The sequence below is a fragment of the Diabrotica undecimpunctata genome, chromosome 7 (genome assembly GCF_040954645.1).
Source record: "Diabrotica undecimpunctata isolate CICGRU chromosome 7, icDiaUnde3, whole genome shotgun sequence".
Taxonomy (NCBI): Eukaryota; Metazoa; Arthropoda; class Insecta; order Coleoptera; family Chrysomelidae; genus Diabrotica; species Diabrotica undecimpunctata.
In genome coordinates, this window is record NC_092809.1 from 53971184 (window position 1) to 54043272 (window position 72089).

Sequence of the window (72089 nt, forward strand, 5' to 3'; positions counted from 1 at the left end):
TTATTTTAAAAACCTATTTTTTATTAGTAATTTGCAGCGTGTTTGTGGCTCCACTAGCAGTAATTTGTCGCTTGTAGCGGTAATTGCCATTTAATCGGACATTTTTGTTCTTGTTTGTTTATTTCTCTGTGTTTGTTAAGTTGTTTCTTTGTTTTTATAAATTACTTTAAAGTTGTGTCTCAAATCATAACAAAAAATTATAAGTTCTAAGAAAGAAATAAATCCAATATTTTCTTTATCGGTATTTTAGATAACAAAAATCAATGGATGGTTTTTTTTTCAATCCCAATTAACCGTATCAAACTGTACTTTATAATAGATGCTATTATTAAACAAGAAAAAGTTGAATAAAGAGAATAAACAGTTTTTATTGATTTCCCGAAAATCTATTTTTTGGATTTCCTTCTTCGAACTGGTGATTCATTTCTATATAAGTGGTTGTCTAATCATGTCATATAAATAAAATTTTAATAATTATTGTTTATAGTAAAATTTTATTATCCTTCAGTACTAATGTTTCGGTCTCGATAGCTTGGCGTAAAATTCATAAATAAAAGAATGCAACAAAGCAGATTTTATGTCGCATCAGAATTTTTTAAATTATTATAACATAAAAAAGCAAGTTAAATATTGGAAAAGGAAGATTCATTACATCAACCCAATATGATAAATAAATATAATCGACATATGGGAGCCGTCGATCTACTTGATAATTACAGAATACGCAGAGGTAAGAGGTGGTGGCGGCCCCTTTTTATTCTAATAAGAGTTAAATAGTTAAATCTTTTGTTTTTTTTATTTTTAGGTAGATACATGTATAGGATTATAAAATATGTAATTTGAAATCTTACTTTAAGGTAGGTAATTGCTAATTTTTCTTCTGGGCTTAGGCTATCATGCATTGATGTATCCTGGTTTCGTATGACATCTTCTATTTCACATAATAAAAAAAAAGAAGACACTGACATCCTGTAATATTCAAAAAACTTGTCAGTATATTCTTTTAATTTGTTGTGTAAAAGAAAAAATTTTCCCTCTGTCTGTCTAGGAACTAGAACAGGGTGAATCCACCATTTCTGTTGTTTTTTAACCCTACGTCGGCGGCGCAATGCCAATATTAAAGCAATTTTTTGATGAAATGATAGATTATGCATACTATATTATTGAATTATTGGTGTGAATTTATTTTACTTATTCATCTTCCTTTTAGTGGCTAATGGAGCCACTACAAGACCAAAACGCGGCGATATGCACGGTGTAAACTGTCGCTCGTGGAGCCATGATTTTACTGCTTTACTGCCGCCGTAATTTTACTGCTACTACTAGCGACAATCTGTCGCTCGTGGAGCCATAGCCTAAAGGTACAAGTACGACGGTATAAAATAGACTGCGATAGAATAAACTTTGGAAGGATTTTTTAAGGAAACCCAAGGCTCAATAAGGTTTGTAGAGCTATAAAGAAAAAAAGTTCAAATAAGTTACCTTTCTTGTAATTTAATTTTTTGAATCTTCATTTTTTAAATATTGGGAATACTTAGAAAATAGCTGCCGACCCGAAGGACAAAACGTTAGAATAATAGATACAGTTTTAAATTTTTTGTCAATTTCATTATACTATGTATGTATTTGAATTGCAAAAGTAAAAGATTACAGACAAATAGCTTTGGAATAAATTTTTTTCTGTCGTCGTAAATACTAAATAGTAAATATTTCCTTCCATATGTAGTATCATACGAACTGAAATGCCTATTATAAATGTAATCATAAATTTTGTTTTTATATGATGACCTTTCAGTTTCCATTAGGTAAATTGTGAATGCTGGATAAATTATTGTTTCAGGTTACCTTTATTAGCATATCTACTGCAAGTTTACTTAAAACCATATATTAATTAATTCAATAAATACCGATTTTCTCATCGTTAAAACTGACAAATATTAAATAATTATGCACTTAACAGATACTATGTACAACAAATTATGAATGTATGAAGCCCGATACATACAAGAAACTGCTATCTACTAGAATTCTTTTAAAGATTAATAGATTTTATTGCCGTATTTGCACATAAATGTAATACTTTACTTGGTTAAAACATATGCTGTTTTCGTAAATATTTGTATAGATTATAAAGATATAAAAGTTGCGTTGGCTTGGATAATTGGTTAAAAAATATACATCCAATTTGGACTACGTAATTCGTTCTTCCTATAATTCGGGCTACATAGGGGCCTACGTAATTCGTTATAGATAAGATGCATCTGATGAATTGTTAATACTTGTAAGACATAAGTATAACAAATATATAGCGTGGCATTAGTTAGAGATATTGCCAATATAATGGTAATGTTACCTCATTTTGCAATAATTATTTATAAGTAACCAATTAAAAATTATTACACTTTTTTAAAAACATGAAAATTTGAGACATCATAAAGAGAATCAGACCAAAAAAAAACATTATAAGTATTGACAAAGTACCTGTACAGCCATTTGAAAATCACCTTTGGGATATGGAATAAATAACTATAATTGTTTAAAAACTACTTTACCGATTGTGCCCATCTTTCACAAATCTAGTAACTACATAAAAACTCACATTATGAATTGTGTTTTAAATGTTTTTATTTTTTATTTTACTAATTATAAACAATTATACAACATGCTTACTTTCGGGTTTAATTTGCAATAATATTTTTATTTATACCATTTTTTTATTCAGAAAATCTCATTTTAAAGAGCAAGTATTTTTAAAAATGTCCTCTGTTGTACGTTTTTATCCAGAATGCGTAGTATTTTCACAATATTGAAATGAATGAAAAAAGTCGCTTTTTTTTTGCTTAAATGTCAAAGTTTGGATAACCACGAGATAATACGCCTTTTTGATATTGACTTCGCCCAGATATTCTAATTAAAAAAATAGCGCCCCGTAATTTTTCGATTTTTTAAGTGATTTTTCGGCTTTGTTTCATGGGGTATTAACCCTTAAGTACTAACGCCGCGTCTCTCAGACGGCATCGCTTGTCCAAAGTGGGATATCTCCCTACCTAAAAAATGTTGAAGGTCGCCCGTTTATGACTTTTGGGTTATTATATATTTATTAGTATTGAGATCGGCAGTTTGCTGCAGGTTGTTATTCCAAAGATATTTAGATTCAAAGTATGATTTCCTTCTAATAGACGGGTTTTTAGTGTTTGTATTTATTTACTTTTTACCTGAAAATGAATGAGGGACCCAGTACGTCGCAAAAGGTCAAATATGGCAATAAAAACTATAAGGAAACTCTTTTGAAATGGCTTGATGAGGTAGATGACGACATAAACGAAGTTGAATCAATTTGTGATGGGAATGATGTTGCTATTAAAAGTGATCACGAAACGGAATCGAAAATAGAAGGTAAGTCAAATCTCTTGGAATTATTTTGTATGTATTGTACAAAAGTTCGGTGTTACTGTAGTATCCGGCCTACCTCGAGGGTGCGATCTATCTGATGCGCAAGATAATGAGATGCAAAAAAAATCTTGTAGAAAAAATTATTTATTCACAAGTAATAAACACTTGAAGCAAAATCAATGTAAAATAAAATAAAAGTAAATCTACCAGGCCATGTTATTTGAAAAGAAGGGTTCATATGTGTGTATAACCTGGGAAAAGTAGGGTGTCATTTGCATATTAGTGAAGAAACTAAATTTGCATAGTTTATTTCATATTTCTAAATAATAGTAGTGTAAATGTTTATTGTACTTAGCAATAAACAGTTCGTCTACAAAGATGCCTTTCATTTTTGTTTGCAAACCCTTCTGAGAAAAGAATATGGTGATTAGCCGCACATGTTAACAATACTAACAAAAACAATCTCTACAAAGTGAATAAAACGAATAATGTAAAAGAATTATGTATGGAAAGTATTGATTTGTAAAATTAAAATAGAAATTCTTATAATTTATGCGTTTTATTCACGTTGTAAAGATTTTTTTGTCGAATACAGCGTATACACCGCATCCCTGGGTAGACCGTAAGGTATAGCAGAAACGCGACGGTAGACTGCATAGTATAGTATTACCTAAAGTTCTCTTTTTAGTTTTAGAAAATTAAAATGAAGTAGAACAGGCTTATAGAGAAGAGCTGACCAAAGCAGTGAAGAAGACGATCCAGAGGAGACAAGGAATTATTTCTATGGTAAAAATAGATACAAGTGGTAAAAAAATCCTCCCACTTCAAATAGAGGCCGGCGTCCAACAGAAGAATATAGTTTTACAGTTGGAGATAGTGCAGACCCTTTGCAAGTTTGGAAGTTATTATTTAGTGATAATATTTTCAACATAATTCGTAGATGGACGAATGTGAAAATCGGCAAAGAAAGAGACAAGTACAAAAATCAAAATTCACCTTCTCTTAAAGACCTTGACATGACAGAACTTCACGCATTTTTGGGATTTCTAGCATTTACATGCTTATTTAAATCAAACAATAAAAAATTAGATACTATTTTTGCTACTAATGGAACTGGTAGAGACATAATGTCATGTTTGCGATTTGACAATCCCAAAGACAGAAATGAGAGAACAGTGTTGGATGTTTAGCATTTACATGCTTATTTAAATCAAACAATGAAAACTTAGATACTATTTTTGCTACTAATGGAACTTCTTCTTCTTCTTCTTCTCGTAGCACTACAACCCAGGGTGGGTTTTGGCTGACTGGACAACTTGCTTCCATCTTGAACGGTCGTCCATAATAGTTGGGTCAGTGGGCAGCCCCATTGTTCTTAGATCTGACCATATATCGTCTCTCCATCGCATTCGTGGACGTTCTAAGGGTCTTCTTGCTGTGGGGGCTTCCTCCCATATTAATTTGGCAAGGCGGTTATTGGGGAGTCTATGGACCTGGCCAGCCCATCTAAGACGTTGGGATTTAATCTCTTGGACTATATTGCTCGCTCTATACATCTGCTTGACCTCAGCATTTGTTCTCATTCGGTATTGGTTGCTATTAATGTCGTGATAAGGCCCAAAGATTCTTCTAAGGATTTTCCTCTCAAAACATCTAAGTTTTCTTTCAGTTTCTTTGGTCAAGGTCCACGTCTCACACCCATACATGAGCACCGGTCTAATCACCGTTTTATATATTCTAATCTTTGATGTTCGTGTTAGGCTTTTAGATTTAATAGTATTGTGGAGGCTGTACATACATCTGTTTGCGGCCTGAATTCTTCCTTTAATTTCTTCCGCGATATCGTTATATGCACTGATTGTTGCTCCGAGATATTTAAAACTCTTCACTCTTTCAAAGTTATATGGGTCTATTGTCACATTTTGCCCTATTCTATCTTGTCCCTTTTGTCTGTTGATGCACATGTATTTGGTTTTCTCTTCGTTTACCCTTAAACCAGTTTTCTTTGTCTCTACCTCCAATTTATTAAAAGTCTTCTTCACATTGATGACAGTGTTTCCCACAATGTCAATGTCATCTGCGTATGCTAGTAGTAATTTTGGTCCATTTACTGTCAGTAATTCTGTTTTAAGGTGTGCTGCTCTTACTACTTTCTCCAGGATGATATTAACGAGGAGAGGTGACAGCGCATCTCCTTGTTTCAGGCCATTGCTTATTTCGAAAGATTACTACTATTTTTGCTACTAATGGAACTGGTAGAGAAATAATGTCATGTTTGCGATTTGACAATCCCAAAGACAGAAATGAGAGAACAGTGTTGGATCCAGCAGCACCGATTTCAAAAATTTTTGTGAATTTATTAACAAATATCAGGCATGCTATATTATAGAAACTTCAGCCTGTATTGATGAAATGGTAGTGGGATTCAGAAGTCGATGTCGCTTCAAAATATATATACCGAGTAAGCCCGTAAAGTATGGTATAAAAATTATGTGTTGTACTGATGCTCGAACTAGATACTTATTCATGCTTATATATATATATATATATATATATATATATATATATATATATATATATATATATATATATACATATATATATATATATACATATATATATATATATATATATATATATATATATATATATATATATATATATATGTAAATACTTTTTTCTTTTTGGGTGTTGTAGTCAATAAAAAATAGAGCTTTGCTAAGGCGTACTATTTATTCTGAATCCAAGCTTTTGGTGGTTTTTTGCCACCTTTATCAAGGTCTACAAAGAAAATTACTCTGTTGTAACAATTTAAATGGTGCATATGCATGTGCATGTTATATATATATACATACGGGAAAAAATTCTGACAGTACTGGACTTACAGAGGAACAGAAAAAATACAGTAAGCCAACACAGGCTGTTATGCGCTTAACTACTCCTCTCTATGGGATCAACAGATCTATAACCTTTGACAAATAGTTTACATCTATAGAGCTGGTAGAGATATTGAGAAGTAAAGGTCTAACTTGCATTGAAACTCTCCGCAAGAATCGTAAAGAATTTCCTCCTATCTTCGTACCCACCAGACGACGAGAAGTGGGAACGGCAATTTACGGTTTTACAAAGCACATTACTTTACTTTCACACACAACACATAAAAATAAAGCCGTAATGCAAACATGCATTTTTAAGTTTACACGGCATAAGTTGTAAAGTAGTACAACGCTTGCAAGCTCTTTTGCATCTCGGAAAATCTCCCTAAGATTTGAGGGGTCTACGCAATAAGAGGAAAACTATTCCTGGTATTATTATGCACATTGTACGTGAGCAAATTTCTTCATTTCTTAACTTAATATTAAATTTCATTAATTTTAACTATTTGAAGTAAAACATACCTACCACAGTAAAAGAACTTCACCTCTGCAGTGACGGCTGTGGTGGCCAAAATAAAAACAAAAATTGTCCACAAATTTCTGATTCGTGGCCACTCTTTCTTGTCATGCGATCGGGAGTTTGGCTTGGTAAAACGCAAACTCAATCGCAATGGAAGTTTGTGAAGAAATCTGTAGTTCTGCAAAGAGGCAGAAATTTACTGTACAGTTTTATGGAGCTCTGCTACAATCATACAAAAAAAAGGCTTGTTGAAGCATTGAACTTTATTGATGGAGAACTAACCAGTTCTTTGCTCAAAAAAGTCAAAACACCGAAAATGATCAACTTCCAAAGAAAAGAGTTTATCCTATGCAAAAAATTCAAATTGACATTAAAAAGTCAATGATTATCAAAAGATAACTAGGTATCTTCCTGAAAATTATCGAGAATTTTATGAGGAAATAATTCTTCGGTTAGCCACGTTCCTAAATATTTATATGTTGTTACTCTTTCGATAGTTGTATTATTGATGATCAGGTTATCTACATTTTGTGGTTTTTTTTTTGAGAATATCATTGATTTCGTTTTCTTGAGATTCATTTGCAGTCAGTACCTTTTACATGCATTGTATACATGTTGTATTATGTACTGTAGATCTTCCATGTCACTTGCAAATATGACCGTATCGTCCGCATATCTAATATTATTAATGCTATTTCCGTTGACCAAAATACCTTCCACAATATCCATTAAAGCTTCTTGAAATATCACTTTACTGTAGACGTTGAATAAGAGTAGTGAAAGTATGCACCCTTGTCAAACTCCTCTAAGTATACTTACTTCCTGTGTCAGTTCTCCTTCGACCCTTATTCTTGCTTTCTGACTTTGATACAGATTCGATACAATTTATAGATCTCTACTATCTATGTTTTTTGTCTTAAGAATACTTAAAAGCTTTTCATGTTGAACTCTGTCAAAAGCTTTTTTAAAGTCTATGAAGCAAGCATATATGTCCTGATTCATATCCAAGCATCGTTGTGTCAGAACATTGACTCCGAATAATGCTTCTCTAGTTCCTAGACCCTTTCTAAAACCCATCTGTGAATCACTTATTTCTTGTTCTAATTTCATGTGGATTCTGTTATGTATGATTTTAAGGAAGGTTTTCAATGTATGGCTCATTAATGCAATTGTCCGATAGTCATTGCAATCTTTAGCATTTGTGATTTTTGAAATCGTTACAAAAGTTGAGAGAAGCCATTCTTTGGGTATGTGTCCCGTCTTGTATATGGAGTTAAAAAGATCTACCAAGACAACAATATTATCTTCATCAATTATCTTCAATAGTTTTATTAATATATTATCGGGTCCTAGAGCTTTTCTACCTTTTGTGTGTTTTATGGCATAAATAACTTCCTCTTTCAGTACTTCTGGTCCCGTAATTTCTCCGTCAACTTCTAATTGTTCTACTTTTTAGTCATAAAATAGGTGTTCAATGTATTCTTTCCATCTACGTAATTTGTCTTGCGTTTTAGTTATAGTGGTACCATCTGCATTTGTTAATATCCCGATTGGTTTGTTACGATTTTGTGAAATCATTTCTTTAACCTTGAATGAAATATCACCCATAATCAAACAAAGATACCATAAAATACCACATCAATGCAGCTTAGATCCTTTTACTAAGAAAGACTTAAGACCTTTTACTAAGAAAAAAATCTATTACTCGGAGATTAAGAATCGGATACACACGCCTGACTCATGTAGATCTAATACTTCCGTGAAACACGTATCACTTACAATCTTGGTTACAACCTAAAAGACATTCTTATCTCAAACAGCAGCAACTATAAAAGTATATTGAACTTTTTAACCCGGCGTCACATACGTGGATTTTTCTGTCATTAGTATATGTGGGGTGTGACAAACCCCAATTTCTAAGAAAATCAGAATTTTTTCTGGCAGTTTTTTTATATGTTTTCTAATTTCATGGTCTGAAGTGATTATCTAAGGACTATTTAAGCAAAAAAGAAATAATCAGAACACCGTTATTCAAAAGAAATTAAAAATAAACTAATAATAGGCAATTCTCCATAGGCAAAAACCACAACTTAACTGAACAATCTTACCAAAAAATATAAACACCATATGATCAAAAATACAATAGTAAATGAAAATCTAATAGTAAGATAATACAAGGAAAAACTCTGCCCGGTTGTACAGTGAAAAAAAAAATTAATCGCTATTTGAATTCATGCAATTTTGACAACTTATGACAGCATGCTCCAGGCACAGTAATGATTCACAGTCTGAACAGAAATATTTAGTTTTTCGATCTCGGCTTCTTGGACATACTGAACATCTTCCCATGAGTTTTGGAATCTTGGCAGGTGGCACTGCAGGGGCATATTTTCCAAAATGTGCAATGTTTTGACGAATACTCCTTGGCATTCTTGGATTATTTTTTCTTTTAGATATGTGGTCCTGGATCAATTCAAAGCCCAACATTTTGATAAACAATCTTCTGGCAAGTTTGAAATCTTGATTGTTTTCTCTGTATATCACCAAAGCATTTATGGCGGCTGTATTCAAGAGAGAAAACACGATCGTAAGAGGTCATCTCCGTAAGTTTCTATATACGTTATATGATGCAGACAGTTCATCCACTACATCTACTCCACTTTTAGTAAAGTTGTAGAAGCTTATTACTTCTGGTAAATTTTTATCGCCAGTTGCTTCATCAATAGCTCCATCATGGTGCATGGTGGACAACAGTAGGACGTTTTTATTTTTTTTTTTCGGCACATACGATAAAAGTGTAATATCTTTCTGAAAGCCAAATAAAGATGTCATTTGTTCTCTGTTCTGGACTGTCAAAAATTGTGCTGGGATGCATCGTTTGTTCTTTCTCAGCGTGCCTACTGACGTAAGTTTATGCTCGTTCAGCAATTTTATCATTAATTCATAACTAGTGTACCAGTTGTCAAAGGTCACATTTCGGTTGGAACCAGAAATAGGTTGTATTAGCCTCTCTACTATATCTATTGGGGAATTACTAACACTGTAGGGACCTTCTGGCTGTTTTCCTGCATATACTTGTAAATTTAAAACGTAGTACGAACGGGCATCAACTAGGGCTTGCACTTTGACCCATACTTTGCAGGCTTGTTGGGCATGTACTGTTTGAAAGCACATCTTCCACGAAAAGACTCCAACTTTTTATCTATCGTCACATATTGAGAAGGAGTGTAGGCCTGCTTATAATTTTCAATAAATTTGTCCAGAATTCCACGAACTGGAGCTGATTTGTCAATCGCCCATCTGTCTTTACGATTCTCGATGTTATCGAACCGAAGATAGACTATCAGGAATTGAAAACGATTTATAGACATCATATTGCGGAATATATCGACACCAGTCCCATCTGTTTACCATAAGTCTCTCAAATTCTGACGATTAGAATGAAACATACCTGCTAAATAAAGAAGTCCGATAAATGCTTTAATTTCACATTCATTGGTTGGTTTCACCATGCATTTATTTTGATATGCAATTGATTTTTGTTGAATTTTGAGATTGCTCCAGCGCACTATGTCTTTGATCATTTGTCGGTCAAAAAACAATTGCCAAAAATCTAAAGCACGTTTAGCATTTTTTGCATAATGCTTCACACCCGGCAAATGAGTAATAATGTTCTCTGATCTTGTTCGAACCCATTTATTATTTAAAGCAAGTTTGTTCCATTCTGTTCCGTCTTTGCCGAGATACATTTCTTCGTTTCTTGGAGGTGTGTCAGTGCTTTTATTTTCCGTCTCATTCTAAAGTTCTGTTTTTGATGTCTCCATGTCTGAATCTCCGTCAGAAACTACATCTTCTATTGCGATATCCTGCTCCGAGTCGGTGTTGTGGTCGCTTTCAGAGATATGGTCAATATCGTCATCGTTTCCCGATTCGATGGCATTGTCATCAATTTCAGCCCATAGAGCTTCAAGCTTTTTCTGTTCCGCTTCGTATGACATGATATTTTAGCTAAAAAATTAAATATGCAGATTCAAATAAGTCAAAAATAAAACTTACTTATAATGTCAAAATTGCAAACGCGAGTACATAGGTGGGGTTTGACACACCCCAGAGCGTTTCAGGCGCGTGTAACTTCACTCACTGCCTACAATGTACTGAGGTAACGGCGGTAACCCCTGAATTCGATGGTGGGGACATTTTTGAGAAGCTATTGGAGTGGACGTGCGCATAAGTCTGCGTTTGATTTATTTTAAGAGCGAAATTTGGGAGCTGGGGTTTGTCAAACCCCACAGATGTAGTGCCGGGTTAAGACTGACAAAGCTGTAGAACTTAATTAAAAATAAAAAAGATTTATTTTAAAAAGTGTAGTGTAGCTAATAGTGTCCCCAAAGTAAGAGTATTAAAAATGTAAATATAAATGTAAAATGTACCTGTGTCGAGACACATATTTCGAAATAAAAATTGTGTGTTTTATTTATAGTTATGTTTTTATCATAATATATATGTAATATATATAATGTATATTTATTAAATACATCTACAGTTTATAATAATTTTATAATTTAAAGAGGTTTAACGATTTCCAATTTTATCTAACTAGATAATTAAATTCAATTTTAAATAGTCATTACAGTTTCTCAACCGATCTTAACTGTTATTATGCTTCTCAGCCGTATAATTGACAGATAAATGAAATTTGTATAATAGAACTGTCATGGACCCTTTACACGCATTACACGAAGTTCAACAAATAAGGAAAAGACCTTTAGTTTTATACAATTTTTGTGACTACTACGGTATCCTTGTTAACTTTTTACTTACGCAACACAAACAGATGACTTAATGACTGTTGCATCTGCTTGTCACGATATGGTGTACCGTTTAATTTTTTAAAATAACTAATATTTACACAGAAGAAAGGAAAGATTGGGACGTTGTATTGATATTTTTGTGAAATGTTACAAAAGCTTATACTCTAGAAATTTTATACGTGTTCACTCGTTATATAAAGCGTTAGTTTAGTATTGAAAACTCAAATTTTGGTTAGAATTGATTCATAATCAAATTTCATTAAATATGTAATTAACTCAAAACAAATATTTAAATCAAATGGATTTACATCCACATCCAATCAGAAGCGTAACATTCTGTCGTAATTTCATTGTAAATCGTCAAGAAAAATCCGAAAGAAACTCAAACAAACTACTTGGCCTTACATTTAATTTACTCTAAAAAGCAATATATTAAATATGAAGAAATTTGAACCAGTGATCTGAAATCTTGTTTCTTTTTTCTCGAGTGCCAAGAACCGATGGGTACCACAATTTGTTTATTATTTTTAAATTTACGTATTTTCGCTTTTTGAATTTCTTTTTTTAATAGGCAATTCTTTAACAATGTTTTTCTGATTTTGTTGATAGGTATGGTTATTTGTAATAGCCTAAGATCCCACTTCTTCTCAGAGTCCCTACGGAGTAGGGATCAATAGCCTAAGATCCCACTTCTTCTCAGAGTCCCTACGGAGGTTAGCAATCATAATGGCTATTTTTATTTTTGAACTTGCTGCTCTAAACAAATCAATCGATCTGCGTTGATACCAATCACGCAGATTCTTCAACCATGAGTTCTGCCTTCGGCCAACAGATCTTCTTCCTTAAATCTTTCCCTGTATTATAAGTCTCAAAATTTCATATTTTGGTCCCCTCATCACGTGGCCTAGGTATTCCAATTTTCTGGTTTGTATAGTGGTGATTAGTTTTGTTTCTTTACCAACCCTCTCCAGTACTTCTTTATTTGTAATTCTATCTGTTCATGTTATTTTTAATACTCTGCGGTATAACCAGTGTTCGGAGGCCTCGATTGTTTTTAAATTGCATTTTTTTAATGTCCAAGCCTCAGCTTCATATAATAATATTGAAAATATATAACAGCGAATGGTAGGTAGTCTGATCTCCAAATTTAGATTTTTCCACGTTAGGAGTGGCTTCATTTGTATAAACGCTGATCTGGCAATCTCTATTCGCCTGTTTATTACTGCAGTATGATCATTATTTTCATTGATCAAAGTTCCCAAGTACTGATATTTTTCTACTTATTCTATCACGTTACCACTAATTGTCAATAGGTGACGTATATTTTGTGGTCTTTTTGTAATTAGCACGTACTTCGTATTTTTAGCGTTTATAGTAATTCCCATCTCAGCAGTATTCATACTTAAGCTTTCGATAAGATATTGTAGATCTTCTATACTCGTTGCTATGATCACAGTGTCGTCGGCATATCGTACGTTGTTAATTAATTTTCCGTTAACGGTAACTTCCGCTTTGATATAATCGAGCGTGTTTTGGAAAATTTCTTCAGAATATAAGTTAAAAAAAAGTAGCGATAAAACACATCCCTCTCTAACTTCTCTACAGATCTTCATTTCTTCTGAGTGTTGCCCACCAATTTGAATTATGGCACTTTGGTTTCAATATAACGTTTTCACTATATTTATAATTTTACTGTCAATGCGTTTGTTCATAAGTATTGATATTAGTTTTTCATGTCATACTTTATCGAAAGCTTTTTCCTAGTCAACAAAGCACAATTATAGATTAACGTTTACATCCCGACATCGCTGAATCAATATGTTGATGGCTAATAGTCCTTCTCGAGTACCCATTCCATTTCGAAACCCGAAATGTATTACTTTTAGCAGTAATTTTAAAGTGTGACTCATGAGGCTCAGTGTTCAATAATCAGAGCAGTCTTTTCCTGCTTGTTTTTTAGGGATGGTTATAAATGCTGACTTCAGCCACTCTTGTGGTATTATTCCCGTATCGTACACCGTGTTGAATAAATCTGCCAATATTTCCAAGTTATCCTCTTCCACTAGTTTTAACAGTTCTACTGGTATTTTATCTAATCCAGCTGCCTTATTGTCTTTAGAGTTTTTGATAGCATATAAGGATATAATTCTTGTATTTTTTCATTTCACCTCTTTCATCTTGGAAAAGTTCTCTAACGTAGTCCTCCCATCGTCTTAACTTCTCTGGTAAATCTATTAGTAGTACTCCTTTTTTGTCTTTTATGTGTGGTTGCTGTCTATTTCGACCCATTTCAGTCACTTCTCCTATTTTTTTGTGCATATTTCTTATATCGTATTTTGTTTCTAGTTCTTCTATCTTTTTATATTGCTTCTCAAATAAATTTCCTTAGCTGTTTTGATTTTTTTCCTTCCCCAGAGATCCCACTGCAGGATCACTACGTTCATGACATAGTGAATCAAACGCATATTTGTACATACATTTAAAATTGGGAGAATACATTGATAGTAGATTGCCAGTCAAAAAGTGGCAGCAAATATTTTTATTTCAGTTAGCAATTAGTTTTTGAAAAAAATTTGATTACGTTTAATTATTTTTTTAATAAAGTACGCTGCTCATATCGTCTATGAATGTTTTTTATGTCACATTAAAGCGAATTCATATCTTAATATATTGATATAAATTTTTCTGAGAAAAAATGGTCAAAAATTGGGGTTTCCAGCTGCTAAAAATGCGAAGTATTAAGGACAAAATAAAAGACAGCTAGCTCGCAACGCTACTGGTTTGAAGTATTAGTTGTATTAATTTTAAAAGAATGCGTCGATAGATACATAATAATATACATATTATCACTTGTCAAACCCGTGTCGTTGCGCCCTAACTCGATTTGACTTTATCTGTGTACCTCGCCTTTTTAACAGCTGGCAACTATAATTTTGTATAAAAAACATGCATATACGTCATGAGCAGCGTAGTTTGTTTAAAAAATAAATTGCTATTAATTGCATTAAAAATATTTGCGTCCACTTTTTGACTGGCAATCTAATATCAATGTTTTCTCCTAATTTTAAATGTCTGTGAAAATGTGAGTTTGATGAACTACTTTATGAATCTGGACCTGAACCTGAACCTCTTGTAATTATGGTATGCCTCTTGTGTTTTGGTTGACACGTATTTTAAGTAAGGTTTTTTTTCTTTACATTTTTTCTTCACTTCTCTACAAAACCAGGGAGTTCTTCGCCTTGAGAACGATTTATTTTTATTTATATTTCTTTCACCAACAACTTCCTTGGCTCAGGCTGAGATACTAGACTTAATTTTTTCCCAGCTTTCTTCGACTCCATCACTTTCTGTGATAAATGTGTTTTTGCTTTTTTCGGTTATTCTTTTTTGAAATAGTTATCTTATGGAGTCATCCTATAAGCTTTCGACTTTTATCTTTGTGGTATATTCTGATGTTTTGTTATCATATATATCTATTCTCATTCGGATTTTACACAATACTAATTTATGATCGCTTCCTATTTCTGCTGATGTTAGAGCTCTTATTTACATGCAAGATTTAAGACATTTTCGTCTTTATTCGATAGAATAAAGCCTATCATAGATAAATCATGAATGTGTTGCTTGTGTGAATCCATTTCAAAAGGTAAAAGAAATAATAAATTAGAATTACTCACAATCAATTTAATTTAACTATCCAGATGACCGGTTTCGCTTTCTACAATATGCAAAGCATCTTCAGGTCTCGATACAAAGTTAAATAAATGCTGAAATAATAAACCCATATTAGGGTGTTGTCTAATAAAGATAAACAAAAGATAGATATAATATGAAATAAATTACAGTAATTATGCCAATATTACATATCTGTGGTTTTTCAAAATGAATAAAATGTTTAAGCAGACAAGGTAAAACCCACAAATTGGTAAAATAGTCTATTAAACTGTAATAAATTAATAAATGAACAAATAAATAAAACATTACTTACATGCCGGTACTCTATTAATTGATGGTTGAAAGAACATGGTTCAAACTATCCTGTATTGTTGATTGGAGAACTTAAGTCTGCTATTGTAATTGTTTGACAGTAAACGGGGAAGTTCTTGAGGAGACAGATTTATTTAAGTTATTTATATTTAAAATAACTCCATGGTATAGAACATTACTTTCATCAAACAAACAATCACATTACACCTATCTCTACTTCATTGGATAAAATCTGTCTCCTCAAGAACTTCCCCGTTTACTTTTAAACAATTACAATAGCAGACTTAAGTTCTCCAATCAACAATACAGGATAGTTTGAACCATGTTCTTTCAACCGTCAATTAATAGAGTACCGGCATGTAAGTAATGTTTTATTTATTTGTTCATTTATTAATTTATTACAGTTTAATAGACTATTTTACCAATTTGTGGGCCTTACCTTATCTGCTTAAACATTTTATTCATTTTGAAAAACCACAGACATGTAATATTGGCATAATTACTGTAATTTATTTCATACTTCATCTATCTTTGTTTATCTTTATTAGACAACACCCTAATATGTGTTTATTATTTCAGCATTTATTTAACTTTGTATCGAGACCTGAAGATGCTTTGCATATTGTAGAAAGCGAAATCGGTCGTCTGGATAGTTAAATTAAATTGATTGTGAGTAAGTCTAATTTTTTATTTCTTTTACCTATCATAGATCTTTGTCCTCTATTGCTTTATGCTTTTCGTATTATTAATATGTATTTCGTTTATGCTGCAGAGGTCCTTCAGAAGGTCACCATTTTCATTTCTGATATTTTCGTTATATCGCTGTTTTATTCCTGGAACTATAATATTGCCAACACGGGCATTAAAATCACCCATAATGATTATATATTCATTTGTAAATCTGTTTTTCAGTTAAAAAAACGTCAGCTCTAAACATCTTATGGTTACAATAACAGCTCGTATATAAAAACGTCAAACATCAGATAAAAATATATATTTTCGTTACAATCAATTGTGTAGTCTCATATAAAAAGAATATTTACCTTAGACATGCAACAAGCAAACGGTTTCAGAACCTGTTTTGTCTTACTATTTTAAAATTTGTATATTTTATTTTAATTATTTATGTGGTAATTTTAAGATCCTACTAAAGAATGAAAGTCAAATCTCTTATTAGAAATAAACAATCATGGACATAAAGCGTAGATGTAATGATCATGAATAATTTCCTTACAGTGCTTTTAGTTTTGCTAAATGTAGATATTTCAATTCGCATGCTAATTCTACTGGAAGATTAATAAATTATTGAATCTCACACCTCACAATGAAATAGTTGTCAGTGAACGCATTTAAAATGGAACATCATCAAGTATTACTTAGTTATTTTAAATAGCAGGGTCGGTAAAGGATAAGAAAAATTACTTACCCATTTATTTGCATGTCATCTAAAAATAATATAAATGTGAGGGAAGGGCAAAATAATAAAATACTAAAATTTGTCTAGCAAGTTATTGAATAATAATTTCATTACTAATAATAGCATTATGTTTGTATGCGGGAGGTTTCAAAAAAAGTCATGGTTAATTGGAACAATGTATTAATCTGGAAAAAATATAAATATCAAAGTTCAATTTTTGTGTAGAATACTATAAAAATACTGAAAAAAAATTTTGTATTTTGTAAATATTATTTTTTTAAGAAAAAAAGTTTGAGTCATATATGGAACACTGTGTACGTAGTACGGATATAAAATAATACACCAAAAAATATTTATTTTACTTTATTATACAAAAACTAACAAATAAACGACCATTAATAAAAAAATTATACTTAATGTTTATGAAAATGTAGAAAACAATTTTTGTCTTTATTTAGACATAGACAAATATTACATTTCTGACATTTTATGTATGATGGAAATTTACGTCCAGGAACTTTGCACCGGTTTTTTCTGCATATATAGGAAAGTGATCAGTGTTATCTTGACGTAAAGCAGCTGGGAGTACAAAAAACGGCCTCGGCCACCAAAAAAATTTAAAAAATACTAACAAAATCCGGCGTAAGCCAACAAAAAAAAAACTAACAAAAAATCCCAAAAACCCGGGCAGGTAGGGCCCAACCCCTTGAGCACCAAGTCTCCGAACTGAGCCTAGCTCAGAGCGGAGACTTGGGGGCCAAGTAAGCAATTTTTAGTTCGTGGATAAGCCACATTTAGATAACTGGATCATATCGACAATGCGCTGTCCTGAGTTTGATTTCGGTTAGAAAACCATGTTGGAGTTCTATTACCCAGGACTCCCACATGAAAAGCATTTGGCTGATAGTTGTGCCCCTATCGCGCATCAGAGTGCTATAGGGGGGAAAGGGATGGTCTGGAGCATTGAAGCGCGGTGGAGTGACTCCTGTTTTTACTCGAGTTAATATACCTCGCTCCAATGAATTGTTACACTGAACGTAATTATTAGGGGTGCTAAATTAATTGCTTGCTTGCCGCTCGACCTGGCTCCGACCCAGCTTTTTCCTTCTATTTTACCCTGAATGATTAATCGGAGTAAGCGATACTTGTTCTATGTTTTCTTGGTAAAAGAAAAAGTGCTAAATTTAATTTTCGTACACAAGAAAAAAAGGTTTGATTTTTCATAAAGGTAAACATGCTTGTAAACGCTTTTCTTGTGCTTGGCAGGGAATAGCTTTTTGGGAATTTATACAAAGTACAACACAAGTTAAGACCTTTTTCTAATAAATTATCAGCTAATTCGATATTAATACAAAGATTGTATGTTGTAATTTCGCAGCCTACAAAGAAATATTTTAATAGATCCACAAGTACTCTTTGTACATGACCTCGTTCAGGTAAATTTATAAATATTTCTAAAAATATAAATTTGCTTCCTTATCTTTTTTCTAAATCCAAACTTACCTAAATAGACTTAAATTTGCTGTATATGCAGACTCGCAATCATATATCAGTCGCAAGCAGATTTTTAATCCATTTCATCATCATCATCCAGCCCCATTTTCACATCCATTGTTGGATAATAGGCCTCCTCCAAACGTCTCCAGTTCTCTCTATCTCTAGCTGCTGCAATCCAGTTTGTTTCTATTCTCTTTAGCTCGTCGGTCCATCGGGTGGGTGGTCTGCCTCGACTTCGCTTGTCGGCTCTTGGTCTCCACTCCAATAATCTCTTCGTCTATCTTCCGTCTTCCATTCTAGCAACATGTCCAGCCCACCTCCACTTTTGTTTATTGATTTGCAGTTTAATATCGTCTACGCCAGTTCGTCGGCGTATCTCCTAATTTCTCACGCGATCTTTCAAGGTCAGGCCCAGCATTGATCTCTCCATTCGCCTTTGTGTTACCCTCAGTTTTTCGGCAGTAGCTTTCGTTAAAGTTAGGGTCTCTGCTCCGTAGGTCAAGACTGGTAAGATGCATTGGTTAAATGCCTTTCTTTTCAGGTGAATTGAGGTATTTGGTTTAAAAATGTCTCTCATACTTCCATATGCCGCCCATCCCAACGTGATTCGTCTATTAAGCTCGCAGGTTTGGTTGTCTCTGGTTATTCTAATTTTATGACCCAAGTATGTGTATTTATCGATTAATTCTACCTTGTTGTTATTGATCTGTATCTCTTCGCTGGGAACCATATTGGTCATCATTTTGGTTTTCTCGAAATTGATCTCCAGCCCAATTTCTTGTAGTATGTCATTCAGTTCTTGGAGCATGTCTTTGATCTCTCCCAGATTATCTGACAGAAGCACGATATCGTCCGCAAAACGTAGATGGTTTAATCTTTCTCCATCGATGGATATTCCTTTCTGTTGCCATGTTAGTCTTTTAAATGCATACTCAAGAACGGTAATGAACAGCTTTGGTGACATGGTATCACCTTGCCATCCATTTACTTACACGAATTATACGAGTTTTTATAGTTTCAAACAAAATTGTCAAACACATCCCTAAGGAGCTAATTTAACAATACGGTTCCTTTCTTTTCTTGTATCAAAGATTATGTGACACTATTCTGTGACACTACAGCTGATACTACGGATCCACATAAAGATTTTTTTATCTTCCTAGCATGTGTGTCAAAATGAAAGTTAAACTAATAAATGATTCTACCTTACCTTCTAAAATAAGATTAAAGTTTATTATTTCTTTAAATAGTAAATAGTAGTCTTTGTATTTGTTTAAAACACATTACATCAACAATCTCTTATCACAAAAACAACTCGAAAGAAATTATGCTTAAAAACTATAAGTACCTGCTAAAATTTTAACCCATTAGCGCCCAAGTTTTTTTTGAAAATCTTTACTTTTAGGGTTAATTAGATGAAAACATTAATAATTTATTTAAAAAAAAAACAAGTTTTTCGGTTTAATGTCTTAAAAAAAATAATATGGTGTTACCATATGGTAACGCTGGGCGCTTAAGGAATTTTTAGGATCGTTGTCAAAATGCCATGAATTATGGACTCTAACATCCAACAACCATGTTACAATTGGCCGGTACCATTTTTTACTGCGAATTGCTACTGGGTAGATTGAAACACTTTGATCTATCAAGTCGGTACCCCCCATATTTTTATTGTATTCAGTAATACAGTGAGGCCGATTTACTTGAATGTAGCATTTTTCTTCATGAGAAAATCTTTTTACCGTGGCCAATGCTGAACCAGCACAACTAGTAGATGCCATTGTAACAACACAGTTTCTCTTTCAATCGCACCAGTAACACATCGCTGTTTTTTTCTATTGCATGTTGTGAATAGCCACGATTTATTTTGATTTCTGTTTTCCCTTATTGTTCCAATTGTGCTGCACCCCAAAAATCGTAGGTAACTAAATAAATTAAGTCCTGAGAATAGGTTGTCAACATGTAAGTTGTAGTATAAATCTGACTGATTTATCTCTTCAAGCATTTGCACTAAAGGAGATGAACATTTGCCAAAAAGTTTATCATAGTGCTCATTTGAACGTTGATTTATTCCTTGATATAGGTAAAAGTTTACCAGATATCCAGTAAAAGAATTTAACGACCACATTTTATAACCAAAGCGGATTGGTTTATTTCGTATAAATTGTTTACATTGATGGCGACCATAATACTTTATCATGGACTCACCATTATGATAGATTTTTGGAACAATATTTTTAAGACATTCTGTTTGTATTCTGTCAATCAAGGGCCGAATTTTATATGCTGTGTCACTAACATTAGGCTTTTTATTATCTGCGAAATACAAAAACCTTTGAATTTACAAAAATCTATTGTGTCTCATTGAATAAGACTAAAGTGTTCTTTACATCATCATGGGTATCTCAATACATTCTCTTCGATGGTAATGGATTGTACTCCGTTAGTAGGAGATTACCTATAAAACAACTTATATCTCGAGATGTAATGCATGGGTCAGTTTGGTTTACAAATTGTGCATATCGTGGGGCTTCTACCGCTAAGTAGTTTACTGTCTTATCATCAAAAAATATACTGAAGATATCAAGACATGATAGATTTTCATACCTAGAATAATCTTCTGGAAACAAAAAACTTGCAAGTCTCCTTGCACCCAAGCAAATTTTTTTATTATTATATCTTTTCTTTCATTTTGCCATAGTTGAAACGATGCTCTAGTTTCATTTTCGGGTGTCTCCACTACTGCTTGTGACTTTAATAAAAATAAATTTCAAACTTAAGCAAATTTAAAAATTACTGGTTATACTTACCTCTGTCTGCACTTCTTCAGTTTTAGTACCGATCCTCTTATTGCTTTGTATTTCTGCTTGCGCTCGTAGCTACCTACCTGTAAAAATAAACAATTAAAATATTTAGATATATAATTATTTGTTCAACTAAGCACCTGTTAGGTTATTTACGAATCCACCTTCATCTTCATTCGCAGAATCGTCATCTGTGTCAGCACCATTTACATCTGGCGGTGTTGTAAAAATATTATCGATTTGCTCGGCTGATTTCTCCTCACCGTAAACCATATCTAGCGCTTCTGCTAACGAAAATCGACGACTGAAAATAAAATAAGGTAATGACTCCGTAAGTGCCCACCGCAACCATATGGTAACAGCGTACTTTGACTATTCCTGCCAAATTCGCTACATTTAATTGTTGATAAAATACAACAATTTATAATAAGTTGGGGTATAATAAACCTAATTTTTTTTTAAATATGCAAATATAGTTACTATAAGACTATCAAAAATTACTTACGTTAAACGGACGTCCATCTATTTCTATAAACTTAAACCACGCTGTCATATAATTACCTCTAGACGGCTGAGAGAAGACTAAAATACGAATCTGTTTCGTTTTATGGGTGCCTAAAGTATTACTTGAAACGATAGTTTTCAAAATATGTGGCTGACTAGTTCCGTGGGCGTCCGCAGAATTTTTAAAAATCATATATTTTACGTTACCTTATAGTAACGTTGGGCGCTAATGGGTTTTAAGTATAGCGTTATCATTCTGTTTTGGTCAAAATATTAATTATACTGCAAACTGACGAAAATGGAATATTCGATGCTTTTGTTTCGTATATATATAACTAAAGGCATATTTGTACAACTCAAAATGACGAATGTGTCACATTCATTGGTTTCAGTGTTTTAATTGATACAGTTATTCAATTATAATCTGCAAACTGTCAAAAATACTAAACATTGCTGACAAAAATAAAACGCACGTCTTCATAACTGTGTGAATTATTGCTTCCAAGAAGTTCTTTGGCGAGGCTCTTTATCATTTTATTAGCCCATCACAAACACCTCGAAAGAAAAGATGCAGCGAGAAAAAAAGGGATGAAGACAAACCGTCGGCTTTGGAGAATAGGAAAATATTAGCATTTAATTTCGATCTGAAACCTGTGTTGTCAACGCCTAAGGGAGCTGCAGGACCTTTTTTATGTAAGAAAACTTGCCATTTATAATGTTACCATGTATAATTTAGGATACGAGAGCGTCCAGTGTTCCATATGGGATGAAACCGAGGGAAAACGCGCTAGTACTGAAATTGCTACATGAATATTTAAATACGTCATATCTTACACTGATATTAAACATGTCAAAATTATGTCCGATAATTAGGGTGAACAACAGAAAAAAAATTTTTAACTTTTGCTTTTGCTTTGATTTTAATTAAAGAAAGGTGACAATTTGCACAAGAAAATAAAATAAAACCAAACAACAAGCAAAACCAATATGAAAAAGAAAATGAAGTAAAAGATGAAGAGCAAACAAGTAATGGAAATACTTATTTTAAATAATATAGTGATGGTATATGGTACCAGTATCGTAAAGATGAAAATAACAAACTCTTCATGAAGACTAGCATTGCTGGAAACTTTTTATCTCTTGATCCAAACAAAAAAGAATTTTGTTTCTAAATACATTAATTTTCTAGCAATACATACTTTCATAAAAATACTTTTAATAATTTCTTTAAACATAATTTTCCCATTTCATCCTACAACTTCAATTTTTAATTAAATGATTTTTAATAAACTTTGTAAGAACATTAAAATTATTTTAATTTTCCTTCTTTTTAATTAAAAATATGAATGTTGTAAAATTATACCAATATGAATTGTCGAAAATGCCATATTTGAAATTTTAAAACATGGGCCTAAACAAAATTGTTGATTATCATAGAAAGCAAAGTTACGAATGTGATTTTTTGGAAAGAAAAAAACGATTCTCTAAAAAGGAGTTATCTTCCTCTCCTGAAAAGTACCACTTTTCACATTCGATAGTTGGAAATAGTAGGTACGATATTATGTTATGATTGTATTCTTTTTGTTAAAAATAGAAGTTTGCCCAATTAATAACACCTTTCGAAATGTCCTTTGGGTCAGTTCTATCTAAATTTAAATATTGACCTAACATATCAGTGGAATCTGCAGCGACTGCTTCAAACATAAAACAATCTTCCACTCTAGGAGTTTCAGGCACTATATCCGTTTCTTCCATATCAGTAGCACGCATTTCAAGCATATAAATTGAATAATCCCATAACTCACTAGCCGATGGTCCAGAAGATCTTCAATAAACTCTTAAGGTTTGATGCGAGAAAAGCATACAACTTAACTAACGGAACTCACATCCTTATAAAAGTGAAAAAAGTAAATGTGTCAAAAAATTTGATCAATATAATTAACGATTGCCTTAATAAATAAGAGAAATTACTATTTAAATGGGAATAAGCCACATTTAAAGGTTAAAGTACGTTTATTGACGTTTCAATTTCCACTTCGGAAATCGTTCTCAAATACAATAAAATGCCACAAGAAACTTGCCTCAAAACAATATTAATTAATAAGAGGTATGTCTAAGTAACAAAATCAAAGCAGATGAATAGAGCAACATGTATTCCGCAAGGATCCGTACAAGAACCAACGCTCTGAAACTTTTTTTATATTGAAATACTAGAAATTAACTCTGAAGTAGGAACAACAGCTATTGTATACGTAGACGATATAACACTTTTCATTTAATGTAACATTAAATTGGAGCTGACATTCTAGTCAACTGAAGCTAAAGTAAAGTCAGCAGATAGATGGTTAAACTAAATCTAGAGCTGGCAACAGAAAAACAGACATTTTGATCTTGAAAAGTCCTGGATCCCGTCCAAATCTGACTTTGTAATAGGTAGTGCAAGAATAGAGAGTATGTACTGTACCAAATCACTAAGCATTTAACTAGACACATATCTAAGATTTACAAGGCACTTGATAAAAGAAGTATAACAAGCAGAAGAGAAAACCGTGTCATTAATAAAAATTACGCCAAATATAGGCGGTACAATTACTCTCAAAAGAATAATTTACCGTCAGGTTATACATTCTAGCCTCTTATAGGGCCCTCACAGATCGTATGAAGCCTTGAGGATATATAAATATGAAGAAATGCTTACAAAGACACAAAAGAAGCCTCTCCTGAAGGTAAAGTTCGTCCCAAACCCTTCTTTCAGTGCGTCATAGTTGATCGAATTCTCTCTAACACATTAAGCTAGAAGTGACAGAAAAAAACGTGAGTCTGTGATTATTATACATAGAACTTAGAACATTATTTATCGTAAAGCTTATTCTACTTACGGGTGTATAATTGGTTGGAGTTTAGAATACGCTAAATAGATATCCAATCAATGATGCGCATAAATATAATTTGACGCAAAAGGTCTCGATCTTGACAGTACTTTCACAACGTCCACTGATAAAATAATTGTCATTCCAGGTTAGCATTATCAGACATTTTACAGTGAAAATTTCATTTTGTATTTATTGGCATAAAAATATTTTAAATATGCCGAGATATATCGAGAAAGAACAAAGTCTAATATTAAAATTATTAAATTATTTTCAATTAGAAAGAGACAGATTACGATCCTGCAACTGTCACATTTAACTAAAATGTCATGCAATAATTTTCGACATTCTTAAAATCCTATATTATGTCAAAATTAGTGACGCACTGAAAGAAGGGTTTGGGACAGACTGTAGCACGCGCGTATCAGACTACTGCTACGACTACCCTAAAGGTAATAATGGTTATATTCCCCATTCACCATCTAACTAAAGAAAGAGAAACTATATATTACAGAGGGAACAGTCATATATCGAAAATAAAATCCGATATGAGAACACATATGGTCCAGATATGGCAAAATGAATGGAAGGGATAAACGGCGAAGGCTCAAATTAATAATCTCTGATGTTATTACATGATTAAAAGGTAGGTTTAGAAAATTTAACAACTATTTTACACAATTTCTCACCGATTATGACTCCAGTATGTTTTACAGGTATTTGTAGATTGTGACGAAGCAGAATACTGCTTTTTTGCTTGTACTAGTTTCCAAGGTGAACAGAACAACCTAATAATAAATCTACAAGCGATAACATTCAACAATTTGATACAAAAAGCGATACAGAACAAAGAAGCCTACGATGTTATTCTTGACCTAGTTACGCAAATAATAAAGAAACAACAGACGCTAGATAGAGCGAGACAGGAGCTGGATGCATGATTTAAAAAATTACCTTAAGTGCGGTCATGGCCCCCTTACTGCCCGACCACAAGATGGAATATACGGTAACTTTGCAGCCACTCATTAATAACAATAGGAAAAATGTTTAAAGTTTAAACCCGTCTTTTATTTTTACGTCCCCTCTTGCCAGGCCACATTCACCTGCAGTTTTTACCACCCATAATTTTGTTTCTAAAAATAGTTCTTGTCGCTTTCAGGTGAAAATATGTTTTCCAGATTTTCTATTAATTTTACAGATTACGGAAAGCATCCCAATATTTTTTCCAACTATTGAACTCGTCCGAGGGTACCTTGTCCGAAGAATGAAAGGTTTTGTTGGTAGGCGACTGATCAGGAGAGTATGTAGCGCATATAATCTATAATCTGGAGGCTATGCCCTAGCATGTATTCATTTCCGGATTCAATCCAACAGTACTAGTAACATCTTATCTAGCCGCTTCAGAACCTCGGTCCTCATTCCGGTCATTATATTTATCTTAGCTACGTTTCCACCGCAGATGGTCATTGCAGAAACAAGATAATATACCAGACGTTAATAAGCAAGCGATAATATTCACATGCACAAATTAGTAACCAACATCTGGCAACGGAAGTAAACGCCCGCGGACTGAAAATTAGGTGTAATGCATCCTCTTCACAAAAAGGGAGATATGATGGTGTGTGATAATTATAGGGGCATCACCCTACTTAACGTGGCATATAAAGTATTGTCCAACGTATTATACAGAAGATTGATCCCCTATGCTGAACAAATAGTTAGGAACTACCAGTGCGGTTTCCGACCCAATAAATCAACAACGGATTAAATCTTCACACTCAGGCAGATTCTTGAGAAAACGCTTGAGGTCGGAGTTGACACCCACCACATATTCGTGGATTTCAAAGCAGCATACGACTCAGTCAACAGACAAAAACTTCTACAGGCTATGGTGGAATTTCAAATGCCGCTTCATCTTCCTGTGTTCACTTCCGTTCAACTAACGGAACTTACACTCACAGGTGTAGAGAGTGTAGTCAGAATCCAAAACGACTTTTCCAGACCCTTCCATTGTAAAAATGGATTGAGACAGGGAGATGGACTGTCGTGTCTCTTATTCAACCTTGCACTAGAAAAAGTAATTCGAGAGTGACATATTAATACGAATGGCACCATCTTTAATAAATCTGTACAAGTGGTCGGATATGCAGATGACATAGACATTATTGCTAGGTCCACAGATCAGACAACCAGATACCTAGACTATTAATTGATGATCTGAAACTGGAAGGTGTGGACACCTTCGTCTACCTGGGCTCGCTGCTGACCAAAGACAACAATGTCAGCGAAGAAATTAAAAAAAGAATAGTGCTTGCCAATAAGTGCTATTATGGCTTGAGAAAACATATGGTCCCAAAACTACCCAGAAAAATTAAAGTTACCATATATAAAACAGTAGTAAGGCCAGTGTTAACATACGGGTCTGAAACGTGGGCACTTATACAGAACGACCAAGAATTGCTTAAACGTTTCGAGAGAAAAATTCTAAGGAAAATATATATGGAGGAATACAAGAACAGGGTTTGTGGCAAAGGCGCTACAACTTTGAGTTATATAGAAGTTTTGGGGAACCTGACGTTGTAAAATGTATTAAATTAGCACGCCTTCGATGGGTAGGACATGTAATTAGGCGAGATGAAGATGCAATGATCAGAAAAATTTTCGACCGAAGAGGACCAGTGGGAAGACGAGCCAGAGGAAGACCAAAACTTAGGTATCAAGATAGCATAGAGCATGATCTAAAATCCATAGGAGTTAAACCATGGAGAAGAGTTTCTAGAGACAGGGGCGAATGAAAGATTGTTCTGAAGAAGGCTTTGGCTCATAACGAGCTGTAATGCCACTGATGATGAATAAGCAAGCGGTGTGCAACTGTACCCCAAGAAATAAAACTTATGGGTTGTTAATAAGAACAAACAATCTATGAATTGTTAATAAGACCAACAAATATTTTTTATCCTACATTAAACCTTGGTATTTGACAAATAGCTGGAAAAGAAATAAATAAATACACACACATACATACACACACACACACCCACACACACACACATACACACACACACACACACACACACACACAAGTGATCAACCGTGTAACTTGGAACATGTGTATACCATTGTAAGAGTGGGATCCACATGTCCGAAGATCAAACCGGTCTCACTTCGCTAAAGAAGTGGTACCTATCTGGTACCATACTTAGAGACAGGCTTATAATCTTAGTGAATGATTACTAAGAGTGCCCTGGATAATGAGACACTCTTCGTTTTATTTTATTTTAGTTAGGCCACCTAACTGTAGGGGTATCTCACATGTTGGCTTTTCTCCCTATTTACTTTACTGACTCTATAGAAGTTACTCTAACTTTACTGCGTGACTTGAGTCCTTGAAAAAGGTGTGTGTCCGGAGCAGAGTGCCACCAACCTTGCTTGAGTGCCAAGTTGATGACACTCTACCCGGAAATTGTATGAACTCGGTCACTCAGCCGCCGAATTGGCAAAATAAATTTTGTTCTCCTCGCCGACTGGGCACTCGAGAGGGTCTGGCCACCGAGCCCATGTATACCGCACATTTTTCGTAAAAAGATCTATACTTGATCTTCTGCCTGAAGGGCTTAGGCCGCCAGTGCGGCTGTCATAAGAGACCTGAAGGGTCTTTTATATGATATAATAATTTAGTGGTGTTGCAGCAGTATTGTAATTGATATCCAAGAAAGTAGTCAGTTCGCGATCTAGAACTCTTAGATCTTTTATTTTAAGAATTAAACCATTTGCGTACCCTCTCGCCAGAGTTGGGTACCCACTCGCCAGTTGCCACTCTTACCCACCGTGTTCAATTTTCCCGCGGATATCGCGCGAAAACCATGCACGGTAAGCACTAGGCGTTTTTGGTTGCTTTCTGTCTTACTTCATTTTGTTAGTTTGCTACTGTGTGGCTATCTCATTCTTGATTTTGCCTATATCCAGTTATTTGGTGGTTTGGCCGTCTATGTACCGTCCTTGCGTTCTTATAGTAGTTCGTTAACTTTCTCAGTACTCTGCTTGGGTGGTTTGGGAGCCCGTTGAATATCTCGTAGGCTCTCTCATCCATTTTTCTTAGTATTCTTTTTTGACCAGAGTCTCTGTACAGGTATCTCAAAGGTACATACATGGGTAGGTTCAATATATCCCTTATAATTTGATTTTGGTTGGTCTGGATTTTCTTTCTATTTGATTTGCATGTATGCCCCTAAGCGACTGAGGCGTATGTGAGCACTGGTAGTATAGTACCGTTTGCAACTCTTATTTTTGTTTTGATCTATTAGTCTAGACTATTAGTCAGAAGTGCTGTCCTTTAATCGCTTTTGCTTTGTATACCGTTAGTTTAACGTGTTTTGTGTTTGTTACTCTTCTGTCTAATATCACCCCAAGATATTTAGCTTGGTTTGCTCACTCAATGGGCGCATTTTCTAACGTTACTCTATTTATGGTATACTTCTTTGGTGTCTGTACCTAATGGCCTATGTTTTCTCAGGGTTTAGGGCTATTTTCCATTTGATGCACCGTTTTGGAATCTGTTCAGTGCTCTTTTCAGATGATTAGCTGCAAGATTCGGATTTCTCGAACTGACTGCTATGGCTGTGTGGTCTGCATATAAACTTAGCAGGGATCCTGGCTCTTTGGGTGTATCGGCTGTGTAGATAGTGTACAGGTATGGAACACCGCCCCCTGCGGCACCCCCGCCTCCAGGGTTCCGACTTCGGATATGGTTGCCCCTAGCTGAACTCTGAACCTTCTGTTGGCCAGGTATGACGCAAGAAGAAATGTCATCGCCTCACTGAAGCCGTTGTTGTTCATAGAAATAAATAAAATTGTTTTGGTATTTATTTATAAGAATTGATGACTGGGGTATACTTACACCTTCTCATTACATCTTCATTTTAAAACGTCCTGTTTTTAAAACTATTTTCCCTTTGTTTTTATACTTATTCAATTCTAAATTTACGATTTTTAAATTTATTATACTATGAGTATAAAGTCAGATTCAGAGTTTACAAAGAACCGATGAAATAGTTTATGAAGCGGCTGTTATTTTATTTCCAAAAATTGACGTACGCAAAAATTTACTGTATATAAATTACTAACCCTTTGATTGTGTACCTTGAACCGATGCTGTTCGAAAACGGATATTCAGCCTTTATTACCTCACCAACGCCCAACAAATGCTAATTACAAATTTGCATCATTTGACTCATAAGTCTCTTCTCCTCTAAACAGATAACCTAAGACAGCATAATATTAATTCCATTAATATTAAATACTGATTATTAAAATTATAAACATTAAAACGATGAATTTATAACAAATATGAAGACGCGCCTATCCCTGATGACCTTTTGTGCGTAAAAAATGCTCTCGAAAAACAAAACGTTGAGGGGGTCTGTAATTATATTTCTTTGCGACTCCTTACTATATAAACTAGATTCTGTGAAATGTTTCAAACTAGTCTACTAGATCTTATGAATTAATCCAAAGTAATAGTGGTCGGTTTACGGTTCTTTAATATGAAAATTCTGGTAAGTGTGAGTTCTAATAGTATAAAATGTAGATGATAGATATACACAGCTTGTACAAAAATTAACATGGCTTGAAATGCATTAAATTTTGATGCATTAAAAAAGTTATATATCTATACATTATGTGAATTGGAATTATATCTACTTATATCCATGTTTCTTGCAGGAACTTCCTTACACCTTTTAGGGTGCCGAAGTAAAATTATTTTTATTGCCCTTCCATCCATCTCTTACAATTTTATTGTGTTTTAATAATTACTTAATTTTAGTTTAATTTGAAATTTTTTCTTTTGTTTTCATTAATCTCTAGCTTTATCTAGTATTATTCTCTTTTGGCTTATGCAAAAGTTTTAAAAAATCAAATTAACTACATTTTAAATCTAATAATCTATTTTTCATAAACCAGTATGGATACCGGAAAAATAAAACAATAACTTAAGTTAATTTTAATTTTACTAGCAACATTTTAGAAGGGTTTGAAAAGTATCTTGACACTCTTGCATCCTTTTTTGTGTCTCGCATAGTATTTTTATTATAATTTTCATGGTCATGCTATTTAACAAATGGATTTGTATCTCTCAAATGGTGATCCGTATATTCACTTCAACCAGTGTGATTCTCAAAAAGAAGCTATCACTCTTCTGAATTTGACACTCTAGATTATACCAAACATCTGAAAAAAACCCATTTACGGGTAAAGGTGCGTAAACGCAACCTTTATTGTTAATTTTTTTTGGGTCCGAAAATAATTTTTTTAATGTTTTCTTTTTATTGAAGTAATTATATAATTTTAAATATTTTAAGATTATTATAATTTTGCATAATTTAATGATTTATGCACATCTTCATACAAAAAATTTTTCCGATACTAATTATAAACTTAATTCATATTTTGTATTCTATAATTATAAAAATATGTTGAAATTTTTATTATTCTAAAAACTTATTCATTCATACTTTAAAAATAAGGTCTATAATTGCATGTTTATACGATGGATTCGTATACGCACCTTTGGCCGAAACCATATTATATTTTTTTCGTAGACTAAACAATCTGAAATTACGATCTCGTCAATAGTCAATACACTTCATTCACTATTTATAAAATTGCTGTGTGCTGTAAACGTTATATTTGCTTTTTTCTTGACTTAAATTCAGTTTGAAAGTTTCCTTGTGTTTATTTCTTTTTTATTCCATATAAGTTGAAAGGAGGTAAGCTAAATTATTATCATATGAATGCGTGTATATAGTAGTAGTGGTGCATTTTTTTGTTTATTTTAGTAAATTCTCGAAATATGAAATGAAGAGGGCACTAACTACTAAAGAGTTAATGGCTTTGTTAGAAGAAGACTCAGACTGTGAAAATGCTGACTCACTTGATGTAGTTTATGTGCCGCCGGAAACAGATGAAATTTCCGGATGTAGAAGACATTGATGATAATATTATTGGTACAGAAGGAATAAAAACAGATATTGCAGATACATATGAAAAACAAGTGAATGGAAATTCTGACGATTCTGATGATGATATTCCTCTGAACCACAGATCAAAACGTGCAAAGAAAGAACCAGGCAAAAATAATAAATCCAAATTTGTCCCAAGTTGGGTAAAAACAGATACTTCTTCGTACTCGGCAAAAATTCAACATCAGTCTGATCGATATTATTATCTGATTATCACACTCTGCCTCAAGTTGATATGTATTGGTCGAAAGCATGAGCCGACATAGATTTCGTTCAATCAAACAGAACATACATTTGTCAGATAACACCTTACTGAATAAAAATGATAAATTTGCAAAATTGTCACCAATTTTTGAAATAATTAACCGAAAGTTTGCACAATTTGGAGTCTTTGCAAAAAATCTTTTCATTGACGAGGAAATGGTTCCATATTTCGGGCGACATTCGTGCAAAATGTTCATCCATGGAAAACCTGTTAGATTTGGTTTTAAACTATGGTGTTTATGTTCTGATACTGGTTATTTGTTCAAATTTATTCCATATGGCGGAAAAACTAAGAAAACAGATAATAGTTTTAGCTTAGGAACGGCAGTTGTTTTGAATTTACTTTCGATAGTTAAAAACCCACAGCAACATAAGGTTTTTTTCGACAACTTCTTTACGTCATATGCTCTTTTTGGACTATTGAAAGAAAAAGGATTCTTTGCAACAGGAACAGTAAGGGAAAATCGCACTGCTAAGTGTCCTCTAGAAGAAAACAAAATTATGAAAAAAAAGGAAAGAGGTTCATATACATGTGCATTCGATTCCAATTTAGAGTTTTGGTGACAAGATGGAACGATAATTCAGTAGTGACTGCAATGACAAATACATGTGACGTTTTACCCCTTATGCAAACTAAACGTTATAACCGTAAAGAACACAAAGAAATTCTTATCCCTCAGCCTAATGTAATTCACCAATATAACCAATATAACCAATACATGGGTGGAGTGGATCTGCATGATAATGGCATTGCGAATTACCGTATTAAAATAAGAGGAAAAAAGTGGTGGTGGCCGTTGTTTACTAACATGATTGACAGTATGGTGGTCAATAGTTGGAAAATTTTTAAAATTGCGAATGATTCTAAAATTTCCCAACTGGAGTTTCCTTCGAGATTGGTTCTTAACTTACTAAAATATAGTGGACATGCAGAGAATAGTGAAGAAACCGCTACATCATTGTCAAACTCAGTATATGGACGTCCATCTAAATTTGCTTTACCAGATGAAACTTGATTCGACAATATTGGCCACATTATAAAAAGAGACGATAATAGTGCAAGAAGAAAATGTCGGATGTGCAAAAGTAATACTATTTATTTATGTAAAAAGTGTACAGTGCATCTACACCCCGAATGTTTCGAAAATTTTCATGTTAAAATTTAATTTACAGTTAAGATACAATATGTTCCTTTTTTAAAAATTGTATGCGTATTCGGCCAAAGGTGCGTATACGCACCCACCTGTTATTCCTTTCATGAGAAAAAAAAATCTTTTTGGTTGTAAATTAGTCTTAATTTATGTGTTTTTAATCCAATCTTATAAATCAATTGTCAAATTTCTCTTTGTTTATTGTCTCGGTCCTTAATGGGTTAAACAACTCTGTCACAAAGTGTTAAATTTGCATGCACATGCACAGTGTACACCAGAGGCGAAGTTTCTAGGAGTACACTTGGTTTCAGGATAAACCTATAACCTATAATCTATATATCTATACGTAACCCTATAAGGATTAACATATAGAGGGTTTAGAATAGAAATAAACCAATCTCACTTTATCTGCATTTGAGCTACAGAGGTTTAAAGTTAAAGCTTTATAACAAAATTACCCGTTAACATTATTTTTAAAAGTATATATTCAATTCAAAATGGGCAAGGAGTAAATTAGACATTTACATTGCTTTTATTGGCCAAATTTGATTTAATAGCCCCAAAAAATGCAAAAAAGTGGACTTGGTTTAAATGTATTCATAAGAATTTTAGAAAGATAATGAACCAACTTCAAGTGTTGTTAATACACTTTATTTTTACATATACTTAGAAATCATAATTAGAAATATTAAAACAAAATATCACTTCTAAGGTGAAAGGAAAAGTTAATCGACATAAAAGAAAAACGAATCATCGTCGTCGGTATCAATTCTTTCAGTCGCTTCGTTGTCCTGGGGTTTGACGAGTTGGCTGATTCCCTGGAAGGTTTCTGAAGTATCCATGATGACTAGGGGGTATGTAAGATGGCAGAGCCAACATGGCCCCCTTTTTTAAGATTCATTTGTCTTGTGGTTGCACTTACACGGGTCTTCTATGTCCAAGATTCGGAAACTCGATATTTCACTAGAAGATTTATTTATTTTTATTGGGAAAAGTGCTCCTTTTTTAAACCTCAACCACCGTATCTTAAGCCAATTGATTTGTCTACCTTCAGTGTCCTTTTTTTTATTTGTGATTGAATCTTCGAGGAATTTTGTGCTCAAATACTCTTCTCGATAGTTTTACAACTTCCAACTTTTTTTCACTTCTGCAGTTTTATTGATATTGTACCAGTCATCAGGCACATTAATGGTCCTATGTTTCTTGGCTGCTCTCTCTAATATACCAATAATAAAGTCTTAAATAAATAGTTTCCTCGTCCAATAGAGGGTCTTAAAGAAGTTTCAGCAGAGTAAGGCTAGTTTTTATATTTCCATTTTACCTAGTGCCTGAGTCAGAAAACATAACAAAGTGTTGAATGTTCTGGCATGTTCATACAAGTATTTCCTAAGGCATGAAACTAGATCTTTAGAACCTTTTCCACCATTAATCTCATCCCAGACATGCATACAGGCAGAGTTGTTATTAAAACAATGAATGCCAAAGTTGTAGATATAAAGATTTCTCTTATAGTAGGCTATTGAAGTTTTGAGTTTGGGAAAAGACAATGCCTTTTAAAGGTAAGTGTGTAAATATATTTATCCTGCGGGGCTTCAGAGGCATCTTTTTTCAGTTCTGAGCGCGCTTGTTCTGCCTCCTCGGCTTAAGTGCAGTTCTTCTTCTGTCTTTAAGTCTGATGTCTTTTTTTATCGGTTTTAGCACGATTTTTTTTTTATAAATTGTCACAGTTGCTGCAAGTGTCCTTGGAAGGAGGTTTAACGTGCAAGTTAAAGTTTTGACTGAAGATTTGGTAGTCATATTTTTCTTTCATAGGATTTCTGTTCTCACCTTCACATTTCTCTGACAACAAAATCTGAGTCATCAATTTTATGCAACGCTACTTTTTCCCTTGCGTTAATAATGGCAGTAATTTTCGTTTTTATATAATATTTCCCAACTTATTTGTTAGATGCTAAGACTTAAGTCTTAAGACTTAAGTCTTTCAAATGCTCAGCTGATTATTATGTTCATCCGGAATAACGTAATAATATATCTTTGATTTTGCTTCTCCTGATCCGTCTCTTGTCCGACGCATACTGACAGTTAAGGACTTGACTTAGCCCTACAAAAAATAGTTTTGTTTTGAGTAATCTGCCAGTTACCAAAATAAATTAAAAAATTATTTCAATGTATCTTTAGAAGAGAACTTCTCACGGCACTTTTTGTGGTATTTACAGCCATATCCAGAGGGATATAGCTTCGCTTTTGTTACCTTATTACTGTGAGATGTGTACTCTTTACCGCTGTTACGATTCATTTTTCTTTTGTTAACTTTTCAGTTTTCAAAATTCCTCACGTGCTTTCTTCCTCGAAAAATCTCTTTATTCTCTCAATCTGAATGGACAGGAGGAATGATGTTACTGTTAGCAGTATCCAAGACAAGTACAATCACTTTAAAACAAATTAAATTGTAAAACGCATTTTCTCTTACAAAACACATCTACAAGACAGTCGAGAAACAACTAGACAAAACTTTCTGTTTGTAAATATCTTGCGCTTGAACCAATTTATTTTAAACATGTGATTTCATCGTCCGCTGTCATCATGCACTAAAATATTCTTTTTTAGGTTTTAGTCGTAGTTAAAAACTTGTTAAAACAATATTTCAGGGATTTAAATACTTTTCTCTCTTGATTTACTGGGTTGAGTCAAATCATGAGAAATGTTTTCGGTTAGAAGGCTCTTGGGCGGACGTCTCCGTTTCAAGTTGGCTGACAGAACAGTCTTGTTATAGTCAGATGAAGTATTACTCTCTAAAAATATATATCAAGCATCGCATAATACAACTAGCCAACAAACGTAATGTGTAATAAACTGTCAAAAACTATAATTAAAACAAACACTACCTGGACTTGGTTCAGTAGTATTCTGACAGAAAATAACAATCTATCAGTAAACACCAGAACTTGCTACTGCCTAGTAGATATTATCAGATTAGGACTTATTACACTGAATTCATTATTACATTAAAAAGTTATCTAGTTGGTGCGTGTTATAGCGTTGTTGATTCCAATCCAATTCCTATATCTCGTAAAGTAGCAACCCTACAGAAAATTTTATCAGACATCATTTGTAGCAACTACAATATCATTCCTATTGCTTTCAGTCGTAAAATCAAAAATAAAAATGTTATAAACAAAAATATAAAAACATTTCTGAACAAATTTTGTTTTGGGCCTTATAACTTTTTTCTGGTCATTTTACAATAAAATGACATCAAAGTAATATAGGTTATTTTTCAAAGAACAATTTTCACTAAAAATACTCTTCTTGAATACTCGTAAGAATACGACAAAAACGATCCATTGGGCTCAGTTTTCTATTATACATTTTTTTATTCATTTAATTTATCATTTTATTACTATTCCTGTTATTATTAATTTATTATCGACCTTTTTCCTGACCACTTATGAGATGGAGTCTGGAAGCGCGTTTTTTCTAGTGGTATCCCCATTAGGCCTAATCAACGGGCAATATCTAGACGAGATGATATTGAGCATAATTATTTATTTAAAAAAATATTTCCATTTATTGATTTTTTCTTTTCTTTGAGGGTCCAGACTGCGGTTCAGGATCTAATTCAGTATCAAAGATGAATGTTTGCGGAAGAACGGGAGTTAAAATTGGCGTCATTGTGGTTAATTCTCTTGCCTTCTATTTGACTTCGATTAATATAAGTAATATGGACTTAAACTGTAATATTGTGGACGCCTGTGGAAAATATAGATACTTTAGTCAAGAAGGACCAAAGCCACTTAGTAACTAAAAAACTTTTTTGAATAAATGAAAAAAATTAAAAACAAGTTATTTATTGCTACGTTTTAATGAAAAAATAAAGTTAAGAAAAAGACAAGCCACATATCCTACTGGTAAAAGGTCAAGCCACTAAAATATTATTACAGCCTCTTATTAATTTTTTTTATTATGTTTTTTATGTAGTTTTTTATGTCTTTTGGTTGGTATTTCATTGGAAGTTCCCCCTAAGTAGAAAGTTCCCCCACCCCAAGGCAAATGTCTCAATCCACCACTGAGCTGAATAACTGAGGATTTTGCTTAAAAAATTTTTATGATTTTTTAAGTCGACAACGAGGTTGTTATAGTCTGATGGCGACATCCACTGCCCAATAGCCATAAATCTTCTCTGGTGACTTAAGACCATTGTTACAGATCCTGTTGTAGTAAAATCTTCAAATTTCAAAAATTGTGGCTTGGGTCCCTTATTCTTTATAATTATATTTTATGTAGTTTCATTATTATGGCCTGAAAAGATTTTCGAACAGTTGTATTTAATTAATACACCCCTAATAAAAATGATTGTCTAACAATGTTCTAATAATAAACTTAAATCCAAAAAAAGCTCTATTTTTAAACATAAAAGTAACAAACTTTGTATTGGCAGGTATTTATATTGTTGTCTCTGGCCCTAGCTTCTGCGCAGTACTACAGACCAGAAAATTATGGCCGAAATATTAGAATTTTAAGCCAAATACAACAAGGACCCAATCCGGATGGATCATATAAATGGAGGTAAGATTCTATCATTAAAATGTTAATGTGTTAAGTGTTTAAATGTGTTTATTTTTTTGCTAATGTTTTTAATATATCGTTAGCTGTTTTTTTAATAAGGACCACACACTGTTTTTGTTTTAAATTAGGTCCAAGTTACCAATAAACAAATTGACCTATTTTTTTTTTCAACAAGAAAAATTAATTTCAAGGAGGTGTAATAAAACATTTTTTTTTAATTTTAAATTTTCGAATGTCAAATAACTGTCAAAGTTAAACTTGATAATTAAAAGTTCTCCTATTAGTTTTTAATAATTGTGTGTATATTAAACAGTATTTAATAGTTATATTACAATTAACTAGTATTCAAGATTCCCATTTAGGTAGCCAACGAGTAAACATTACCTTGCCTTAACGGTATAGTCTTAATTACCTTCTGATTTCTACCAGTTTACGAACCAGTTCTTATAGTTATAATTATGTGATAATTCGAATTATTTTGTGTGTTATGGAAACAGCGATTATTATTGGACTATAATATTATAATATTCAACTGAAGGAAAACTGCAGATACAGGTAACTGTTATATTCCTATTATTTTATCCAGAGTGTCCTACTAGGACGACTGTTGCAATACTAAAAATTAAGTGTTTTTGGTATCCAGGAATACTCACAAAAATGAATTCAAATCAAAATCTCACAACTCCACAAGTCCTCCCCGTGAAATCATATGTCGCTGCTACTTTATCCAAACCTCCACCTCCTACTTTCCCACGTAAGGAGCAAGCCATTTTAATGCACGCCATTCCAAATACTGTTTTATTTGACTATGTTAAAGCTATAGGGGACATTGTTATCCCAAAAAACATTACCTTTACATTACGTATCCCAAATAACCGCATCTGTATTTATCTTTCCTCGCCTACAGTTGTCGATAACCTTCTAAAAATACATCAAAATATCTCTATCAACTTTACAGTAGTTCCCATCAGAAGACTTATCACCCCAGCTAAACGCCTTCTTATATCTAACGTATCTCCTTCAATTCCACATTTCATAATTAAGAAAGCCCTTAAAGATATTGGATTACAGCTGGTCTCTCCTGTGTCATTTGTGAAATGTGGTGCACTCGGAGAAGGTTATGCACACATAATGAGCTTCCGAAGAGTAACGTATATTATCCCCGATAAAGAGAACTTTTCAGTAGATAGAAACTTCGTTATTACATACAAAAACACACCTAATAGAATATTTATTTCTACGGATAAATTGCATTGTTTTTTATGTAAAGAGGTCGGACATACCGCTGACTCATGTACCAATAATCCAACTACTTTTTCTCAAACTGAACTACCCCATCTAGAGCCCTCTACATCTGAAATTACTAATATAACTTCTGACGTAAACACTCCTGTTTAGTCAGACCGAACTACTTTAAATTGCACAGAAACCCACACTGAAATAGATACTGAAACTATACACCCATCAATTCCACCCACACAAGGACAAAAAAGAGCTATATCAACAGACAGCAATTCTGATATTCCTTCTCTATTATCTTCAGCAAGTACACCTGAATCAGCGTCTAACCAAATGCTTCCTCCGTTATCCACAAAAACAAACACTGTCTCCAAACCTCACAAGAAAAAAACAAAAACTACAAAATCAGAGGAACATAATCTAACAGCTAGTTCACTACAATCCGTAGCGGCCATTTATAAAAATAATCCATCTGGTCTAACTTTGACCGGAACTCAGTTTATTGATTTCCTAGAAAATACACATGGTAATCCTAGTCCACTTAATGAAGCTTTTGTTTTTAAGTCAAATATTGAAGAACTCTTACAAGACATAACAGTTCTCCATTCAGAAACTAAGGAAAGATCCCTTAAAAATCGACTTACGAGACTTCAAAAGAAAATCAAAAGACAGCTAAACCCAGATGACTCTGATAATATCAGCATCTCATCTTAACTCCTAACCGATGATGAAACCAAAACCCTTCTCTCCCAACAGCCAGAACAACCATCTCAGTTGCCCCTTACCCCTTCAACTCAAGATTCACCTTCAATTTAATCTAATGGAACTGCGATGGGTTCTTTCCCCGTATTGAAAGAATCCAACAACTAGTGACAGAAAAACAACCCGATACCATATGTCTACAAGAAACGAACTCAAAAATATCTAAGCTTTCCACACTAAAAAAGTTCGAAGGATATCATTATATCAGAACTTATTGTGATAGAGCCAGTGGTGAGACATTTATTTTTATTTCAAGTGAAATATATTCATCCCATCTTCTCATCACCACCGAACTCGAGGCTATCGCCGTAACTACTTGGTGTCCTAATACTTACGATATGCAATGTATACATCCCTCCTAACTACCCCCTTAAAGAAATTGAAATTCTAAATCTTATCTATCAGCTCCCCGTTCCATATATTCTAGTAGGTGACTTCAATGCTCATAACTTTATGTGGGGGTCAAACCACACTAATGGCAAAGGTAAGACTATAGAAAACGTTATCAATTGCACAGGCTCCTGTCTACTAAATACAGGCTCTAATACGCATCTGAACTTTTCCTCTGGCACATTTTCGGCGATAGATCTTAGTTTTAGCGACCCAAAAACATATATTTCACTAACTTGGAAAACTTCCGATGATCTATATGACAGCAACCACTTTCCAATATTTGTATCATCTGATATTTCCAACCATGAACAAACTATAACCAGAAACTTCTGGCGGCTAAAAAATGCCGACTGGATAGACTATACTTCACAAACAGATCTTCTCTATCCTTATCCGACAATATTAACAATAATCTATTATTAATCACAGATTCCATACTTAAAGCTGCAAATTTGCACATAGGCAAAAATAGTATTTCCCATAAAAGAAAGGCAGTACCTTGGTGGAATACATCTTGCCAAACTGCAACAGAACAACAAAAATTAGCTATTAAAAATTACCGTAAAACCAGAAATCTGGAGAATCTCATCGAACTAAAGAAAACCAGAACCAAAGCCCGATTTATTATAAAACAAAGTAAAAAATCATCTTGGAGAGAATATGTATCCTCTATTAATTCAAGCACCAATGCGGCGGATCTCTGGAAAAAGATTAGGCAAATCCAAGGAAACAACACCAACCTCAAAATATCTAGTATTGCTGTAAATAACACTACAATCACTGACAATCAAGAAATCGGTGAAACCCTAGCAACGCACTTCGACACTAAATTCAAAAGTAAAATAGATACCTCCTTACGAAAACCCCCACCCTGTTCCTCACCCGAAACAATATTGGACATCACACATCTTAATTCTCCCTTTCTTTTTGAAGAACTAGTATCAGTTATTCAAACTTGTAAAAACAATGCCGGTGGTCCTGACGACATTCCTTACATATTAATCAAAAAGCTCTCAAATTGTAGCCTACTCAAAATACTTGAGATGTATAATTTAATCTGGTCATCTAACCAATTTCCCAATCAATGGCAAACCTCTATCGGAATACCCATTAAAAAGCCTAACCTAGAACGTTTCTAGGCCAACTCTTATAGACCTATATAACTAACTTGTACGATGTGCAAAATATTCGAAAAAATGATTAATAAAAGACTCCTATGGTTCATTGAAAAACATAAGATATTTGCTAGTGAACAGTCAGGATTTCGTCAGAACCGTTCAACCCAAGACAACCTTGTAATCCTCCAAACTCATATATCAGAGGCCTTAAACAAAAGACAAGAAGTCGTAGCTGCCATATTTGATATTGAAGGTGCTTTTGACACTATAAGTAGGCAATGTATATTAAACAAACTTATCCTTCTTAATATTAATGGTAATATATTTAACTTCATACGAAATTTTCTATCTTCTAGATCATTCAGAGTCTCTGTCAACGGTATTTTAGCTTCTACTCATACTCAAACTGATGGCGTACCTCAGGGATCGGTACTAAGTCCTACACTTTTTAATCTAGCAATAAGTGATTTATGCTCTCACCTCATTTCCCCTATTAAACATATCATGTATGCTGATGATCTAGTAATTTACTGTCATGGACAAAACTCTTCTACCACCTCGAAGCTTATTCAAACTGCTGTTGACACACTTTAAAAAAAAAACTAGTGACATGGGGTTATCTTTATCCTATGTAAAATCTAAAATTATGAACTTTAGTAGACGTCACCCTTCTCCATCTCCACTAACTTTGATCAACAATGTCCCTCTTCCTGTTGTTAAACAATGCAAAATTCTCGGATTAACGTTTGACTCACGACTAACTTGGAAGCAACATATATTTGCAATAAAAGGAGAAACGAGCCTAAGACTAAACATAATAAAAACTTTATCACATCATTATTGGGGATCTGATGAAAACTCACTTCTTAAAATATACAGATCACTAATACGCTCCAAGCTAGATTATGGTTGTCATATATATATATATATATATATATATATATATATATATATATATATATATATATATATATATATATCCGCCTCCAAAACATATATTAACCTTCTAAACTCAATTCACAACACAGCCCTTCGTCTTTGTATTGGCGCTTTTCGATCTAGTCCTGTAGATAATCTTTATTGCGAAGCTAACGAACCTCCTCTTTGTATAAGACGAAAACAACTGCTACTCTCTTATGCAGCATCGGTATCAGCTAACCCCTCTAATCCAGTGCATCCCTTATTTATAATGTCCACGTATAATTTACACAATACCAATTCCTTACCACCAATAAAACCTATTCCACTAATTTTAGCACAGACACTTAATGATATCTCTCTTACACATACCCTTCCTCTTTATCTCCCTCCATCTCCTCCTTGGATCATGTCCACGCCCAAATTTAACACCTCGCTCACCAACTTCGATAAAAATAAACATCCGAAAGAGATCATTATAAATGCATTTAAAGACATTATAGATACAAATAAATACGACCTAATATTATACACGGATGCCTCAAAAAATGACACAGGAGTAGGCTGCTCTGTTACAACCTCTCATTCAATAATTAAGTCATCACTTATACCAGTCATCAGCAGCGTTCATACTGGCGAATTATTTAGTATATTGCAAGCTTTTAACCATATATCTCCACCTAATAAGCAGGTTGCCATATGCTCAGACTCTTTAGCATCAATCCATTCTATCAAAAATATATTTACTGATCATCCAATCGTCCAAAAGATCTTAGACTCTTACCAAATTATCTTGTCCCAAAACATAACAGTTACCATAATCTGGCTGCCATCTCATATTGGTATAGAAGGCAATGAAACTGCAGATCACTATGCTAAACGTGCTACAGCATCACCTGAAATCACCGATAAAATTAAAATTTGTAAGGACCTAAAATCATATATTAAAAGAAGAACCAGACTCCTTTGGCAGCAGCATTGGAACTCTAACATTTCCATCTTACACGAAATACAACCGTCAATAACCAGTCAGCCTACATTTGACTATTCAGCCCTCTCAAGACGAGATCTCATTGTGATAAGACGACTTCGGATAGGACATTCAAAACTTACACACGGCTACCTAATGTCCTCTAGCATCCGTCCCTCCTGTCAAATCTGCCAATCATATTTGACAATCAAACATATTCTCACTGAATGCCATCAACATTCGGCCAGAAGATTACAATACAAACTCAAAAGTGAAGTACGAGATATCCTAAACAACCCTGACCAAATAAAAGCTGTGATACAGTTCCTTAGAGATGAACACTTGTATCAAAAAATATAATTAGATTTTAATTTAGACATTGTATAACATATTATTATCATTCCGTATTATTGTAACATATTCTTAATGTAACACTTAATGTTTGTGTAATGAAAATTTATGTTATAGTACCTGTGTAAGTGGCCATAGTAGCCGAGCACGTTAAAGTTGAAAAAAAAAATTTAGATTTAGCTTAAATACAACAATCTTAGGGAAAAATATTTAAATCAAAGGATTTATGAAACTGCAAAAAAAATATATGAAAGGGTTTGATCAAAATAATCCAGTACACATTAATTTGCTACTACTAAGTTATCATAGTCGTGCCTAACTTTTCACGATGCAATTATTAATTTATTTATACCCTTTAACGCTTCTGGGAGGTACTGTCATTTCAACTCGAATGATCTTATATTATTTTTATATTTTAATGCGAACGATGGTCAGAAACTTAAGGTCAACGTAAAAGTTTATATCCTTAAAATATTTTACTTGAGCAAGTAATGATATTTAATGTTAGGGGATATCATGAACATTAGTATATTGACCATGTTTTTGGAAAGTGGAGGGAGAGAAAATCCTGAACAGATGTCTTAATTTAGGCTATTGATAACGTTAAAAAAATTGTGCTTTAAAAAACGTTAAAGGAGTTTTATTGTTCTATATGGCCAATGGACTCCCAAATACAAAAAACCTCAGTGTTACCATATGAAGTGGTGTGTTGTTTTTAAGCAAGAGGTGAATTTACCCCTATAGGATATTTCGGGGAATTCTATGCAGTTTTCGTATTATATACATCTACAGAACAGTTGTTATTTATAAAATTAAATTTTCTTTCGAATAATCACCTTTTAACGTCAAACATAATTTTTTTTACAAAAATATATTTAAAAAATAAATAAAAAAAAACAGAAACACACGCGATTTTTTTTTGTTTGCTCCATAATTTTTTTCCACGGGGGTATAGGTATATACATTGCTTTATAGAAAAAAAACTTTTATGCTTCCTATTCAAAATGACGTTTGGTAAAATTATTTAGGATTTACCTTATCCCAGATACCGTTTTTCAAAATTCACAACTCCACCATTTTTTGAACATTTTACCTATTTTTTCGCAAACATTGTTCTATATCTTTTTTCTACAAACTGTTAGGTATATGCAGTGGTACATTTAATTGAAAGAAAAATCAGTTATCTTTAAAATGAATAATAAGATTCTAAAGACTAATTTTAAATACGATACGGAGATCAAAAATTTTCTACTTCTAAATATTTTAGCTAAGTTTTGCGGCTATTTTTAAATTTCTTATTATAACTTTTTTTCTAATATTACTAGGGAAGAATTAAAGTATGCTCTTCCTATTCTAATTTTGAGTGGATACAACCACAAGCCAGCTAGAAAGTACTACCGGGACCCAAACATGACATGAGCAATGAGATCGTAAAAAATTCAATGAGGAAAAATAGGTTCAAACAAGTGATGCAGTTTTTGCTTTTTGCTGACAACAGTAAACCAAAAAAAAAATGACGAAGTTTGAAACATCCCCCTTTTGATTAATATGCTAAAAAATAAATTTCTACAACATATTGTGCCTGAAGCAGAAATTAGTTAAGGGAGGCCCAGTTGTAAGCAGGAAAACCCATACGTTTTGACTACAAAATGTGGTCATTAAACACTAAAGCAGGATATCTCATAAACTTATTAACTAAAGGCAAAAATCCCAATAGTACAGAAAATAATGAAGAGTTGTATGGGAAGGCGACTGCTCTGTTAGTGTCAATGTTAAGGCAACTCCCCGAGGATAGAAAATATGTTTTCTCTAAAGTATATACCGACAAATTATTTACAAGTCGATTGTTACATTTGAATATGAGAGATCAAGGTATATGGTATACTGGAACTATCAGAGATAATAGTCTGCTGTGATATATTTTATTGACAGATAAAAAAGCATTGAAAAAACATTCTAGAGGCGAGTATTTCTCTATATTAGATCTCCAAATGAATTATTTTTGCGATCGTTAACCGAAAGCAATAACCTGCCAATAGGAATGTGAAACGGTTTTCTCACACAGAAAAAAAGTGTTCAGATGACACGTCCATATTGAATTGGAAAATATAATTCTTCAATGGGAGGAATGTGATCTTATGGACCAAAATGTAGCTAGATACCGAGTAGGCATTCGTTCTAAAAAATAATTATGGTGTCTTTTTACAAGGATGCTGGACATTACTCTTTAAAATACTTGGTACCTTTACAACAGATCCCATGATCCTATCCCACAGCTAGAATTTCGAAGGTGTCGTTTTATAACGAAATATTTTACCTAACTAAAAGGTGCAGTCGAAAGTAGTCAGAGATATAAGAAGTGGTAAGATTGATCATCTCCTGACCTATATTCCTGGTAAAAAAGAAAACGTTGTGCACTTGAGGGCTGCAGTTTACATGAACGTATGTGTTGCAAGTGAAATGTGGGAGTATGCATCGAGTGCAACATAGATTTTCATCTACAATAATTTGATATATTTTTTATTTATCTAATTTTATATTTGTTTGTTATTTTTAAATTTATAATGGGAAATATTTTAAAAAATTTTGCTCCTCTATCTTCCTAGCATTACATATATGTAAAGAAATCTAAAATAATTAGAAAAAAAAGTATATGTACTTTGATTTAAAAAATTTTCCGGTGTACATCGAAATAAAAAAATAATTTTTTTTAAATAATTAAAATTCAGGAACTTAAGGGTTAAATTATTGCATTTTTTTAGTGTGCAAGTATCAGCTTCATACAATAATATTGAAAATATATAACAGCAAATAGTAAGTAGTCTCTATTCGCCTGTTACATTCCGCAATATAATCATTGGTTTCATTGATCAAAGTTCTTAAGTACTGACAAGTTTTCTACTTGTTCTATTAAGATACAGTGCACTACTTAAACGCATTTGACTCCATAGAAATATGGGAAATTCTCAATGATTTAAGTAATAATACAATGGAGAATGTTGTAGAATCAGTAATATATTTTAAGAACATAATAAAATTTTCCGGGATATTTTGTCTTGTTCATTTTGATATTTTTTAATATCAATACCTTGTAGAGCATTATAACTATTACAGTATGGAAGAAATACCATAAAGGGATATATGAAATCTACAACTTGAGAAATACGTACAGGCCAGAACTAAATGGTGCATAGCTGGAAAAAGTATTTTCCAGAGCTATTACAGGATGTAGAGGAAAGAGTATTTTTATTTATTAATAACAAACAGGACAAACCCTCTGAAAATTATAACAATTTTGTCGGTTGTTGTTCTTCTCTATCTGCAAATAGCCTGGTATTCTTCTATTACCTAGGTAATAGGGTATATATCGTGCTAATAGTTTATATACTTCTTCTAATAGTGCAATTTCCTTTGTAATTTTTGGACAGTTTTATCACCTTTGTTGTAAGTTTAGCAGATAATTGTTGTGTTCCAATAATTCCAGCATTTTTTTGTTTATCCTAATTTTTCTATTTTACTTTTGCCCATACCCTTTCTATGGGGTTTAATTTGCAGTGGTAAGTTGGTAAACTCACAACTGTATGTCCTTTTTTTTTCTCCAATTACATCAAGCACTTTTTTGATAAATTCAACCTGCGCAACACATTCCAAAAAATTTATTTAACATATTATATGCATATGGTACTTCATTGTTGATCATCAAGTTGATAATTTGTTATTTTCGCCTTATTAACTTATTGTAGGATTTTTTTCAATTTTTCTGGTATGTTATGACGCATTATCAAGGACGATAACTGAATTTTGTGGAATGTTAAGCAGTAGCTGTTCTACAAACCACTTTTCAAAAGTATCTACATTCATTGTATGACAAAAATCTTCTTTTTCTTCTTCGTCCTTCTTGTATGTAGACTTTAAAGCCTGTTTCTTCTTTAATTTTAACCTCCTAATTTGTGTAAATTATTGCACCATCTTTTTCTTGATCTGCCAATACTTCTTCGTCCATTTGGTGACTTATTTCGTGCTATTCGTACTATTCTATCCTCTGCCATTCTGCTAATATGTTCGTTCCACTCCTGTTTCCATTTATATCTTCTATATTGCATTTGCTTGTTATGGGTTCGGTTCTCTCCGTATCCAACAGAGTTTTTCCTGATATTCGTCGGAGTGTTTTAATCTTAGCTGTTTCTAGTAGTTGTCTCGTTTTATATGTGTCACGTTTTTTCTCTGCAGTGTATGTTAATATAGGTCTAATTTCTGCTTTATAGATTTTTGTTTTTATGTCCTTTTAGGTGTTTGTTCTTGTAAATTGTATCAACAGTTTGGATTTTACATCATAGTGGGTTTTTGGATGTTTATACCAATGTCATACATTTGGTTTTTTCTGCTGATATTGTCATATCGTATTTCTTGGCTGTTCTATTAAAAATATGTATTAATCTTTGGAGCTCGTCTTCTGTCTTGGCAAATAATGCTTCGTCGTCTGGATAACACAATATTTGCGTTTCTTTTTTCCCCATTCTGTAATCATGACCTTTACGTACTGCTTGTATTATTTTGTCCATAATTAAGTGGGCTTAACGAGTCACCCTGTCTGACTCCGCTTTGTACTGGTATACACTGTGTTAGTTGTCCATTTATCTTTGCCTGTATTCGATTATGTAAGTAGATGTTTTTGTTTTTGTATGAACTCTGCCTGGGGGTTACGCCTGGGAGTCCCAAACATGGATAAAAGAAATGGGTCGATGTGCCAGGTTAGCATCCTACCCATTGTAAAAGAAAACAAGGCTCAAAAAACCGATATAAAGCCTCGGAACCAGACGGAACCTAAGGACACAAACATCTACCGTATTTTTCTTACAGAAAAAGGTAAGCCCAGCGTTTCCTACAAAACCATCAGTAGCATCAGCTTGTAATAATGCAAAACAAGCTCCAGAGAAACTTAATACATTTAAATCAGTACTGATTCGTTTAATAAAGGATTTCCGACGATTTTTTATAGTGCTATACTGCCACAATTTGCTTACATAGTGTCCAGTGTTCACCCAAGATTCATCGATATATTACATACTGACCTAAAAAATGCATAAAAATAAAACACACATACACAAATATAAAAAAATAAAAACAAAAAACCTGACTATCCTGTTCCCTGTATCTGTCTATATATAATAAATATATTCTCAATCTGACTACGTCCTCTTGTAAAAGCAAAATGGTTTTTCGTTTAACTTCCTTACACTCAAAGCCAATATCATGTAAAAGCCAATGTAAAGTTGGACGTGTAAAAGTGGAAAGATTTTCGTCATTTGTGATTGAAGAGATGATCAAATTAAATATGAGGGAAACGTTTAAAATAAAATTATCGTGCATTTTACATCCAATCAACGATTGTATGCTGGTATCATAAGTTTTTATATGACTGTTTTTCGAATTGACTTGATTTTGTTAGGTTTATTGTGACGTTAAAATTTTCCACTTTCCATTTTTTTTTTATAGCATATACGCTACATTCTGCGCAATATAATGCTTTACTTCCTTCTGCCACAGCAGCATTTATATAAATGGTTTTTGCAAAGTAATTCAAAACATTATCAGTCATCTGTTTTTCTTTAGGACTGAATCTCCCATTTATACATCTATTTCCAGCAGACTGATCAAGATCCATGATTCGGATACTTGACAGAAAATGGAACTGGAAACAAGGCAATCGTAAGTAAGGATAGAATCATTGAAAAAATGTAAATAATAGTAAAAGAAGCATACAGTTTAAAAAAGCCTGTATTGAATGAAAAACGTAAGATGGCTACTTAATATAAATGGAAACACCACTTCTTTTTTCCAGCTTATCCTATATTCTTGAGAACAATTATATACATAATATTTGCTGCTAATCATTCAAGTACTTCTGCAGTTTTTGTTCTAATATTCTAAATGTTTACACATGCTACATTTCTATATGTAAACGTTCAGGAAAATTTTATTTTTATTTCTAGAAGACCGGTATATATTCATGTCCACCATAGTCCAACCTAGGCTAACATCTGCTGGCAGAGTCCTTAGTTTTTTAGTCAGAAAAACTTTTTAATTAAAGTACATTTTTTGATGTCAATACACCCATCTATGATCTTACGAGGCATTTTTCTCCACTTTATTTCTCAATTGTGTTTCGGATCGGCTGTGCCAGAGACACCGTTTTTACTAATAAAAATGTAAAATTACAAATTGATACAGAATGCTTTAATAATTTTTAGCTACGCAACTGAGAATGGAATTACAGCTGAAGAAGAAGGTCGCCTTAAAAACCGAGGAAGCCAGCAAGAAGCAATGGAAGCAAGAGGAGGCTTCAGTTATACAGCTCCAGACAATTCCGTGATTTCACTGACATATACTGCAGATGAAAATGGATTCCAAGCTTACGGACCACATTTGCCAACACCTCCACCAATACCTGTAGCTATCCAAAGAGCACTAGACTGGATTAGGGCAAATCCCGATCCCAGATACCAACCAGATGGTCGCTATTAATTTCCTCTTTTAACATTGAAAATTTGCGTATGAATTTTTATGAATAAAATCTAAAAACGTAAAAAGTTTACCGAAAAATTAACAGATGTTATAATGTTATATAATTTTTAATAAAAAAGATCTATTAACTTAAAAAAAAAAATTGTCTTGCAAATTTTGACTGTTCCTACATAAAGTATTACTAATAATTATAGCCATTTCGATGTCCTTATTTTATATCTAGACAAGGCGAAAAGCTCGGCTTCATTCGGAAAAATATTCCCACGAGATTTTTGTGCATAATCACTCTCACGATATACCCCAAAAGAAGATTTAAAAGGTCGCCCAGGCCAAAAATTTTTTCAAATTTTTTTAAACAAATTAACAATTAATTTTGTAATAGTTTTCCTGTAGTTTTTTTATTAACTTAATCGTTTTCGAGTTATAAGTAATTTAAAACTGAGAAAAACGCAAAATTAAGATTTTCAAGTCTCAAAAACACAAGTAAAAAACATTATTTCTGAACTCAACAATGACAACAAGTTCAAACCTTGTTTTATCATTTCACGATAAGTATTTTGGGGATTATTTTATTATAAAATATTGTTTTTTAATCGTTAATGAAGCGCTTAGGACAGGATGGGCTTTTGAACTGCCGTGTGTATAAGAGAGAGAGAGAGACAAGATCTAGGGCAAAAATTTTGGCTGGTTTAAATTATCATTATACAAATAAGCGCCAGACCTGCCATAAGCGTCTATTTATCAATTAAAAAACAATGGTTTAATAGTTATTTTTGCACCAACGGTGTTATTAAGATAATTACGCCCAAAAAGCAATATAATCCAACCAGAGGGCCTCTAGCCCAAGAGATGAATTTTTCTCCATGATCGTAATCATTCGGTAACAACAGTAGTACATACAGTATGCAGATATATTTTGTAGATGCAGTAAAATAAAAAGTAAAAACGTCTGAATTTTATTTTTCATATTATGTGAAGTAAAAATGAAAATCGTGTATATACCACTGGTGTTACCGGATGATTACTCCTGTCAAGTTATATCCACCAGAGATTCTCGGACCAGAGGCCCTCTGACTGGATTATGTTGCTGTCCGGGCGTAATCATTTTAATAATACCCTTGGTGCAAAAATATCTATTAATCCATTGTTTTTTAATCAATAATAAAGCGCCAATGGCAAGTCGGGCGCTCGTTTGTACAATGAGAATTTAAACCAACAAAAATGTGTGCCCTGGATTCTGTCTCTCTCTCTCTTATACACGCCGCATCCAAGCGCTCGTCCTGTCAAAAGCGCTTCATTAACGATGAAAAAAACAATATTTTAAAATGAAAAGGACCAAAATACTTATCAAGAAATTATAGAATAAGCTTTAAACTTAAATTCAGGTTCTTGGTAAGTACAAAAATAATGTCTTTTAATTGTGTTTTGAGCCTTGAAAATCTTAATTTTGCGTTTTTCTTAGTTTTAAATTATTTACAATTCAAAAACGATCAAGTTTACAAAAAAACTACAATCGACCAATTTTGTTCAGAATTATACAAAAAAATTGTCCAGGCCCAAAAAATTGATTGTTACAATTTGTTAAAAAAGAAATAGGAACAACTTTTCGCCTGGCCGCAGGGTCGGACTAAGGTCTAGGCAACCTAGGCTCGTGCTCAGTGCCCGTAATTTTAGGGAACCGAAAATTAGGGTATTTACTTTTTAATTTTTATGATAAATTTTTGTTTTTATTTAACAGAAAAACGTAATATTTATAATTATTGTTGAAACGTGTCTAAATTATACCAAATCGTTGATTGATAAAGTCGACAAGGTTGGACAAGCATTCCCGTACTTATCATGATTGGAAACATGTACATAAAAAATTGTCAGAGTATGAAAACTCCAGTGACTACATTATTTCCATCTTTAACTGTCGGGGACAGCGTTATAATAATGAATTAACTGTCAGGTAAATATAAGGGACTCCAATCTAGAATAAAGCATGACATTTTTCTGCCCATTTCGTACGATGTGCCAATCATTCTAAATTTAATTGGAAACGCTACTGCCGAAATTTTCATTGACAATGAAAATTTGCACTTTTTTCAATATCGTCTAGGAATTGTACGTATTCTTTTTTTTAAGTTCTACACATAGGTGGAATGCATTACAAAAATTTTGTAAAGGCAAATACTTGAGTATTAAACCTATTTAATACACCAGGTGGTTTGCTCGTTCCGATGCTGTGAAATCTTTAACCCTGCTGTACCGTTCGAGTCAACGATGCAAATGTACTGTTCGGGTCAATATGACCCAGCTATGGTTTACGGTCCTTAAACGAAGTAAAATAAGCTAATGGTGCCAAACAAAACTTTATTACCAAAAAATTATGGTTAATTAAATAACAAATATGTTGCTAATGTAAATTAAACCTTATTAACAAAAATAAAAGGCATTTTTTCTTTCCCAGAAAAGCTTAAGAACAAATACCTACAAAATATTTAATTTAGCTTACAACTGGGACAGTAATAAAGAGGATGGGTTTTACAAATATATTTGTGGCATATACAACAAAAAATATTAGTCTTGTTATCGTTTTTAGAGCAAAATTTACAGCGTACTCATTTAGCAGGCGGAGTTGGATTGTCCATAGACGGTTCACTAGAATTTCCATCTTCTCTACTTGCTTCTCTTCGTGTTCTTTTTACCAGTTCTTGTGAGTTTTAGTTCTTGGTAAATTTTTCCTGGAAAGGATAAGTGGTTTCACCTGTGTTTTTCCCAATTCCTCAAGAAAAATTCACCGTTTTGTAAGTTTGTTAGTGTTCCATTGGGTATTTATTGATGTCCATAAAATGAACGCGTTGTAGGCAGAAATGTCCAGCATAATATAAAAAACAGTCATAGGCCAGCGATTTGTCTTCCTCTTACATGTATATGTACCAACAAGCTTATCTAGAGTATCCACTGCTCCCTTACTGGAATTGCAATCTAAAAGAATGTGGGGCTTTTTGATTTCTGTCACTAACAGTATTATCATGATGCAAAGTACTCATAAGAATAACATTTTTTTTTCTTTTTAGGAATATAGTTAACAACAGTGGTATCTTGCGTGAAGTAAAAAGACGAACTATGAACTTCTTTATTCGCAATTTGTGCTGGAAGCTCTGGCTTATTTTATCTTATAGTCCCCAGCATTGTATTGTTTCTTTTTAGAAACAGTTGTTCTAAATTGTATGATTGATGTCAAAAAGTTATCATAAGTAATATTGTGGCCTTTCAAATCACTACACAAGTCGCACACCACACGCATTCCCTGATTCCGTTCCGGCGCGGCACCTGCTTCCTTTCCTGTATAGACCTGCAATTTTAGAGCATACGAACTTTTACTGTCACATAAATCCCAAATTTTTATGCCATATTTCGCTGGTTTGCTTGGAATATACTGTTTCAAGGGACAGCGGCCTCTAAAGGCAACTAATTGCTCGTCGACGTAACATTTTTATCAGGGTTAAAAAATTTTGGTAGATTTTTTACCTGGTTTTCCCAAATTTCACGTATTGCAGCAAGTTTATCAGTACGTCTCCTATCCTGTCTAGTAGTCTTGTTATCAAAACGCATAACTTGCGAAATTTTTGTAAATACTACCAGGGACATTGTTACTCGAAATACACTACGACCCGTTTCTTAATTCTACAAACTTTTAGTTGATTCGCCATGGGACCTTAAAAACTCCAGCTAACAATAAAAGACCAATGTATGATTGGAAACCAATTTTATCCAAGTCTTTCCATTTGGTACCAAAAATACGCTGTCCTTCCATGTTGGTCATATTTATAATTTGGTTTGTAATCATGTCGGAAAAGAGTGCGTCAAATAAATTTTTGATATTGAAAATTCATGCACATGCGTACCTTGTAACTCCTGAAGCATTATTTATAACATTTGCCGTGGAAAAACGACTGCGTTGATAAGGAGGATCGAGAGACCACCGGATATTACCATCTTTTGAAGGAACTGTTACAGAAGGTTCTACAGAATGTTGTCCATAGAATGGAACAGCAGAATCATCACTACTTTCTTCCTCACTCTCACTACTTGTATTGTTTTCTGTTTCTGATATGTACCCATCACTCTCTGACATGTTCGCGAGCTCGCGAAGCTCATCTTCGGTTAGCATTCTTCGATGCGACATTATCAACATGCAAACATAGACTGAAATTTTAAATGTAAATCAATGCACTTGACATACCAGTGTCCTACCAGCCTACCACTTGTATATCACCCCCACTTCCTTCTACGTGACATGCCCTTCTAAATGACATTGTCCAGCTATACTACACATTTTTTACAAGTTCTAGCTTACAGAAACTTGTTTCTAAAAGGAAAAAGACAGTTAAGATGTGAGTCCATGGAAAGACGAGACCTTAGAGATGGAGAATGGCAGAACAGAAAGGACTGGAGACGTTGGCTGAAAGAAAGAAGGCGGCGACAGCTGTAAAAATTCTTATATAGATAGATAGATAGGCATGAGCAAGCGAAAAAAATCGTCTAGAACAAAAATGATAAAATTTAAAATATAGGTAGTACAAGCGCCTAGCGTTATTTTATGACAACAGCTGTGTTACAACAGGTACTGACAAGTAGTTATTTATCAATTCATATAAATCGTTTAAAACATGTTGTGTTAGAAGCATAATCAACACAAATTTAACATAGATAAATAATAAGTTTCATTTATATCGAAATTATGTTGCTTACTCAAATCGAATGTCCATTATTTTCAAGTTCTAATATTATCATCATCATCATCAATTAGCCTATATTTGTCCACTGCTGAACGTAGGCCTCCCGTAAAATTTTACACCTATTCCTATCTTGTGCTTCTTGCATCCAGTTTGTGGTGATGCGCTTGATATTATCTGTCCATCTAATAGGTGGTCGTCCTCTGCTTCGATATGCCTCTTGCCTTGGTCGCCATTCCATAATCTCTATCTAATATTATACTATACTTTAAATGCACCAAACTAACAAATAGTTCTTAACACAGCAAATAAATACACAAAATTGATTGTAACCTATTGTGATTGATGAAATTGACGAGGTCGCACCTCTTTTATAGTTGTTTTATGACTTCAAGCTCCTCCCAAATACAGTCATGTTTGCCGTTGCTTTAAAGCAACGCACGGCGCTAATGAGTTAATTTTTGTACACCTATAATATCTTTTTCCTTTTTTTCTTGGAATTCGATAATTTAATGGATTTACATACTATACGCTTTGAAACTAAAGTACCAATCGCAAAGTATGTGTCACGACTGAAAAATAGGCCCGGAATTACAATAGGTCCTCTTTAGCCTTAGACCGCCACTGCCTGGGCGACCTCTTAAACCTTATTTTGGGGTATCTCATGAAAGTGATTATGCAAAACAATCTCATGAGAATATTTTTTCAACCAAACCCGAGCTTTTCGATTTGTCTAATCATATATGGACAGTATAAACAGTACTTACTATTTTATACAACTTTAGTAATTTTTGATACTATTTATATTAGTAATATTTTAGACAGTCTTGTGTCACAGTCTTTTGTACGTAAAATATTTTAGTCATATACCATGTTTAACGCTTACATCAAATACATTTGCAAAATTAAGCTCGTTGCGAAACACAAAAGGCCAACATTGTACAACACGCACAATTCTACTTTTATGCACTTTACCTCGAAACTGTAAGGTAACATAATCAAAAAACTTACACATCAAACTACTTTAAAAACCCAGTCATAAGTTTCTATCTGCATCAATCCATGACAATCGCCTACACTATAATACTAACATAAACAAAACCATTACTACAAGATAGGCAACACATTTAACAATCCAAGTAGAAGCTAAATTGAAATAAATTAAAATCTTAGCTTTCAACATTTATTCATGTCAAAAACGAAAGCATTTATATAAGGTACTAAATGAGATTCGAATTGGCTATTAGGGTTTTGGTTTGTGGTTTATGCTTTATCTTTCTTAATTTTAGTTTAACTTTCGTAACCGTTTTATGGCCAATCTGCAAACTAAGCAAATTGTTCTTGATTTCATCAATGTTCACTTAAAAATTTTTAGAAATATACATGGTGTTTTAAAGAAAGGTGACACCGTCTCTGGGATAGGTGAAAAACTGAAAAAAATAAGAGCTTGTTTTTTAAAAAATTTTTGTAACTCACACATTTTTTACGATTGTGCTGATGTAAAAGTAAACTTAACATCATCTTATTTTAGACTAAAGAAGTACTCTTGGTAAACCTTGATACGTTGTATTGTTTTCGGAATATTTTAAATTAAAAATTTTTAAGTAATAAAATCAATGCTAATATTATAAAGCAATGATAAAGTTCTAATAGGTATATCTTGATGTTTTTTATTTGCCATCAGAAACTGACAAATATTGATTGCTATGACGATAAGTCAACATTAATTAGATTTTTGAAACTTGGTTATTTGTAAAATTAGATATTGGTAATCAAAATGTGACGGATTTTCGGCTAAGATCACGACACTGTGATCTTAGCCGAAAACATTGAAGATCTTTAGAGACTGGTGACCAGAATAGCAGAGTATGGAAAAGAGTATAGTCTAACAATGAATGTCAAGAAGACAAAATTTATGAGAATATCGAAAACTCAAAGAAATAACGAGAATCTTCAAATAAACGGAACCAACGCCGAACAAATGGACAAATATGCATACCTGGGAACAATGAGTAACTCCACAAATGATTACAATCAAGAGATTAAAATAAGAATAGAAAAGGAGGAGCAAATTTCAAAAAAATGAGAAGAGTGCTATGTACCAGAAATTTAAAACTGGAACTAAGAGTTAGGTTGGCGAGGTGCTATGTTTTTTCGACTTTATTTGATGGAATGGAATCTTGAACCTTAAATGCGACATCAATGAAAAAACTGGAATCATTCGAGCTGTGGGTGTACAGAAGAGTTCTGAAAATATCTTGGACAAAACACGTCACAAACAAAGAGGTTCTGGGAAGAATGAACAAAGAAATGGAAATTTTAAATACAATAAAAACAAGAAAATTTGAATATCTCGGACATATTACACGTGGAGAGAAATACACCTTGCTCCAACTGAATATGCAGGGAAAGATCCAAGGAAAGAGAAGCATATGGAGGCGTAGAATGTCATGGCTGCGCAACCTGAGAGAGTGGTACGGATGTACATCAAATGAACTTTTCAGAGCAGCCGTCTCAAAAGTCCGAATAGCTATGATGATTGCCGACCTCCGCCGCGGAGATGGCACTTGAAGAAAAAGAAGAATCAAAATGTACCCAAATTTTATATACAGCGACATGTTATTAACCTTAGACAAGTGTTTAGGAAACTCTGGAGCAGCTTTTATGCATTCTGCAGAAAAGTTACCTTGAAGAAACTCACCAATTAAAAAATATTTAGAGCCTTTGAACGACGTTGTCAAAAAACTGGGACGGTGAGACCAAATAAAATAGATTCTAGTAGACCAAGAAAAACAAGAACAATTATTAAAGTAAGAAGTAAAGAAAATATTATTTGAAAATAACTTATCCAAGAGACAGCGTTAGGAATATGGCAAGATAAACAAATACGTCTTCTTCAAGTACTTGGCAGATACTTAAGAGAAGCAACTACATCCTTATTATTACAGACAATTCCAAGAGCTCTTGCCAGACGATCTACCGGTAGAGTGGATTTTGGTAAAACATTACAAAAAAGGACTGCCCTTAATCCAAATTATTTAAAATGCATTCTTTTTGTGACCAGACCACCTTTACGCGACAGGAATGTGTAACTCCCATACTCACATAACTCCTATGCACACTAATAATGTGATGAGAATCTATGCGTTAAAGAAATATCACATTACCAGCACTCATTGAAAGTTAATGTTTGGTAGCAACTTTAGGTGACAAATTAAAAGATTATCGTATTCGACCTCGAAATTTAGTGTGACCACTGAACATAGTGATATGTACCTTGATTTTTTAAATAATCTCTAATTTGAGATATTAGAAGATTTACCGCTAAACGAGCAAAGGTCTTTGTTTTTATACATGATGATAAGCTCCACCGGACTTTGAAAGAAGTTGTCGTAATTGGTTAAATAACCATTTTCCAAATCGATGGATTGGTAGAGGTGTAGAAAATCCGATTCATTGACCTCGTCGGTCATGCGATTGTAATCCTTTGGACTACACATTTTGATCGTATGTTAAGAAAAAAATCTATGCTACAGAGGTAAATTCACGAATTGAAAGACATAAATCAAACTCACTTAAATGATATCATAGCTGATCCCCAAATTTTGGAATTTTGATTCATAATTCAACGCTTAAAAAAGTTACGTTGAATAATACTTGGTACGAAACATGTAACTAGGGCCCTCTGTGAGAGTCAGATATAAAAACAAATTCATGGGATGTATCAGCTTCCAAAACATATTAGAATATAATTTTATTAGAATGTAGCCAGTTGTTTTGGCAAAATCATAAAAAATGTGTAACTTTTTTTTTCTTTAACGCAATAGAAATAATTGGCAAGAACAAAGAGAGATAAATAAATTGGGACCAATCCGCGATTTATTCGACATGTTTTCAAAAAATTGCCAGCTGCACTACAATCCAGGCTTTTACGTAACATTAGATGAGCAACTGGTGCCATTTCGTGTGAGGTGCCCCTTTATGATAACAAAGAAAATCAAACTGCCGAAATTACCAGAAGAATAAGATTAGCGTGAGCAGGATTTGGAAAACTGAGTTGGATCTTGAAAAGCACTAAAATAGAACAGTATTTGAAAACCAGAATTTACGATCAGTGTATCCTCCCTATACTCACGTATGGTTTACAGACGTGGACACTCACCAAGTTCAATATGGATAAAATAGTAAAAGCACAAAGAGTGATGGAAAGATCATTGCTCGGGGTGAGACTTATAGACAAAAAAACAAACAAATTGATTAGAAGCAAAACCAAAGTAAAAGACGCAGGAGAACATGCTGCCAAATTTAAATGGAGCTTCGCATGACACAATGCCCGATTGAAGGATAAGAGATGGAACCACGAAATACAACAGTGGAGGCCATGGTTCAGAAAGAGAAGCAGAGGAAGACCACAAATGAGATGGGCTGATGACATTAAGAAGACCGGAGGACACAACTGGAAGCAAGTGGCGCCAAATAGAAGAAACTGGATTGATTTGGGGGAGGCCTATATCCAAAGTTGGATTACTTAAGGCTGAAGAAAAAGAAGAAGCCCCTGTATGGTGTCCATTAAGATTAGACCTGCTAGAGACTTGTTTAGACTTGATTTCTGTTTTGAGTCCCCGTCATGGTATCATCACAGACAACTATTTTACCTCCATAGAGTTGTCCGAAAATTTTATGGACAGAAAATTGAAAATAAGTGGAACTTATTGTCAATACGATGCAATTAGAATTATATTTCTGTAGATTTTTTGCCATCTAGAAATCGACCTCTATCTATATGCTTTCATTTTGGATTTCAATCAGAAGTTAGTGTAGTATGTACCAAAAGTCAATGACATGGATATTTCTAATAAAGAAAAAAAAGAAGCCAGAAATGATATTACATTATAACCCTACTAAGAGTGCGGTAGATACCCTAGACAAGACGGTAGCAGAATATAGTTGCAATAGACAGTCTCAAAGGTGACCAGCAGTGTTGTTTATAAACACTGTAGAACCCTATATAAGAAACATAATTAGAGATCTAACTATATGCTCCAGACTATCTACAAAGACAAAGATAATAGAAATAGAATAAGGTATAAGATACCATTGGGATAAACGTAGAGGAAATCGCAGAGGACAACATTTAACCCAACGATTAGCAGCCAAAAAGGAGAAGGTGATACGGGTGTCTAAGAAGCAAAGACAACAAAGTGAAAAGAACTTGTGCCTAATGCAAGAGAAACATATATGTTCACTTCACAGCACAGCAGTTACAGTGTGCAAAGATTGTAAAAACTAACTTTAAATACGTATATGTTTTATATTAGATGAATTTTGTAGATATCAGTAATATTATACGCTTTTTTGATTAACATTTTTATGTAATGTAGAGTCATATGTCGCCATGTTACCAATCCAACGGTAACTTTACCATCTTAATTATAAACTAAACATAATGTAAACTAAATTTCATTTAGCAATTTTTAAAGGGTTTTTACCCCCATATTTAGTGGCTATTTCCATGTATTAAACTGACACTGATGATGGAATACTTATTCCGAAAACGTTTTGTCAATTTAACATTTTTATATTTTAGTACTACAACCACCGAAGGTAAATGAATAAAAAATTACGTTAGCACAATTGAACATCAGTGACAAAGTTATACAAATAAAAATCAGCATTTGCAATAAAAAACAGCTGGACGTTTCAGAATTCATCCTGTATTAGGATGAATAACTAAGGTTAAAATAACTTTTTTGAAAATGAAGTTTCGGATTGTAAGTCGAAATTGTCAAACAACAATTCTGTGATAAGAAGGCATAACTTGATATGTTGACATTTTAGCAAAATTGAGTTATCATCATCACTTTGTTCGTCTGAGCGAGATCTACAAAATGGTATAACTTGATAATTTGAATTCCTAATAATAACGGACATATAAAGCATGCCCACACCTGATATGTCATAAGTGGACATTACAGAAGAGGTAATAACTTGATAAGTTAACATAACAATGTACGCCTCTGACTATAAGCTTACAAAGAAAAAGTTGTAAGATGTCAACCCTTGATATGTTGATTTATGTAATTCTCCCACTTTAAAAATCGGCTAATTTTTATGGTTCTCAAAGAAAGCATAACATGATATGTTGACATATCAAGTTGTACCATTCCTAAGAAAATCATCTATGATAGTGATGCTGAATCTGTTATGTAAACACATCACGTATTGCCGTCTTATTAAAGATGACTAGACTACTGAGATACGACTAAGTAAGTTGTGTCATAATTATCACTATTTTATCAAGTTTGATTATTTTTCAATATTTACTTTTTTTGATGTGTTGCCGTTTCGGTACGATTGTACTGAAACGAATGTATCATTTTGTGTTTAGTATTTTAAAATAAACGTTTTCCACCATCTATGAACAATTACCTAAGACAGACCTAAAGTGCAGTAAATTATTAAATTAATATAGTGCATGTACGGCCATCTATTAGTAAACAGTTGTGTTTTAACAACTATGGATTAATTCTTTGAATTAAAGTAGCTTGGCATGACACTAGAGGGAAATAGTTCTTATAAGGGAATTACCAGTTATTCAATAATTTCAACGGGGGAATCACTGAATAAGTAGTGTGGGTATAGGGTATGGTGTTTGGTGATAGTGTAATAGGTACTATTGTAAAGTAGTTTTGTTTTTATAAAAAAAGTGTGTTTTAATTACCTTCTTCTTCTTCAAGTGCCATCTCCGCGGCGGAGGTCGGCAATCATCATAGCTATTCGGACTTTTGAGACGGCTGCTCTGAAAAGTTCATTTGATGTACATCCGTACCACTCTCTCAGGTTGCGCAGCCATGACATTCTACGCCTCCCTATGCTTCTCTTTCCTTGGATCTTTCCCTGCATAATCAGTTGGAGCAAGGTGTATTTCTCTCCACGTGTAATATGTCGGAGATATTCTAATTTTCTTGTTTTTATTGAATTTAAAATTTCCATTTCTTTGTTCATCCTTCCCAGAACCTCTTTGTTTGTGACGTGTTCTGTCCATGATATTTTCAGAATTCTTTTGTACACCCACAGCTCAAATGATTCCAGTTTTTTCATTGATGTCGCATTCAAGGTCCAAGATTCCGGACAGAACGGAAAGTGACCCTGAAGGTAATTTTTTGAGTGTGTATAAAGTTTTATTTTAAAGATTGCAGCTCCAAAAATTGTTTTGTGGTAAAGTAGTTATTCAAAGATCTTAAAGGTTGAATGACTAGAGGATTGGAATTGATGACCTACACAAACTGTAGAAACATTTCAAGATCTACTGAATACTTTTTTTTAGATAAAGATGGGTTTGATAATGAACTTAATATACCTAGCAGTCGACTAATGATTTCCGATAGCAACAAACAAGCGAATACAACCAAAATAATTACTTCTACTAGTACTCCCTCTAAACCAAAAAGAAAAAAAGGAGTTAAAGCGCGTGAACAAGAAAAAAATAAAAAAAATCATGGTATGGTCTACAAAAATAGAAAAGGTGAAGTGAAAGGTCCCATCAAGTTTAAGCGTATTACGAGAAGTTGTCAGAGGAAAAGTGTTTCGTGATAGTAACACCAGAAATACAAAATCAAATATTTAAAAGCGTTTATTCTTTACCAATAAAAGTAAGAGATCAAACGTGTGAAAGAATGAAAATTTCGGATACAAAGTATAGTTCAAAAGGAAGAGGTAAGAGTGCTCTTACTCATGACCGTCTTGTGACTGTTGAGTATAATATTGAAGTTGAAAATATAAAACACAATATTTGTAAATTAATGTTTATGAGTGCATATGGGGTAATCAGAGGAAAAGGGGACATATTGATAGAAAAGAAAAGGGCCTCTTCCTATGGTGTGGTTAGGAAGAGGCCCTTATGGAAGCAAATGCCTCCTAATTAAACAAGTGATAAAGAGATGAATTGTATTTACCAGTTTATAGACAAATACCCTAGACACGAAAGCCATTATGCTAGGCGAGATAACTCATCAGGAAAAATATTTTTGACTAATTACTGAAATATCAAAATATTGTACAAAGAGTACTTACAATGGCGAGTAGAAAATAAGTACGAAAAGTTGGTTGGCTATGACACATTTAGAAACATTTTTAAAACAAAGGGCTATATGTTTAAAGAGCCATTCATCGACACGTGCAAAACTTGCGATGAATTTAAAGTATTTAAAAGACATGCTACTAGTAAAGTTGACCGTGAAGTAACCGACGAAAACCCTAATATTCACGTTCTAGAGGCACAGGAGGGTTATGGCCGTAAACGCGAAGACAAAAAGAATGCAAAAAACACTGATTACCAAAGAGTTTTGGTTTTTGACTCGCAACAAATTTTACCTTTGCCATATCTTACAACCAATATCGCTTATTACAAAAGGCTGTTAACTATGTACAACTTAACCATCCGTGATTGTTCACAAGAGAAAGAATCGTCAGACTGTTGTATGTGGAGTGAGCTTCAAGGAGGGAGAGGATCAGATCAGATTGCCTCTTGTATTTTAAAAAAGTTGCTTCAATTACCAACAAGTGTAGAATAAGTAATTACATACTTAGATACGTGTGGCGGCCAGAATAGAAACATTAACATGGCAGTTATGTTTATGTATGCTCTAGCCAAAAATGACCATCTAAAGGTTATTGATCAAAATCCACAAGGAAACTAAGTTCCTGTAGTTGGCTGTATACCATATATTAAAAATTTTTTTTAATAAAATCCTTTATAAAAGGTATATAAAAAACCCATTTAGGCTATGTTAGATTGACAAAACGTTTTCGGAATAAGTATTCCATCATCAGTGTCCTTAAAAGTATTTAACCACTTAATTAAGAAGAACATGAAATAATTTAAGTTTTGACTAAGGTTAATGTAAAATGTGGTTAATACTTACAGGTTAATACATGGAAATAGCCACTAAATATGGGGGTAAAAACCCTTTAAAAATTACTAAATGAAATTTAGTTTACATTATGTCTAGTTTAAAATTAAGATGGTAAAGTTACCGTTGGATTGGTAACATGGCGACATATGACTCTACATTAAGTTGCAAGTCCTGAGACGGTATGTCTACGAGGACTTTATTAAAGCAACTGATTGAAATGACAATCTTGACAGGTTATGACGGAAGTTGTGACAGAGCAGTCAGTGTAACTGTATATGTATATTTAAGACAGAAGCCAACGTTGTTTAAAAATTGTGAAAGTTGAAATAAAAATAAAATTATAACAGTATCAACCATCAATGTTATTGTTTTAAATTATGTATGTGAGATGAAATTGTGGTGAGAAAATTATGTGATTATAGTTAGGCAACCAACTATACAGTGTCAAGTGGTGTGATGAAAAGATTCTAATATAAGGCCCTTTATGTTTTAATAACATTTGGTACCTGGAAAATGGAAACTAGACACAGGTGGAAAGTCGGGTTCTTGAAAAAGTATAGGAATTAATATATTTAATATGTGAGAATGTTATTCAATGGATGAAATAAAACTATTGTCATATAAAGTTCATGTAAAAATTGACTCAATTATATTAGGCCCTGTATGTCAAAAAACAACATTTGGTACCTGGTAAATGTAAAACTTCTTGTGTTGTAAGTTCATGAATATAAATATCTGATTGGGTGTTAACAAACTGAGTGATGTAGTTATATTTTGTGTGTTGACAAGTATATGAAGTGGACAAAATTTGATGGTTGGAAGTGGTTTTGTAATATATTGATCGTAAAGTACTCAACTTATAACTTGAGAAAAGGCCCTATCTGTTATAAAGCAACACTAGGTACATAGGAAAAATAAAAGATTAAGTTATAAGTTGGTAAGTTGAATGAACTATTGGTCTATATTGACTATAATAGTAAAATGTAATTGTTGTAGGTGGCTCTGTTAAATTTGAGTAAAGAGAATGAAAATCAAGGTGTTTTTGAGAAAATTGTGATAAACGGATAGACTACAGAAGGCTGAGGTCCCCAGAGAACCGAAGCCAAACCCTGAGGGAGTTGTGTAGAGAAGTAAAATAAGAATTTAATAATCAGGAAGGGGGGGGGGATGACGGATGATCTGATCTGAATTTGGAAGTGTCGAAATAGAAGCATGGAAAGTATTGGTTGTAGTGGTTAAGACATAAAGTTTGGGTTGAAATGAAAAGAGTGGGATAGATGGAGAGTAAGATATATTGGAAGAAATGTTTTTAGAGTGAACTAAGGTAGACGAGTATTAGGTGAACTAATAATGAATATAGATTTTAATTGTAGAAGTAAATTGGGGATGTGGGTTAGGAGAATAGTTGACGATGGAGAGGGAGAAAATATCGATTAAATGAAACATGACGATTGACGCAATTTGGGCTTTTTTGTTTTTCTTTAAGAATTTCAGGATCTTCGTATAAATCTAATTTGAGGAAATTTTTTTGGGAGATATTGTGGATAAGTGAAACGTCTTCTGGGATATTGAGGGTGTGGTTGTGTTCTTTGAGATGTTGAGAGAAAGTGGAAGTATTTTCTCTTTTTATGTGCTCTAGAGAGCATGAAGAAAGACATCTGCATGTTCTACCTATGTAGGTGGCATTGCAATCTGAAGATTTAAGTCTATATACTCCACTCCGGTTCATATAATTGATAGGATCTTTGGAATTAGAAATATGTTGTCCCAAATTGTTGGGTACTTTGAAAGAAACATGGGTGTTTTCAACCGAACGTTGGATGAGATTTCAAATATCTCCAGAAAGACTTTCATGATAGAATGGGAGTGAAACATAATTGGGTTTGGTGGTAAGGTCTCTGGGGAACGCAGTCTCCTGCAGGCTCTTAAGGCGTTTTTTGTGGATGAGTTTGTTGATGATGTTATGATCATATCCGTTGTTGACTGCTATTTGTCTGAGTATATTTACTATATATTTACTATATACTTTTACAACAACGTTGGCTTCTGTCTTAAATAGACATATACAGTTACACTGACTGCTCTGTCACAACTTCCGTCATAACCTGTCAAGATTGTCATTTCAATCAGTTGCTTTAATAAAGTCCTCGTAGACACACCGTCTCAGGACTTGCAACTTAATGTAGAGTCATATGTCGCCATGTTACCAATCCAACGGTAACTTTACCATCTTAATTTTAAATTAGACATAATGTAAACTAAATTTCATTTAGTAATTTTTAAAGGGTTTTTACCCCCATATTTAGTGGCTATTTCCATGTATTAACCTGTAAGTATTAACCACATTTTACATTAACCTTAGTCAAAACTTAAATTATTTCATGTTCTTCTTAATTAAGTAATTAAATACTTTTTAGGACACTGATGATGGAATACTTATTCCGAAAACGTTTTGTCAATTTAACATAGCCCAAATGGGTTTTTATATACCTTTTATAAAGGATTTTATTGAAAAATTTTATTTATTGATCAAAAGTTTCTTCTACCAGGGCATACTCGCCTTGAATGCGACAGTGATCATGCCCGCATTGAACGAGCAAAAAAAAAGACTTGGTTCTTCAGGATCTTCGAATGCTGATGTAGATAAATTTAGGATTATGATTCCTCGTGATTGGTGTCAGCTTGTAAGAGCTGTCCCTGGCAAAAAAAGGTTTAATGTGATTGAGATGGACTTGATCGATTTCAAAAGCTTTTCATGTCTTTTAGTTAAGAATAACGTTTTGGTACATCGTAATCAAGATACTGAAAAAAAGCCAGTCGAGTGGCTAAAGATAAAATGGTTGAGATACACTAAAGAATTTGGAGTCATTCGTTTCAAATATGATCTGAATCCATTTTCTCCATTTCGAACCCTTAATCTGATTTGCGTTTACGACGTACTGAACGAACAATAATTAACACCGGCTCAGAAGAAATACCGGACATAACCGACTATGAAATAAGAATGGCCCTAAATCAACTAAAAACGAATAAATGTCCGGGAGAGGATAAAATTACAGTCGAAATGTTGAAAATCGGTGGAAGAAAAATAGAACAGGTATTAAATATTTTATTTAATAAAGTAATTCATGAAGGAAAGATTCCTCAAGAATGGTACAACTCCGAAGTCATTTTACTATTCAAGAAAGGAGACAAAGCAAACATCGAGAATTACCGACCAATATCCTTGCTCTCACATCTGTATAAATTACTAACTAAAATCATAACCAACCGCCTAACACATAAGCTCGATTTCTATCAACCTATCGAGCAGGCTGGATTCAGAAATCATTTTAGTACCATAGACCACTTGCACACTGTAAGAACACTGATAGAAAAATGCACCGAGTATAATGTTCCAATTCATATGGCGTTCGTCGATTTCCATAAAGCATTCGATTCCATCGAATTATGGGCAGTGCTTGAATCTCTAGAAAATGCACGTATAGATTCAAGATACACTAACATAATTTAAAACATATATGAAAATGCCATCATGCAGATAAAGCAGGACGAAAGCACAAAAACTTATCCCATAAGACTACAACGGGGAGTAAGACAAGGAGAAACCATCTCTCCCAAACTATTTACCCTTGCTCTAGAAGACATTTTTAAGAAACTAGAATGGAACAATAAGGGTATTAACGTCGACGGATCATACTTAAACCACTTGCGATTCGCAGATGACATAGTTTTAATAGCCGATAATATCCAAGAACTAAATGATATGTTACAACAATTAAATGCAGTTTCAGGAGCGGTAGGCTTAAAAATGAACTACAGCAAAACAAAAATACTGAGCCGAGACCAGACAAATATAACAATACAAAATCATACCATAGAAAATGTTGAACATTATGTATATCTAGGTCATGTTATCAAACTAGGAAAACCAAATCAAGATGCTGAAATTAAAAGAAGAACACAACTGGCATGGGGTGCTTTCGGCAAATTAGCATATATCTTGAAAAACACCTCCATTCCTGTAAACTTAAAGAAAAAGGTGTATAACACATGCATACTACCAGTTTGTACTTACGGCTTGGAGACAGTAGCCCTTACCAAAAAATCTGCTAAAAAATTAGAAACAACGCAAAGAGCAATGGAACGAATCATGCTTGGAATATCACTAAGAGACAAGATTAGAAACACCGAGATAAGACGTAGAACGAAGATTAGAGATATTGTGGAAGAAATTGCAAAAATGAAATGGCGCTGGGCAGGTCACGTAGCCCGATATAATGACAACAGGTGGACACGGAGAATTCTAGAATGGAGACCAAGGACGACAACAAGAAGCACGGGAAGACCTCAAAAAAGATGGGAAGATGACATAAGAACAGTGGCAGGCAAACAGTGGATTATATTGGCGCAAGATAGAGAAAGATGGAAGCAATTGGGAAAGACCTACATTCAGGAGTGGATAGAAAATGGTTGACAAAGAAGAAGAAGAAGATCTGATTTGCAACAGAAAAGGCCGAAAGATCTGTGCAAAAAATATTGAAGTTTCGAACTCCTATGCCAGTACCATTGGATTAAATCCTTTAAAAAAGAAGGACCTCTTATCGTTGTTAACGTTAATAGATAAGGAGTTCCATAAGTTTTAAAAAAAGCTGCCGACAAAGCTAACAGCTCCAGAATTCGATGAGCTGAACAATATGCAAGACGACTCCGAGACTGAAGAACAAGCAAACTCCTAGTTCACTCTTTGTACAACTTTTTTTGTTTATTAAAGTTATATTAATTTCATGAGATGTTGAGTTCTTTCCCTAGTAGGTAAACAGCTATCAAAACTTAAATTGTAAGTATTTGTACAAAAAAAAACTAACTTTCTGTTTTTTTAGTCGTAATATTGATTTTCCGATTATAAAAACATGGTCAAGTAGAAGATGGCAAAACTTGTTATGTTCAACAACCTTTATTAACTTTGATATTTAACAAAAATTCACTTACTACTACTTCTCACCTAAAGCAAATTATATTAAACCATTTCTGCATATTAAAGAGATAGAAAAGGCACATTTTTAATTGAAAAGCTAGTAGAAGTAGATGCAGCAAAGGATAATATATTATTGCGCAACAACATAAAAATTAAAATAAAAATTAAATATACTCGTTAAATTTTCATGTAGCAGTATAATGCACAACTGGTGGTAAACCCTCATTTAGTATTTATATACTAATTCCCGCTTCTAACCATCACCTACTAAAATTGCATAAAAATATCATATCTACATATCTATTAGCAACAAACTATGAATAATGCGACGATAAACATCTTTACTTTAAAATCGCTTATGTAATGATGCTTATAAAAATTCTTTCTTTGCGTGTGTTGAAAACGATGTAACATTTTTCTAATGGTATTGACAAGTGTTTTGATGACACATATTTTAAAATTTATATAAGTAAATCAATATTAATTTTATTCAATATAATTATATTATTAGACTAATGTACCTACAAATAACTTTCTACGTAAAATTAGTAAAACACTAATCATCAGATTTCAAGTAACTAAAGGACTACATAATAGCTCTTAAAAAAATTAAAAGAGAACTCCATAAGTCAAAAACGGTAAAAAAATAAAAAACTAATTTGTTGCCTTTCAACTGCCAACAACTTTAGGTTACGTTAATATAGTGTATGGCTTTCGTAGTTGTTGTTCCCAAATCAAGACTCACCTGTGAACAAAGTAGAATCCCACTCACGTCTAACCTAATTTGCGTGTTCTGGTGCCCACTGAAGTCGACTAGCACGATTTAATCTGGATAATACAGGCACTTTCACAGGTCTTCCAGCATTAAACACTACATCATGCAGTCTATTTCTAATGGTTTGGCCACTTACACACACCTGATGGGTCTCTTGCAGCATCATTTGCAATTGTGGTGCATTCAGTGCAATCTTTAAAATATGCAGATTGAAAAACAAAACCAGAATTACCAAATGGCTTCGCGGTCCAGGGAGCGATGGTACTGTTAGATTTTGCTGACGATGTTGACACAAATGCAAAATCCACCAGAGATGCAAAAGAAATTTACCCTTTTTGAATGTGTAGCCAAGGAAAAAGTCTTTAAGGTCAACGAAAATAAGAACAAGTACACAGTAGTTACCAAAAATACAAAACTGAGAATTGACAAAACATTTCGATAAATGCATACAATTTTGAAGTTAACAATAAATTAGAATAAGTACATGGGGGCAGTGATAAAAGCCGAAAATAGTTACGAAAAATATGTAACACCTAGAATCCTGGCAGGAAATAGAGCGTACTTATTCCTAGCGATTCTACTTAAATCACAATTGCTCTTAAAGGCAGCTAAAACAAGGGTACATAAAACTGTAATTTGACCCATAATATGATATGAAAGTGAGACGTGGACACGAAGACAGTATGAACCAAAAAAATTATAATCTTAGAACGAAGACATAATTAGAAACTCCAAACACTCTTTCCAGAAGAAAACATAGTACAATATATTCAAGCAAATCGGATAATGTGGGCAAAATATGTACTGAGATCAAGTGATGACAGACTACTAAATTCAATCTTCTGGAAAAGTTCCAATAGCAGTAGGTCAGGTGGTCGCCCAGAAAAGAAGATGAAAAGATGCAGTAACAAGTGAACTAAGAAAGATGGGGCTATAACAATGAGAGATTGCTGCAAAAAGCTGGCAAGAGTGAAGGAAAATCGTAATGCGACCGGCCCAGACTTAGTTAGAGTTGTAGAATCCAAAAAGGTGTAGAAGACAATATGTTGCGGAAGGATAGTTTGCAAGACATAATTAGTTTTTTTGAAACAAATAGATTATTCCGATTTCCAGTTAAGTTTTTTTTTACCAATGTTTAGTCGTAGTTACCTCGAATATAATATCTCTAAATAGTACAAATCAAAAACACAACAAGCTTCTTGACAAATCTTGTCGTCTGTTAAAAACTGGTCCGATTGCAAATACTTGTGTTAGTTGAAATTTTGCCTATCATGAGTGATTCTTTTTCTGACAGTATTGTCTTATTACATTAATTTTTTGAAAATTATCCTTTATTTTATACTGTACAGGCACAAAAATAAAGGACAACAAGCTGACAAGGATTCCCTTTACGTTTTTAGTATCGATTTATAAATCATGAACAGTTTTGTATCGCAAACTCATCGAGTGCTGCTTGTATTATTTAATTCTTCTTTACGTGCCATATCAGAGTTATCTGACGTTGGACATTAACATTGGGAAGGCTTATCGGTCTTCTGCCACATGGAATAATTGTCCTACATTTGATATCTAAAACCATTCACCAAAGAAAACCAAGAGACAGGTTTGCTTCTTACACCTCTACGGCCATTTATATTGGCTTTAAAAATCAGTTGTAATATTCTATCGATTTGCCTCATTACATGTCTCAGATAAGACATTTCCTGGTGTTTGACAGTCTTTAGCAATTCTCTATCTTTGTTGACCCTCCTTAGTACTTCCTCATCAGTTTTTCTGCTATCTAAGGTATCTTCAGCATCCGTCTATGAATCCACATTTTTAATGCTTTAATTATGTTTATGCTTGATACTTTTAGTGTCCACACCTCTACCCTATACAAAAGTACAGACCAAATATAGCACTTAAACATTCTTTGACTTAGTTCTAAACTGAGATGATTATTGCAAAGAAATGTCTTAATTTTTATAAAAGTAGTTTTGGTCATTGCTATTCTTCGTTTTATTTTTAAGTCTGAATCTAGTTGGTCTGTTATTTCCCAAATATGTAATTTTGTGAACTTTTTCAACTGGATTAGATTTAGTTGAAGCTGTGCATCTGGATATTGGTTACGACTAAAGAATAAAAATTTGGTTTTGTTTGAATTTATTTTAGTGCTCATTTCCTCTCCTACTTTGTAGATACGATCAAGCAGAATTTGAAGACCTTCAATATTTTCTGATAGAATTACTGTATCGTTTGCGTATTAAATTACATTACGTAGTTCCCCGTTGATTTTGATTTCATATGGCTGCCTCTCAAGTTCATTTGTAAACAGCTGGTCCGAATAAACATTGAACAATGTTGGGGATAAAATGCAGTTGTGTCTGACTCCTCGTTATATGGAGATTTCATCGGTGTAACTATGTACAATTTTTACAATAGCAGTTTGATTCCAGTACAGATTTTTAATGGCAAGAATATCTTTGTTATATATTTCTACATTTTTTAGTATCTGCATTAATTTTACATGTTGCACTTTATCGAATGCCTTTTCAAAGTCAAAAAAGTATGCAAATACATATTTTCTTTAGTCCGAGATTTTTATAATAGAATATTTAGCGTAAAAAGTTCCTCCCTAGTTCCCATTCTTCTTCTTCTGGTTCCTATCCGTTTCGGATATTGGAAATCATATTGGCTATCATGATCTTGCTCGCTGTGGCTCGAAACAGCTCCGTTGAGGTTTTCTTAAACCATGTTCTTAAA

At 33.4% G+C, this 72089-nt stretch overlaps 2 protein-coding genes across 2 annotated transcripts; one reads left to right on the top strand and one right to left on the bottom strand.

Moving 5' to 3' along the window:
• Positions 1–9384: 9384 nt before the first annotated feature.
• LOC140446376 (uncharacterized) lies at positions 9385–9963 on the bottom strand. Its single transcript, XM_072538920.1, has one exon. The coding sequence runs from the start codon at positions 9961–9963 to the stop codon at positions 9385–9387; it is 579 nt and encodes a 192-aa protein (XP_072395021.1).
• Positions 9964–30108: 20145 nt separating this feature from the next.
• LOC140446756 (endocuticle structural glycoprotein SgAbd-2-like) lies at positions 30109–50074 on the top strand. Its single transcript, XM_072539347.1, has 3 exons — positions 30109–30234; positions 37552–37679; positions 49682–50074. The coding sequence occupies exons 1-3, from the start codon at positions 30223–30225 to the stop codon at positions 49953–49955; spliced, it is 414 nt and encodes a 137-aa protein (XP_072395448.1). The 5' UTR covers positions 30109–30222; the 3' UTR covers positions 49956–50074.
• Positions 50075–72089: the final 22015 nt, after the last annotated feature.

Bases quoted from the DNA above. Each gene is read 5' to 3' on its own strand.
- LOC140446376 (XM_072538920.1), bottom strand. From the start codon at position 9,963: ATGTGCTTTCAAACAGTACATGCCCAACAAGCCTGCAAAGTATGGGTC.
- LOC140446756 (XM_072539347.1), top strand. The intron at 37,680-49,681 runs GTAAGATTCTAT...AATAATTTTTAG, and splicing joins GATGGATCATATAAATGGAG to CTACGCAACTGAGAATGGAA.